At 44.0% G+C, this 59,639-nt stretch overlaps 1 protein-coding gene across 2 annotated transcripts; it reads left to right on the top strand.

The window, feature by feature from the left end:
• The first annotated feature begins 17,690 nt into the window (after positions 1-17,690).
• Positions 17,691-55,460, top strand: SH3BGRL2 (SH3 domain binding glutamate rich protein like 2). 2 transcript variants are annotated; one of them, XM_072036249.1, is made up of 4 exons: positions 17,691-17,873; positions 35,401-35,586; positions 49,989-50,069; positions 51,221-55,460. In XM_072036249.1, the coding sequence occupies exons 1-4, from the start codon at positions 17,829-17,831 to the stop codon at positions 51,227-51,229; spliced, it is 321 nt and encodes a 106-aa protein (XP_071892350.1). In that variant the 5' UTR covers positions 17,691-17,828; the 3' UTR covers positions 51,230-55,460. The 2 variants fall into 2 exon arrangements, with proteins under 2 accessions (XP_071892350.1, XP_071892349.1); XM_072036248.1 differs by having other exon boundaries at positions 17,707-17,873; positions 35,401-35,576.
• Positions 55,461-59,639: the final 4,179 nt, after the last annotated feature.

The following is a 59,639-nucleotide window of genomic DNA, read 5'->3' as shown; positions in this document are numbered from 1 at the left end:
TATAACAATACAATTTTCCAAGGCCGTGAAATACTGAAATATTAAGGGGAAAATACGGGGCAATTAAGGAAACGTTGCTGTATACTTCACAGCACTAGAGATTTCACTAATTTGTCCAAATTATTGCTTTAGTTTACCTGCTTTGATTTTCACCTCACGGCTGCCTTGCTGAGAAATATTAGGTGAAAGACAAAAGTGGTTGCTTGTGAATTCTGTGAATATAACTTACAATTTGATAAACGAACACTTCCACATAATGAGATACTCCATTTCTACAGCATGAAGCGTTAACTGTGTTGTAGCTATAGGTCCCAAATTAAAACAAAATATTTTTTGCTAATGGGATAGCAGCAAGGATTTGACAAGCAATTTAAGTAACCAAAAACAAAACAAAAAAACCAAACCAAACCAAACCAAAAAAAAAAAAAACAAAAACAAAAAAACACCAGGACCAACAACAAACATCATTAGGTTGTAGAGAGGTGGAGAAGAAACAAGTATTGAATGCTTGATTTGAAAAAATTATTTGAAGGAGACATTGCAGTTAAGGACACCTTTCTTCAGAAGGCGTATGCTACTGGAAGGAAGATTTCATGCAGATTGTTCAGGATCAGGTAGTTTTATATTAAACCCTGCATTTGTTCTTAGTGAGCTTTAGTAATGCTTTTCCAGAAAATCTCTTTCTGAAGGACAAACATGGTATTTGTGGACTTTCTTCTGCTGCTTTTGCACAACCTACACTTTCATATTCATAATATGCATATTAATCTTTGACAAAAAAAAATATTCAGTGGCCAAATAATTTTGACACATTCTTTAATCAAAAGCAATGTGTGTTGCTGCTGAACATCCGTCTCTTTTGACTTTTAACTTCATTTCTATTGCTAGGATAGCAAATTAATTTTGTTCTGTCTCTGTAGAGTTTAGTGATATAAATTATGGTGCAGAAAAATAAGGTCAAATGTATCTTTGATACCAGTAAAGAGAATGGCTGCTGTATCAAAATAAATCTGGCCTCAGAGTTGAGTATGACTGCTTTGAAAACATTTGTATTGTCCCAGTTACACAGGCATACTGCTGGGACTAAGAAGAATCTTCATCTTTTCTTCAAATATAAAGACAACTTGATTATTTGTGTTAGTCTCACGAAGAGAGTAGCTCACACCACTTGTAGACACCTGATCATATCATCGTCACTGTATTATTTTTTTAATTCATAATGGATCGCTTCCAGTGAGGGAGGAAAAGCACCAACATCTCAGCCCACAGCATTATCTCCCATAATCTTTGGCGAAGTAAAAGGTGGGGATTTGTACCCACTGTTAGAGGAGGGAGTTGAAATTCAGATTTCTGGATGAGAACCTCCCACATTGAGCTTGTTACAGGGGTGCAGACAGACAGAAGCGAGTTATCTGTGAGATGCTTCCCAAGCTGCCCATCGCCACAAAGGCTGAGCTGCTCCTGGGCAAGCACATGCCTTGGGAAGTCTAAGCACTACTGGATTGGGACAGCAATTTGGAGGCATCACTCTTAACTTAATTACCCGAATTTGTTAAAATCCTATTTAGGGTAAATCTGAGCTTTTACAGCTTGAAATAAATAAAAATTTGCAATGTACTCATCAGCTTAGTTGAATTCTCTTTAGCGGGATTAAATACCATTAAAACAATATTCTTTTTGTCTCTTCAGGATTTGGAGTAACTTAGCTTTTTTTTTATATTATTATTATTTTTATTTTTTTGGGGGCGGTAATAAGAGCAGGAATATTCTGTTATTCATATTGTGCCTCCATATTGTGCTTCAAGGATGCTTTGATTGATGAAGACTGCTTAGTGGATGTATTTTCCCTTTCCATTTTTCTAACTGAACTTGTCAATCCTCCCTTAAGACCTAGTAAATAATGAGATCAATCACTGTGGAGTCGAAGTAAAAGCAAGGACAGCACCTGAGCTGACACGGGAATCCAGCTGAGCAAACAGGGAAGGGATATCTCTGAGAGTTAAAGCCAAATCCTGGGCCTGCTCAGACACATTTTAGGACTGTGTGCAGGATGCTTACAAAGGCTAATGTTAGGCTCAGGGGGCTAGTCCTCTAGAGAGCCCATATCAACAAAAAGGGAGAGACACATGCCCATACAGAGCATGTGAAGTAGGTTTTGGCTCATTTGCTTTCTCTCTTTCTGTTGACCACTTAGGGAGCCCTTCAGCAGCCCAACACAGCGACATGAACTGTCTGCCTGCTGGAGGCACCATCTTAAATGTGATGAGCCATCCATCACAGGACGGTGAGGGGGTGGTGGGGAATCCTTCCTGAAGAGGCTAAAGAAAAGGGCTGCAGGATTCCCCTGTCCCACAAAGCAGATTCTCTTCCTTTCCTTCTCTCCTGCACCTTCCAGGGTCCTATTACTGCAGCTTTAGGGCTGGGGAAAGGGCAAATTTGTAATGAGGGCTTAAAGTCCATTTTAAAGTAATAATAATAATAATAAAGTATCACTCATTGAGGGTTTAGTTCCTTTTTTTTTCCATGGCTACTTCCAGGAAATGTCTGTCTGGAGAGAAAAAGCAGCATCACGTCTTTCTGTGCCACAGGTGGTACCCATGAACTCAAATGCCGTGTATACATTTCAGGTGTCTGCACTTGAAGAAAGGTGTTGAAAAACTAAAAAAAGGCTTCACAAACACATTTCAAGCACCACCTGGGGTCTGTAAAACTCCAGGTTACAGGGAACAGCACCTTAGAGAGGATTCAATACAAAAGAAAGGTTGAGAGGTCATTGGATAGTGAGTTACGCTGTTTCTGATGGTGGATGGCTTTCAGTCTAGCAGTAAAAAGGCGTAATGGAACTTAGTGGTTAGAAGCTGGAGCCAAGTGAAAGTAAGAAAGTGCACGTTTTTAACTGGGAAGTGCTTTTACCCAGGCGAAGTGAGCAGAAGAGGTGCGGAGCTGTAAGTCGTGACTGCCCCCAGCTGTCTGCTCTGCCCAGCTGCTGCAGGTTCCTGCTCCCTGGGAGCCTGCAGAAGGAGGTGCAGGCTGTATCTCGGGTACTTCAGAGCAAGTCGGGCTCACCTGCACTGTTGACTGAAGCTGCTGATCTGAGGAGGTGGCACAGGTATCGTGCTAAATCACCACAGCACTATTCCCCAGAATTGGGGGGTTGTGGTGTCAGCATGCTGTAAGGGCAACCTCTAAGTCCTAGTTGACTTGGTGACACTGTCATTTGGTGAAATAATAATGGTGAAACAAGCTAGAGTACTTCTCAAAAACAGGATGCTGAAACTAGCTAACCTTGAGATTTTAACTGGGTTCTAGCTCAAAGGTCATTTCCAGTCCTGGCTAGCCTCTGTGTGGCAAAGACAGCCATGTACCTAGACCAGGACGATAATTAGGTACTGACTGGCTGAATGTAATGTGTAACAAAACTCACAGTAGGATATACCATGCATGATATACAAGCATTAACATGACCCAGCAAGGCACCACTGTGGCAAAGGCAGCTGTGGCATCTGGGGCTGTGGGATGGGGAATGGTGGCAGCAGGCCGAGGGAGGTGATCCTCCTCCTCTGCTCAGTACTGGTGAGATGCACCTGGAGTGCTGGGGCCAGGTCTGGGCCCAACAGGATGAGGGAGATATGGACAGATGGAGAGAGTCCAATGAAGGGCCACCAAGGTGAAGAAGGGACTGGAGCACCTCTGCTGTGAGGAGAGGCTGAGGGCTGGGGCTGTTCAGCCTGGAGAAGAGGAGGCTCAGGGGGATCTTGTCAATGTCTGTATCTTGCTGATGGAGGAAATAAAAGAAATGGAACCAGGCTTTTTTCAGTAGCACCCAGTGACAGGAGAAGAAGCAATGAGCACTCTTTGAAATACAGGAAATTCTGTTTAAACGTAAGAAAACACATTTTACTCTGCAGGCAGTCAAACACAGAAAGTTTGTCCAGGGAGGCTGTGGAGTCTCCATCCTTGGAGATGCTCAAAAGCTGACTGGACGTGGTCCTGCTCGAGCAGAGGGGTTGGACTAGGTGATCTCCTGAGGCGCCTTTCTACCTCAGCCATGCTGTGATTCTGTGACACCAGGATGTATATGACGTTCAAGGAGTGCTGGGGCTGACAATTTACATTGCTGGATAATTCCTTCCAGTGATACAAGTTGGTAAGCAATTGACAATATTTTGCTCCTTGCCACTCTGCCTCAGTTAAAAGAAATCTGGGGGTTGTAGTTAGCTTTGCTTGTGGGGCATAGGGCGAGGTGCTTGCATAGGAGAGAAGCAATCTTTGAAGACAGCAGTCCTAATAAGATCCTTCATAGTTCAAATTCTTATGTATGCAATGTTTTGATTAGGACATTTCCTTGTGGTATCAGCACCTGAGTGCTATTGATTAACCTGTTGGGATTTCTTCTAATGGTGTTCCTTCTCAATGTCTTGCTGCGTTTAAGCACTCAGCCCCATATCTAAAAATTTAATTACATTTTTTTTTTTTTTTCTCCTTAGATGCATAAGATTGTATTTGGATTAATATTTGTTTTAACAAAAATGGACATTTTTTGAATCTCAACAAATGACTGATCAGTTTGGGTCATAAAACCACTGCCTTTGCTATTTTCCACACTATCAATTTGTGTGTCATAATGCAAATTGTATGTGCAGTAATGCTATATTTTCATCAAGGTCACTGGTAAAAATGTTGAGAAGATTCATGCTAAAACAGACCCCTCTAGGAGCTCACAAAATATGCAGCCCCCTGGAATTAAAACACTTTGGTTATAGAATATTGTTATGACCTGGTATTTGATCAGTTTTTAAAAATTATGAAATATGTTAATGTCATTTTTGGTTAGAGTTTTCTTGTTTGTTTGTTTGTTTTTTAACTAAAGATTATATCATATGTTTGGTAAAAGCACTATTCCAACAACAATCTCCTTTATCAGTTTAATGCTTAATCTCAGTGAAACAGTATCAAATTTGTTTGACAGTCTGAGTTCCCGGGAAACCACGTCAACTGATACTAATAAATCCATAATCCGTTAATTCTTTCATTAGTACCCCATATCAGCAATTCTATTAGTTTGCTTGACATCACTTGCTAGCTAGTAGCTACCCAAACAATTATAGTATTAAAATACTGGCTCAACGTTAACTTTTCCTATGAAACGCCTGATGTTTAAGTTATTGATGTACAACCACCAAGTGACCCGACAACAGCACCACATAATTCCCTCCCATAATATGTTTGGGGTTTCTCAACTGCTTTTCCATTTCCTTGGAGGCATCGAAACATCTTTGCCGAAATGCTTGGCGATGGAGGTGCTGCCCACCCTGGGGTGCTGAAGCTCCGTCCATCCCTGATGCTGGCATGAGCTGAAGCCTCTCTTCCCCACTCGTCCTGCGTTGGGGCTGATGTCCTTCAGGCCTGCACACCTCGGTTTTCCTCCCGAGGACCCCAGGGTGGTAGGGACAGAGGCAGGGCCAGCGGGCGAGCAGCAGTGTCGCGCCGATGCTCTAGGTGGAGCTTCAACACTGGCGGAGGCACCGCACGCCAGGAGCCAGCGGCAGACCTGCACGGCCTCCTCCTCCTATTCCTCCTCTTCCTTCTCTTCCTCCTCCTTTTCCTTCTCTTCCTCCTCCTCCTCGGGACTGCAGCAGGAAAACCAGCCACTGAAGGCAACGGGAAGGGATCTAAACCATCTCTGTTTATCTTCTTTTAAAATTCGCATGCTTCTGGCAACCAGACGCTGCACATGGAGGAAGTTTTCATGGCACTAATTCCTCACAGAGATACTTTTAAGAGTCCTCTAAACTATTTTGACCATCTCAACCATGTATCTTACACATATGCCCCAACAAGTACAACCACAATGCTCTCAGACATATGGTCTGATTTTCGGGTTGTCCTGTGCACAGCCGGGGTTGAACCTGATGATCCTTGGGGGTCCCTTCCCACGGTGGTCAAACCCAGGAAAAGGCTGCCCAGAGAGACTGCAGAAATTTTGTTCTTGGAGATAGTCAAAACTTGACTTCACACAGTCCTGGGCAACCCTGTCCAGTTGTCCTTGCTTGGAAGCCATTACATGACCTGCAGAAGTTCCTTCCAAGCTGTATTCTCTGTCAGTCTCTGGTTCCAAAATTGTGTGGCTGTTTCCAAACTGCTAGCATGCATACCTGTGCTATCTCCCAAACTATCTACAAGAATTGCTCGGGAGAGTCCAGGCTGACCAGGGTGAAAGCCATGCCCCTGGCTCTGGCTAAAATTTCACAGGGAAGGAGACCAAGCTCCTGGACTCTGGAATGGTTTAAGTGAATAAACACAGTTTTCAAAAATAGAGGGGTAAAATATAAATATGGAAAATAAAATCTCTGCTTTATTTTAATGCAAATAATGTTACCATGTTCGTTCCATTAATTTAATTTGTATCAATAGTTACACATGTGAAATCTCAGGATACCTATCGGACAGGTATCACTTAAGGCTTTTGCACACTGTTACAACTTTATGCAAGTAACTTTTTATTAGAAGTGGTATTTCATTTACACTTTGGAGATTCAAAACCCTTTATGAAACTGAGGACTTGTATTTCAGAACCGAACTAAACAGTTCTTACAGTGTTTGACAGTTTTTCCGTAATAATCCATATACCTAATTATTTATTCCCTTATCCACGTTAAGGTTCCTTCATATTAAGGTTTATAGAAGATGAGCATAAAGATTGCCCAATTTTCTGTGTACAGAAGACATTATTTACTATATACATATATTTAAGCAGGTTTCTTGGAGACCTGGGAAAAAAAGATTTTTTCCTGTGCCTTCTAGGTTCCTGGTGTCAGTCCTGCAGGAGGAATATAATCCAAAAGAACTGAAAATGCCTTTCTCTGTTTAATCTATTAGCCACTCAGCTGTATGATGTATTATCTGACACACAGAGATAATCAGCTTAGCTGCTCACAATCATATTAAATATGTTTAGTTTAGCCTAATTCTGCAGGGCACCACGAGGAGACACCCTGCTGTCCATCTGGAACCCTTTAGATATCTGCACAGCTTTGTACGGAGATGGGGACACTGCCATGTGGCTCATGGCCTTGGAGGTAAATATACTGTCCAATTGCCTGGTCCTTCCCTCTAGCCTAAAATACTTTCTTCAGCTCCTGTTCATGCACATAAGAAATGAAACATTCAAGTGAGTCCATGCCCTAGAAAACAAAAATATCCCTGTAGCAAATCATCCAGAAGTTTGTAGGTTATAACGGAACTGCCTTGATGTCTTGTTTAATGAGCTCAGATGGAAAAATACATGTCATTTTCAGTACTTTAAAAATATATCCTTTTAGTATTTTGTTGATAGTTCATTGGACTTTTGACAGTTGCATCTACTTGGATTCCCTCTTTAATGATTAGTAAAATTAATGGCACCTTGAATAATTTGATTTCTCTTCAGCCTGCTGAAAGCCCCAAAGCTCCAACTAATACACAGGTGAGGTAGCACTCACTGCCTCTTTCTGACACCTCTCTGAGGTTGAAGGGATAAAGACTCTGTAATGACAGATCCTCTAAGCTACCTCTCCACCGTGGCTCCCACTGTTACTGGCACAGATGCGTGGACTCCTTTTGCTGTTCGGGGAGCTCCATCTGCAGCTCAGTAATCACAAGCTGAATCTTAACCAATAGATATAAATAGATTTGATGTGGATAATGAACGTGATAGTCATCCCTAGACAGCCACTGCCAAAAAAACAGCAAAATTCTTTAAAAAATATAATCCAATTTCTTTGGGAAGTGGGAACAAACTGAGGTGGAAAGAAGCAGCTAAGGTAAACACAAACTCAAACACAGTGTTGTCTAAATATTGTCTAAATTAAATAAATACAGCATCAGCTAAAATGCAGGTCTACTATTATTGGCATTTTACCCTGAAGTACGAATTGGTGTATACGCTTGTGGCAGGAAAAGGAGAACAAGCACAAGTTTCTCCATGTCTGGCTTGACTTTCTATTCATTTTTTGCATATTTTTGAACACAACCACAATTCTCAGATCATCAGCTTTAAAAAGAACAAAAAAAATCAGCTCAGGCTTCTCTGTAAAAAATTCTACAATGTCACAGAAGTCTATTTTAAGGGGAGTCCTTGTACTCCTTTTGATGGCAAATTACATTTGACACTGGAGTTAAAGGTTATATGACCTCAAACAAGATGGGTGCCAGCACTGAGGAAACTGAATAGAGTTATACAATTTCCACAGGTTTTAAAATTAACCTCATTGCATGATTGGCTTACATTTCTAATCCAGTATAGCAGACTAAATATATCCTTTGAAGACAATTTCTTTCCATGCAAATAACCACTGCAGGCTAAAAATGAGTAAAAATGTAAATTAAGAAAAATGTTAAATTAAATTATAGAGAAACTGTCATCTTGCTGGAATATTGACCTGAAATTGCACAAATAGAAGACAACTGCAAGAGAGAGAAAGCAAAAGGGAAAAAATAAATGGAGAAATTAGAATGTCTGAATATATATTTATAGAGGAAGAGTTTCTGATGCTGTCAGCAATTTCTGTCAAAGATCTACCTTCAGAGGCATCGCTTTTAGCTTTCAAACGTTGCATGTTTTATTACTGCATTTTAATCATTAACTATGAATGGAATCCCTGGATGATCCCTAGAAGCTATGAATCATTTATTATAACTAAAAATAAAATCTTATTTTCTCCATTAAAATAAACAAATATAAAATAGTTTCCAAAAATCAGGACAGCAAATCCTTTAGAAAAACAACAACAACATCAACAACAAAAACTAATATGTAAGGAAATGCTATAAATCAATACTACAAAAACAAACAAACAAACAAAACCTACAAGGTCAGAGAAAGAACCAAAAAGTAGGGAGCTGAGATTAAGACTGCATGCAGTTCTTCTCATTTTCTCCTCTAATCTCCTTAATTCCTGAGAATGTAAATATCATAAAATGTATTATGTAGGCAGATATAATTCCAATTTAATAAGTCCATACTAATATATATATATATATATATATAAGAGCTGCTTTTGTGCAAGGACAAGCTCTGTTGCACTAAAAACATTTGGGAGAAGTCTTCCATTTCTCATATCAGCACAAGAAATTAATTTTCCATGTGAAAGACAAAAAAGATTTGCTTCACCGACAAAGGTTCCTATCTCTGTTGGAATTCTGTGAAGTCTAAACATAGAAGAAATATAACCCAGTTCACTTGCTTTTATTTATTTTCTAATGCAAGTTTCACCAAGAGGTATAAATAGCCCCTAGTTCCTGGGGAAGTTCATGGCACAGTTTTTGATCAGCCTCGCAAGAAATTTGCCCTGTATCCCAAAGGGGTTTATTCTTAATGCACAAATTCCAGCCTACGAGAGAAACTAAATCTTCAGCCATGATCTTCATAAAATCAAAGTCCCACAGAAACCATTCTCATTGGTTCAACATCTAGGAGCAGCTTTTGGATAAGCAGGTGAGACGACACAGGCTTGAAAGTGACAGCAACATGGAGATACTGTGAAGATGCCTCAGGTTAAGCAGAGTCTGAGCAAGGTAGAGATGTATGTAGGTGTGAAAACCATGAGTAACAATTACCTACTCCTTGTCAGGCTTAATAACTGCATCCCAGTGAGTGGCAAAATGGAAAGATCCCAAAAGAAAGATTGAAAGAGAGACTGTTAGGAAGTGCTTTTAGAAAGATGCTGCACACCAGGTGAGCTGCAGAACTCAGAACCACCACAGGCTTCTTAGTTTGTAAGTTTGTAAGGTCATATCCTAAAAAGAAATCTGCTGTGTGAGTTCATGTCATTCACAGTTGCTATGTCACAGCCTGAATCTGCAAGTTTGCTGAGCATCACACATTCACACTGACATTCCCATTTATTTCACCAAATCCTGCTTGCCCTAGTCAGGCCTATTCAGTGGGAGTATGGACTGCAGATACAGACTTGAACAATTATATGAGGAGGCTGACAAGTGAACTGAAATGAAGAAGCTGAACTGGCTCTGTGGGCATATGAAACAGTATTTTTGCATTCTTTGAAACCTTTGAGGTCTTTGTTGGACCTTGCTGGTCTACTGACCTCATGGACCCTCGACACTTGCCTCCAGTCAGCTGATTTTGAAGTCCAAAAACTCTGAGAAAGGGTCTGCTTTACAGCAGTTTATTTAGATTGCTTTAAGAAATGCTGCATCTGATTACGATACCAACATATCCACTGTGGTGAGACCAATATTCCTCAGACTTTCCCAGACCGCAGTCATCAATGCTAGAAGTTAATACTGAGTCAAAGTTATCTCATGGTTGGGTCTTTTTGTTTGTTTGTTTGTTTGTTTGTTTGTTTTGTTTTTCAGGTGCAGAAAGTAGATTGGGCACGACAGATATTTACCCACTTAGGGTCTGAAGTACCAGTGGTATCATATTTGTCTATTTGTGGTTAAAAGAGAGCTTTATACAGCTAAGAAAAACTATCAATGAGTCTTTTTTAAATGGTAGCTTCTCTTTCAGGAGTTATCTAGAAGCAGCCTATGCTGACCAATTCATGGCTAAAATAGGTTATGACTCAGATAGGTATGCTGTGTAAAACAGGCTAAACTTCAAGATTTGAGATGTCTTTTTATTTGATACCCAACCTCATTAATCATTTTATCTCTTAAATTTGAATCCAATCTTTAGCATTTTTTGCATAGTCCAGGGTCAGATTTTGCTCTCAAACTCATCACTGAAAGCATCTGAGAGCAGAAGTTTGCTACTGGGTTTAGTAACATATTTGCTTGGCCATACCTTTATGACTTATTTTATACCTGCTGTTCTGAAAGTAATTTTAGTTGAGTCCAGCTGCATTTAGAAAACAAAATCAATAACAGCTTTGACATGCTTACTCCTGCCATGTCATCATTACAAGAGCAGACTCAGCCCTGCTGGCTGCACGATGTGTCTGTTGTTTAGTGAAACAGAAAAAGCTTGCATCCTGAGATGTCTGGCCTGTGCATGATGATGAATCAAGGAATAATATTTCTTGCAGTGAGCTTAATTCAGCTAACCTCTCATAACTTCTCATTTGGCTTGCCATGTTTGTTTTACAGTTTTCCGATGAAGACCAGTTGTGCTCCTTTCACCAGCCTTTTCCAATTAATTAAAAAGCGTTGAATTAGTGTTTTGTTCTTGCTATCCAAGTCATGCTCTAAATAGTCTGGAAGCTGTCCTAAGATGTGCCTTCACTGACAAAAGTAACACATACTTGTTGTGTCAACCAGCCGCTCTCCCAGTGGAAAAGCATGGACACAAAGCATGTCAAGCTTTCTGCAAAGAGCAGGTAAGGTCAAATGTGACGAGGGGTCACAGTACTGAGTTTTGTAGCCATCTTTTGGGAAGTGCTAAAAAAGCTACTTAGCATTTTCACCACTTCAGGTTTTAGAACTGAACAACAGGTTAATTATTCCTCTATGGAAAAACACTAGTTGCTATCCACTAGCTCCCCAGTAAATTATGGCACTACAAAATGCATTTTGTATAGCTCTGAGACTAAACAACAGCTGTGCTGACATTCTGGTCTCAGAAAACACGGTGCAAAACCAGGACAGGGATACAGCAGTGTGGAAATGCAGAACGTAACAGAATTTATGCTGTGAAGATCTACAAGTCTGAAAGGAATAAATAAAGGAATAAGCAAATTTTGCAGGGCTACTTTGCCAAAGAGCATAAAAAGTGTATCTGGTTTGACAGGCAGGCCCACAGCACAGAAGAGCTTGGTTTGAGATGAATAAGATACACGGAAGGGCAATGATTTGTATATACTTCGTTTGAGAAGCTGTATGATTTCTCATTTCTTTAGCTGCTGTTTAGTGTGGCTCGTTGCCTCCTATCTGCTCCTTTCCTCAGCACATCAGTCGCACGGGTTGTACCTGTCCCACCTCAACCTCTACCACCATTCTCCTCGGTCCCCGGCCACCAAGTGTGTGATGCCGACTGGGCAGCACACCCCAGGTCCAGAAGGATGCCAGTAGGTTGGCTGCACTGCTTTTAGGGTCAAATTCACAGCCTTTATAAAGCCTGAGATCTCTGCCAGTCACGCAGCACCACCTCCAGAGAGATGGGACACATCTGCAGCGTGCCCAGCTGCACCAGAACCTGGTGCAACCATACTACAAATGAGGATGCCTTTGGCTCGGAGCTAATGATTAGTGTGGGCCCAGGAGTCTTCCCTGCTGGTTCCCAAAGGCCACCTCAGACCTGTGCCTGAACAGTTTCATGCCCACGTGATGTGAACATGATGGCAAACACAGCTCTGCTTGTGGGCTTGAACCCATGCTTGAAATGCAGCGCACACATAATCTTTATCCTCAAATTTATCCCTCCTTTTGAAATTAGGGATTTTTTCTCTGTGCTTTGTGAAGTATCTAAAGAACTCCTGAGTACTATAAAAATATTAACTATTCTTAGGTTCTTTCATGCACACACTTTAGGATAGTTGCCAGTATTCATGTCTTCAGTTGCCTCTTACTCTCCACAAGATTGCTCAATCTTTGTCCTTGGGTACACAAATATTATTGCTGACCCACTTCTCCTGCATTACTGAAGGTTACTCAGGTTAGCAGAGATCATGACAAAGCCTTTTGCTAAATTGTGAAAACAAAGAAAGCTGCTCAGAAGTTTGCTTTCACCAGGAACTGCAAGTCTGTTTGGCTTGAAATTGTTGATTTGTTTGCAATATCTTGGGCTGGAAGAGTTTATGGCATGGAAGGCTGGACGCTGACTGACACCTGCTTGGATTCCTGCTCCTTTGTCAGAGACAACAGCTCCAGAAACAGTGGGATCTTCAAAGGCATGAGTGCAAAACGAATTCTGGCATTTCTTACATTTCAGGCGATGCAGCTATAAGGTTAAGGAATGTTGAATGACTTAATACCTTGAGAGTATGGAAGAAGTTTTTACCTTCTGGTTCAGTTACTGCAAGTCAGATGACTGAGTTACACTGGATGATGGACTTTACAGGAAAATGGTTTGGTTTTCAAAGGTCCTTAGTATTAGGAATTCACAGAGAGCCTCAAAGCAGCCACGGATACTAACAACTAGTAATGCTTTAACTAAAGGGCAGCAGCTGAAAAGAATGGACTCTTACCTTCGGAATTATCTAGGCATATTTAGATTTAAATGGCATGAAGGAAGGCTCACTAAGCTATGTGATTTGTTTTTGTTATTTGCTATAGGTTATAAAGAGATGGTACAAAACCGATCAAGAACAGAACAGCAATACCTTTCTGGTTTCCTCAGCATGCCACAAGTTTGTGAAAGTGCAAATCGAAACCTTTGTCAAAATTGTTCCAGCTCTAGCTCCCTTCCCAAGTGCCTGCCTTAACACCTGCATTTTATAGTAGCTTTAGATGACAAAATCAGCTTCAGAGTAATTCGAGCCAAAAGAACTAAAAATATCTTGGAACACTCTTTAATTCTGTTGACATTATCTCTAAAATCTGACGGTGGATAAAGCTGTGAAATGCTCCGAATGTAAACACCTGGTCATGATTAAGGATCTGGAAAGCACAGTGTCCTGTGTGAGTTTGCTATTGGGAGACTTCGGTGTGATTTACAAAACCTGCAAAGCCAAGGATAGGGTGATCTTGACAGTGAGTTGCTCAACCTGTTGTACATGTAGAGGCAGAGCCATAACATTATGCACAATGCACTACTACAGGCATTAATGCACCACTTAGAAAATGTACCCTGGAGACTTATTATATGATTAAATTGATACCTTAAAAATTCAGTGGCTTCCAGGAAGTATGTGCAGAATCTGGCCCCAAACTACTTCATCTTATATGCTTTGGAGCTGTGTCTAGCCAGGATATTTAGAGGCCATCAGCCACCACATTAACTGCCATTACTTGACAAGTGAAACAATCCTGTACTTACATCATATTCCCTTGGCCATTTTGTATGTTTTAGAGCCTTTAAGTTATCCACATTCTCCTGGGGTTTGCAGTGTGAGATCAGCTACTGATGCTCTGCAGCCCCATTGCAGCTGGAGTACTCTGCTCTCTCTTCTCCTTTGGCTGCTTCCTAGGATGATGGTCAGATTTCTACCAAGGATGATTGCTCAGGATTCTCCAAGCTTCTAATGACACTTGAAGGCAGTGGTTTTCAATATATTGTGATACTTTTTTAAGCTCTTAATTTTTAAGGGCTGCTGAAGACCTCTTTAGAAATTTCAACTATGTGGATTATTGCAGACCATATGTGAATTTACTGATTCTTAATAAACTTTCATAAGTCCCACAGGAATAAATGATGAGTACCAACAATCCACAAACCAAAAAACTTCTAAAATGTCCCAGGCAGAGTGTTTCTTCCAAGTGAGAGATGAAGCCATCTTATACCCTTATTTAGGCCTGAATATAATGTCCCATATCTCCAGAATTTCTCTCCTATGCTTGTTGCATCTTGCTATACAAATAATCTTTTACCATACCTTTCACATATCCACAATCCTTGGTTTTGTGTGTTGTTTGCTACCTTAGCAGCAGTAAAGTTCTGTTTAATCTGCCATGAAAATCTGGCATAACAATGAATCATTCTTACCATACAAGCTTTAGAAACTGCACCCCACAATAAATTCACGTTTTCAACTCCAGTCTTAGAATGCAGTGTTTCTGCACCTCCTGTAAACATGAAAAACTGCTCATAAATCATTTTAATGATGCCTTTTATTTATCACATTCCTTATACTTAACTAAATGTTTGTACCATTTGGTCTTCAAGTCATTAGAATTGTACAGTAGAAATGGAGTCAGAGCTATGGCCTCAGGACATTTACCAGCAGCAGCTGCAGAACCCTGACAACCAGCCTTAACCCATTCACCATCTGAAAATGTAAAATATCATGTGGTGAGGTCTAATAGGTTTTACACTCCACAAAGTAATAGCTCTCTGCTTAGGACCTATGTAAATTAAAAGGCCACTCTACAAGCTGTGAAATTTTTAACTTCTCAGTGCAAGGCGCTTTTTTTTTTTTTTTTTTTTTTTTTTCCTGTCTGCATTACTTCCATGGCAGAACTAGCTTCTTAGCACGTATGGTCTAAACAGAAACACTAACAAAAGCGAAATGAGAAAGTTAGCTGGATTCCCAGTGCTTTCCAGCCCATGCCACACTAAATTTGATCCTGAGAAATTACAGCAATCTGCAAGATTTTTTTTAGCCCCAAACTTTAGAAATTGACATAAATTGACAAAAAAAAATGAGAATTACAAGGAAATTCATTGGAATACAACTTGTAAATCTCGGGTCTACCTGAGAGCTGCAGGAACAAAAGGGAGACTCTAGAAAAGTAAGGAAAACCTGTATTGGCGTGGCCAGCTGGGGATCAATTTAGGGCATTTGAAATGAAGTAGTGGGTTTGCATTTTTCTAACAGGTGTTGGTTTTTACCTTTCCTACCACCTTTTCTTTCCCATAGCTTTTGAGAATTTATGCAGCTCAGTAATACTGTCAAGAGGAATGAAATGAAAGGTATTTGTTTTCTAGGTGAGAAAGGAAGCTGTATTTGTAGCTTTTGGAGCTGCCAAAGTAAAGAACTCTTAGAGGAAGAGAAAACAACCTTAAAAGTACTTTAGTTGCAGTGTTTACGGTCCCTGTAGAATTTCTTAATTTTCTTGTTTACTTGTCGTACTTTTCCCAGTTAGTGCCTTTGCACTCTATTTCAGACTTTGCCACATGGTTTGTTTAGATTTCTGTGTCAAGGTTGTCTGTGAGGGATGGGCAGCATCCTCTTCTGCTTAGTCAAAGTGAAAGATGTTCAGCACCACTCAGAACCAGACTTCCCTATCTTTTTTACTCCCGTTTTGCTATGTGTAAGAAATTTATTAGAGGGATGCTGTTACTAATATTATAAATTGATGCTATATATTGAAGCTGTGATAGAATCAAACACAACCTACTGTACTGAGTTGCCCTGATTCTATTTATTTCACATAATAACAGTACAGCCAGCTATAATATTAAACATAATATTTTCTAGTAGAGGAATAAATAGGGCAGTAAGTGGAAAGTAAACATCTTCACTTTCTTAAGAACACTTAAGGACAGGAAAACGTGTTGTCAGAAATAATCTTTCAGTGTGCAAGAAACACACTAAGTAATGGTGATTTCCCAGCAAATTCCTATAATGACTCACCTATTGCAGAATCTTGCTGGTTGTTCAGCAGCAATTAAGCAGTAAATTGGTTTGTTGTTGCCAATTAACTGTCACTGTTTTGTTGTTGCCAATGCGAGAGCTGGACTCAAATTAAGACAGTGGCACTGAAGTCAAATAATAGAATCCTCAACTATAAAATGAATGGGAGGATTAATGTACAAGCAGAAAGATGGCACCAAAACAGTAAGAAACAAGAACATTGCCTTAAGATGGTGCAAGAAAGAATACAAAAGACTTACTTTCCAATACAGAAAACTTTACCCTTTGTACCAAAGTTTACTCAGATCCAGTTTATTCAGTTTTCAGCAAGTCCTCTCATGAAAGCACATAATGCATAGTTATAAACCTTTTTGAGATTGCTCCCTGAATTCTCATTACAGGACTGTACATTAAGTGCCAATACCGAGCTCTGTTCCAGAGGACAGTGAAGCCAGGGGAAAGCCTGCCAATGCCTTCCACAAGATATAAATTAAGCTCAAAATGAGCTCCGAGTATCCTGATTATTCTTTATTGCTCTTGTTAGGTGTATTCCATGACTCCCACAAACATGTCATATTCTGAAATAAATGATAAATATTGAAATGTAAATAAAGCTTTAAGGACATAGTTGGCAGTCAAGGTTGTTTGACCAGGAAACAAAAAGCCAAGAGTCATGGTCTATGCTTAGCTTGGAAAATGGAAATTTACTGAGTGCAGTGACAATGCAAAGGTCTGGAAGAGTTTCACCATTGGGGTAAAATCGTGGGAGGAGAAAGCTTAATCACGGGAAATGAGTAACCATCTGGCCATATGCGGAGAGTTAAGAGGATGAAGGTTACAACTGCAGTTTGTGGAAGTCTACCAGTTATAGGGGGGTTTAAGCACTTAAATAAAAGCTGTGCCCTCACAGACCCCTAAGCTAAGGAAGGCTGCAGGGATTCCTCTCTGTCATTTATTGAAGAACTGACAGATAAAGGGCGATTTGGGGTTATTCCGTTGATTGACAACATCTGTTCTAATCCCTGCTTGAGAGCTGTGTGCCTATACCAGTGAGTGAAAATAGATGATGGTGTTTAATACTTTTGAAAGGTGTGGGAGAGCCCGCACTGCTCCGCAGGCCTGCCTTGTCCCTGCCACCTGCCTGCCCTGCTGCCATTTTGTGCCCCTTCATCCTGCAAGTGGCAGCCTGTGGGGCTTGGCAGGGCAGTGAGGACAGCGCCGTGTGGGGCAGGAGGACCAGGAGCAGCTGGGTGGGATGTCTAGCATAGAGGGACGACCCTTTTGGTGAGGCTGTCTGACTTTGGGGTGAATTTAAGCATCTTGTGCACCACGCACCCTGCACCTGTGGTGCTGCGGGGCAAGCAGGCAGCACACCAGGGGCACGGTGCAAGCTCTTCGGCAGACTTTCACACACGGATGGCGGCACTTAGCACTTGGGGCAGGTTTCCTCACACCACATTTTCCTAACACCACACAGGCGGCAGGACTACAGCGCCCGGCGGCCCCTGCGCGCCGCCCCCACCTGCCCGCCTCTCGCCGCTCCCGCCCGCCGGCTCGCCTCAGGGGGAGCCTGAGGAGGGAGGGAGGAGGCGGCGGAGCCGGTGTCCTGCCCCGTCCCGTCACCGCGTCCCCGCCGTGGCCGCTGATGAGGTGAAGATGGTGATCCGCGTCTTCGTCGCCTCCTCCTCGGGCTCGGTGGCGGTGAGTGGGGGGCGAGGGGGCTGAGGTGAACCCGCCCCGTAGTTGGCGGGGGTCGCTGCCCAGCGGGAGACCCCAAAACGGCCCCGGGTGTCCACAGGCGGCTGGGATCCGGGGCTGGATGTGCCCGGGCTGAGGGGAGTCTTGGGGAAAAAAAAAAATAAAGTGCGTTTTGGGGGAAAAAACAGGCTCACCCCCATCCCCGAGGGGCTGCCGGAGTTGTTTGTAAAGCGCCTTGGGGCAAGTCCTGAGGAGGGCTTGTCCTGGGGACGTGTGGGGCTGGCTGGAGGGTTTTTAAGCCCTTAAAACCGGGCTGAGCTCCCCCACATGAGGGGGGACCCCGGTGCGGGCAGAGGCAAATGCAATAAATGAGAGCCTGGAGACGAGCCTCGCCTCCCTGAATGCCCACTTGCTCTGGAAAAGGTACAGCTCCTGTCAGACTCGGCTTGGAGAAGCATCACCGTGTCCCTCTGCCTAAATGAAGCTCCTCTTGGTGCATTAATTCTGTGTGTGACCCGTGAGTTTCTGTATTTTTCATAGAAAATTGACAGCGCTCGGTTCCGTGAAGGCAGTCCGAGTGTAAGCGTTCAGCTGAAGTTGTTCTCTAATGAGAGCCATCAGAAGGATTTAGATGTAATTGCTGTTCTGTATGGTTCAGCAGCGTTTCGTGTTGTGGAAGGACGTGGCACTTTTCCCATCCAAAGGTTTAATGTGTGTGTTCGCTTCATTCAGTCTCTTACCGCCTGGTATTTGCTTTCAGTTCAGCAGCACGGTGACAGGTATGTGCGCTGATATGTTTTGGCATGAAGCGTTCAAGATGCTCAGTAGCTGCGTTACAGCTAATAAAAATTAATTACCCATTTCAGTAGCCAGCTGAGTAGACACCGAGCGTCCTCAGGACTCTGCAGTCCGTGTGCATCAGGCAGCCGGCACAGAAACCTCTCCTTGCCTGCGCTGGCAGTTGGGTTTGTTGTGGCACTCTGGTATAGCGAGGTTTAGTTTCTGTTTCAAACAGTACTCTTTAGTTTTATATTTTGATTTTCTTGGGGGTGGAGGAGAAGGACCACATAATTAGATCACCATATCTCCTCTTTTGACCAGCCTGCAAATAGGTTATTGATTGGAGTTTTTGATTCTGCCCTTTCCTTCTCCTGCCTCTGCCTGCAAGGTAAATACCCGGTTAGCAGCACCATAAATTCTTCTTCACTGTCTATTAACCCAACAAACCAAATCTGAGGTTGAAAAGCAATTTAGTTTGCATGCTGGTTCATCTGCTACCTTTTTTTTTTTTTTTCCTGGGTCTGACAAGAAGATGACATCTACCAGGAATAACAGTTTGCATACTGGTGATAATCAACATTTTTTGCATAGTCAGCAGTACATCTGAGTATGATCTAGCCAGGGAAGAATAGTTAATTGAATGGCTGAAGGTACTCCTACCCAGGACCAGAGCTGTCACATCTCTTCACTGTCTGCTTTTCTTCATCTGTGTTATCTTAGCATTTGGGAATCTTCATCATGCACTAAGTTCCTGCTGTGCTCAGTGTTGGGCTTTTTTTTTCCTGTGGGCTTTGTGGGGGTGTCTGTAGATCATGGCTAAGTGATTGAGGAAAATCACAAACTATTATCAGCGGGTTATGTGGGAATCCTTGTCTGGAGAAAAGGGCAGTAACTGTATTTGCACATCTCTAAGCAGGGAAATTTAAAGCTTATTTTCATCCTCCTGAGCATAAGAACAATAACTAAGCATCAGTGAAGGAAAATAAAAAGTGATTGAGTTGTGCAATTCTTTGTCTTCTACTCCAGGCTTCTGTAGAACAACATCAGATTATCAGATACTTTTTGGGTTGCAGTTCATGAGACAGGATGATTTCCCTGTCTAGAGAAATAAGTAGCCCTCATAGATACTGCTCTGTGTTCTGTCTAGCTGTAACGTTCCTGAGAAATACACTGATTGTGTAGTCAGCAAAGACCTCAGTTTCTGTAAGTATAACTGTCCCTGGAAACTTCTAAAATATTTATTGATCCCATGTCATGGTGCAATTTGTTTTATGCTAAAGAATATCAAAATACATGCTAGCTATACAAAATTCGAAGCGTTTTGGGAGTAATTTGGAGAATGAGAAATAGAAGTTAACAGAGTGGATGAGGAGCAGCCAAGAACAACGTGAACTTTCTGTCCAGTTGGGACAAGACGCTTCCTTGCAACATCTTCCACACCTCTGAAGGTTTGTAGACCACTGAGAGGTTAATAGTAGTATTCTTTATTTTTAATAAAACTTGTAAATATTAATGCCTCGTGAGCTTAAAAGAGCCCATGGCAACGAAACCTAGTTGTTGCTTGAGTGGAAACATTCCTCTGCGGTGCTTACTGAAGCTGGCCTGTGGGTTTATGCTGTAGGGATGCTGTAGGCAAGTTCCTGAGTCAGGAGAGGCATTGTGTTTATGTGTACATTTCTAAATAACATCGTGTTGTTTTAAGCACGCATCAGACAGATGCAATTGAATCACAATGGGAAGCCTCTGAATAGGCAGGCAAGGCATGTTTTCACAAGCCTTTCCATCTTCTACTTTTTCTGACCTGAATTTCTATTTGTTGCTGGTGAGCTGTCTCAAATTCCAAGCACTTTGTAGGCTGGGGAGGCAGGCTTTGCTACTCCTCCTTAATAAAGACAAATGGTCTTTTCTTTTGTGCTGAGGAGAAAGGCTACTTTAAAATTAGCCTTTACCTTTCTCCCTCAACAGTGCTTCACTGTTTTCAGGAAATAGTTTCTTTGTTTTTCACCAAACCATTCCAAGGTAACTGTAATTCAATCCACTTCATGTTTTCCAGTCTATCAATAAAAATCTGTTCTCTTCCTTGTGCTGCTGTAATATGTATTGACTCAATTAAATGGTTTTCATTGTTTTCAAGCTAGATTTACCTTAGACAGGAAGCTGGTAGTACTAGCTAAGTAACTTTTTGCTGGAATTCCTACAGCTAGCTGGAAATACCTAACCAGAGGGACTTCTGACCTCTGGCACTCAGAGGACTGAAGATCAGGTAAAGGAAATGTCATTGAAGAGCTTTCAGATAATGAAGAAACTTTGAACAACTGTTTCACTTGTACTTTTTTCCTGTCTAGTAATAATTTATTGCCTTGGAGCTTCCTCTGTTAAGCTGGGCAGGTACATAGGGCAGTTGCTGAAGAACAGGGGGTAGAATCTGCTCTGACTAGTGAGAGATGCAGAACTTTCCCATGGAAATTTTAGTGTGTTCATAAGATGTGAAAAACATAACTGAAATCAATTCAGTTTAATGTACAAGAGCAAGCATTGCTCAGGCATAGACTTCTTGAGAATGTGTTTGGGAAGGAACAGCATCGATCTGAAAAGAATAGACTTCTTTTAAAAGATCAGAAGTTGAAAACTGATTCTTGCTAATGAAGACAATAATGTGTTTTTTTTTTTTTTTTTTCTAGGAAGCTTGATAAGATAGGTATAATTATAGTGAAGTTGTTTCTATAGCAAATATTGGTTTTGTGAGACTAAAGCTTTGCTTTTTTAAAGCATATTATGCAGGTCAATGTATAAGTGCAAACACTTTGGAATTTTTGCTTCCTGGAATTACTTTAAACCATGGTATAAAACATCAGAATGCCAGAGCAATCACAGTTGTGTTTATTTGGTTGGATAATATAATTGAAGGCAAATAAAATGCTAATGTCCTTTTGGCTAAGCTTGTCTCCTGGTGATAAGCACAACTTCCATCCCCACCTTTGTTTGTACAGGCTTGAGAAACTCAGTGTTTCTCAGTGCTGCTCAGGAAGAATGTGCTTCTTGTTGAGAGGCGTGGAAGAATTAACTTAGAATGTGTTGATTTTAGAGTATCCACCAGCTAGCAGATTTTTTTGCCTCTCTGCACCCCAAAGCAACAACAGTCAAAACTGGAAGTGGTTGAGCTGTACAAACGCTTTTTGTGAAAATTGTGTTGGTTCTGGCAGTCGCTTGAAGGGATCTTCAGCTTGTTGCATGTGACTTACAGAAATTCAGCTACCTATGACATAAAACATTAAACTTTGCAAGTTATAAACCGTTTCATGAATTTTTAATATTGGAAGTTTGTAAAACCAGATGACAGCAGCAGGCAAGGTAGCTTTTCAGAAGTAAAACATAATCCTTACAATTAGAAGCAAACCTGCAATATTTACATGGGAAATAGCAATATTTTAAATGTATCAGCACAGCATTGTCTTGCATCTGTCTGCATGCTCCGAATGCACCTGTTGGATTGGATCCTAAGGCCGGATTTATGGATTGTGGTCGTTGTACTGTGTCGCTTCACTCGATCAAAGTGATGGTGCTTTTGATTATGCACCTGCAGAGTAGTGCTGTAGCAAAAGCAGTGAGACCAGAAGGAAAAATGGACACCTCCAGATTCTTGCTTGGTCACAGGATGCATCAGGGATTTTGTGGATTTGTGGGCTTGACCTTAGCAGTTGTATCCTGCCCATAGGAGAGGTTGGGGGACTTTCTGGGTCTAGTCCCCTTGAGCGACAGAATGCATTCCTGCATCATTCCTCAGTTTTCCTCTTGCTGAGTGGCTCACGTTCAGCTTGGCGGGCTTCTGTCTGTCCTGATAGCAGGGTTCATGTAGCAAAGGGAGCCTGAGAGCCCTGGTCATGGCTGAATTCTGCAACAGGGAGCTCAGCACTGAAGGCTTTGCCTGGTTTTCTCCCTAAGGACCCCCTGTGGATCTAGCTCAGATCCGAGTTCTAGGTACATCCTGAGAACTGAGAGCCTCCAAACAATGGCTCAGAGAGCTCGAGGAATGTGTGTGTTCATCAGGGAGCCCGGCAAGAACCTGGGCACAAGAATAGAGGTGGAATTCAGACCATCCGCACACAGTATTCAATACCTAACAGTTGCGCCACTCCTGTGTGCTCGAGTGCTTCTCAAATATTTACCTTTCTTCTTGGCAGATAGATCATGTCAGAAACAATGCTACCTTGTACAACACCCTTTGGAATACATAGCGTTAGGAGCAGTAGGACTGTCGCCGACCTTTGTTTACAATCGGAGCTGCAATAAAACTTCAAAGGAGGTATTGTGCTGAGTGGGTTCCTGAGGACTGTTCGGAGCGTGTTTTGAGTCTCTGTATGCTGATCTGCCTTGTACAGGCAATCTCTCTGACAGCTATATAATGACTTTCTCATTGCAGACTTAGCCCTCTGTCTTGAATATATTCAAGTGGACAGGAAAGACTGAAATGACTGATAAGAGGCAACTCGTTAATTTTAACGCCCCCGCCTGTTTTATTTATTTATTTTTTTTCCCTGTAGAACGTCACTGCCAGGGTGCAAGTAGTCCCTGAATGGGCGTAATTCACTGATGGGGACCTGCTCTCCTTAATCTTCAATCACATCATCAAAGCCTGGAAATACATTTTCCTATCCCTGGTCATAGTGCCAGGGATCAAAGGAGATCACACATAAGTGAATTTGATGACATTAACTTAACAAACAAAGAAACACAACTAAGTTACATGCAATTTACTGATACAAATGACTTTCAGATTACTTCTATTTTTGTTTTGTGAACTGCAAATCAATTTGTGCACCTGACTCACCTGTTTTCTGGAGAATACAACCGGGGAGGAAGGGCAGGGACTGAAGCATGTGCCGTACTGCAGTCATCCTCGTTTTGTTGTCTGGCGCTGGTACGCCGATGTAGAAACTGCCACTCTCTCAGTTGTCATCATCACGTTATTCTCTGCCAACGCTGCTCCTGCACGGTCCTATCCCAGCACAGGAGCGAGGCAGGCAGCTCTCGTGCTGTTAGCACCTTGGGTCGATGCAGCTGCTTGCTTCAGTGAAGCTGAACTGGAGCTCTTGGTACCAGAAAGGCGCCAGAAACCTTCAGACTGCAGGCTTTCCGTGCACAGCTTACCGCGAGCAGGGCGCCTGCCTTCTTGTCACTGCGAAGGCCACGCACACAATTTGTGCACGACATGATCCCAAGCTTGTTGAGATTAATGATAATGTTTTCATTGACCAACTGGGCTTTTGTCTGAGCCAGGTGGCTTCCATACTTATATTAAACCTAAATGGTATCTCGTGTGTGGAAAAGTTAGGGAACTCAGTAGTGTGAATGGTTTTATTCACACATGTGAACTGGATGCTGCTGTTGGCTCCAGGTTTGACTTGCTCTAACACCTCCTGCAAACAACATAGTGCCCTCCTTAGCAGTAAGGAGAAATGAACCTCAGGATATAAGCTCCTAGTTCAGCTGGAAGAACCAGGCTGTTGGTAGAAGGGCTCTGCTGGGCCACTGAGCCTCTGCTGTTCTGCAGACCACAGCCACTAAGCGCCAGTTGCGTGATTTATAGGCCATCCCCAAGACAAGAACTTAACTTCCTGGGAAACACTTCTTCTGGAGGCCTGGGAGGTCAGAAACAAACAGCTGTGGCTCCTGTGAAGTCACGTCTCCCTTGTGTTCTCGAATCCTTTCCCGCTTTTCAAACTTCAAGGCCTGCAGGTAAAATTCAAGAAACAATGGGGATGTACCAGTAAGTGTGAAAGGGTTCTGGTTGATGTTATCTGATGGTACCAAAGCTCAGAAAACAAAGCTTGCCACTGTAAGGGAACAATATTTATTCAAGGTAAATTATCTTTCTTTGTACTTGTAAGAGCTTAAAAAATCCCCTGTAATTTAATTGATGTATTGAATATTCTGTTTCTAGTGGGCTTGTCAAAGATGAAGTATACTGCTGAGTAAGTCTGTTTCACTTGTTATATGAATGCTTTTGATTTTAGGCAAAATCAAAGCAAAAATTAAGTTTAGGATGAAACACGGTTCACTTGCTGTCTGCTAGATTCTTGCTGGTACTCTTCTGTACAGTGTGTCTTCCAATTGAATTGTTTCAGACAGCTTAGACTTTGATTTATCTAAAGAGGGGAATGTAAATAAATCAGGATTTGTGGAAAAAATAGTTGGTGTTTAAGGAAGTTCTTTATTGTAGGAAGTCAGGATTTCTTTTGTCTTTAGCAATCTGAGCGTGACTTGGAGGTGCAGAATTGTCCCTAAGCTGCTGACCCAGGCTGTGTCATTCTGCTGGCAAATACACCAAGGGCAACGGTTTCCTCAGCTGCAGCCTAAAGTGTCTTCCTCCAAAGGGAATCTGCGATGATCTTTATGATGCAAGTGGTGTGAAAGCTTGGTAAGAGGAGTAATGAACACAGAAGATGCAAATCCCTGAAGTTGGTGGATTTCCTTCTTGGTGGGGTGGGGGGAGATGCAGAGGCAGTGGCAGTGTTTCCTACCTGTGGCTGTCAGTGCAAACAGCCTGGAATTAACAGCCTGGAAGAGCTGAGTTTCTCAGTAGCCATGGGATGGAGAAAACCATCTTCTCTCCTGGGTTTGTGTGTTGTGTTCTCAGTGCCCATCAGGTGGGCAGGTGGAGTTGACTCAAACTTAAGTTACTGTTGGCTCTCCTGTCTGACAGCAAACATGGGGTTAATTTCAGGGGGACTCGTGTAGGTGAGCAGAGTGTGGCCTGGTGTTTCTAGCAATGACTCAGTGTTGCTGGAGAATGGGCTGAGTGCAGGTATTGTACTTTTGGGGTGCTAAATGTTAAAGTGATGAGCAACCTTCTTAAAACAAGTTACTTGTTTCTTCTTGTTAGAGGTGGAAAAGGAAAACAACTGGATTTTAGTTTAGTATACAAACATGTTTAACCTAAATTTAATATTGTATGCCACTGTAAAGTAAGCAGAGAAAGGGGATTAACTGGCTTGCTAGTTAATTTATGAAGAGAAGCTCTTAGGAGCTGCAGGTTGTCCAGTGACTCATGTTAATCACCACCACCAACATGCCCTTCGGTTGTCGCCTACCTCCCCTGGGTAGCACAGAGCTTGTCTGGGCAGTTAAGAGTTCCAGGGTTTTTGCTGGCAGTTCTGTTTTCACCTCAGGATAACTAATCCCCACCAGCCCTGCTAAGAGAACTTGGAAAACTGTAAGGTGGTGCTTGTTTTACTGCAAGGAACAAACTTGCAGAAGTCAATGCCTAGGAGGGACCTTTGCAAATACATCAATCTGCCTCTTATTCGAGTACACGCGTGTGGATGTGTATGTATAGTGTTATGTCCATATGTCTGCACGTATATTCGTGTGTGTATATATGGTTTTTAACCTCGGAGGTGCTGATAGATGCTAATTAGCACTCAGTAAAAACTAAATGCTAATTTTTACATCCCCAGGAGAGAAAAAACAAAAACATCCTGGTGCCTGATGTCGGTAGCTCAAGAGACATCAGCATCTGGCTGAACTCTGACAAAATGACTGCTGCTTTATTCGAGTGGCTGGACCTCGTGGCACTGTAATCACGGGTGTCTGTCGTCCACGTAAACTAGAATGCAAAGACTGGATGTGCAGTGGCATAACTCTCTCTGTCCCTACCTAGGGAAAAGGAACCTCAGTGTTTCCAGTGCAGAATTTTATCCAAGAGCTCCAACAGGGCTAGCAGTGGCACTTTAACACCTTACTACTTACAGCTCTGCAGCTGCTTTCCTGTTGCAGAGCTTCTCTCAAGTAGAGGTACCTGTGTTTTAACCTCTTTGGTTGCAGCCTTATGTGTTTGCCATGGCTGTTGAAAGTGGGTCAGCAACACTTTGGCCTGTGAAACTGAGCATCTGAAGGAGGAGAGGACATGTCCAGTGCTGCTGCTGCTGCAGGGTAAGTGATAACTGCTGGCAAGAAGGGAGTGGCGAGCTGCTGCTTGCAGGAAAGCCTTTAAACAGCCACAGCGTCTGGCTTCCTGAACATCCCATTTTGTGGGATTGTTCTGCTGCAAGCTCTGCCAGCAGGGTTACTGTCAGGCTGTGTGTTTGCAGGCAGAGCCCTGAAACCACAGAGTCATAGTACACGTTAAATACAAACCAGAGCATGTGATTATGTACGTGTCCTTCACACGCAGTGGGAAGGTTTTCCTGTGGGCTTTTAGTTTTCCTGCTTTAACGGAGACAGAGCTTTGTTTACCTTCACGTGCTGGGAGCTACAGCAGGCTGTAACCCTTTGCTACGTAATGTGGGTCCTAGGATTCAGAGGATAGATCCCACTTGGAGCAAGAGAATGTGACAAAAAAAAATCCATCCTGATTTAATGGTGGAAATTCCATCACAACATTGACAAATCACTTTATTTCCTGATATTTTCACATGTTGCAGCATATGATGTTGGGTGTTACCTGTGCTTTTAAAATCTCTGAGTGATTCTTTGGAACGCTTTAATAGTAACATTACAAAGACTGCTTTGTTAATCATCGAATTGGGTCTGTGTTTTTCAGACAACAGCGAAAGATTTTTGCGTGTTTTTATTTGAAGGAAAGCTTTCTTTGATCCGGTGAGCACTAGAGCATCATCAGCTCAAACCTGTCATTATGTGGCTGCAGGGCTAGTGAAGTTCTCATCCCTGCCTAGCCTAAAGAAAGAACAAGCATGCATTAAACCTTTCATCTGGATCTGCGTCTCCTAAGGTCAAGCAATCTTCCCGAAACACCTCCATTGGGGTGATCTGTTTGTGTAGAAGCAGAGACAGGAGTGGCACTGGAAGGATTTAGATGGGATTGAATTGTTCGGTGGGAACCTACTGGCTGAGGCTGCCTTGCCTGCGGCAAGGACTGTGCTCTAGTATAGGGGTTCCCTGCATCTGTGTTTGGGGATACAGGTGGCTGTCCAGAAACGGGGCTGCAGAAGTATGAAAGCAAAGGTAATGTGCACGTCCCAGAGCTGTGAGAAGACTTAAGCTCAAAGGCTGGAGCTGTGTTTGCTGAAAGAGGAATAACATTGACATTTGTTAATAAAGTTAGAAGCCTCGTTCTGCTCTCAGTTGGACCAAAGGTAATTTTGTTATTGATCTGAATAATAGCGGTGGCAGTCAGCCCGAGTTTGGGGACTGATAGCAACAAAATCCATCATCCTAGTGTTATAGAAACACGTGGGTAGGACTTTACAGTAATACAGTCCAATTTTATCTGAAATCTGACATTTATCTGAAGCCACAAGTGCATTTTTCTGTTGCTGTTTCATATACTGTTGGGAAAAGCCTGTAAATATGCTTAAAACTTAGCACGACAAATTGCCAGTGACTCGTCCTGCTGTTACTGCTGTCAGTGTAAAGGGCATTATCAGGGGTGTGTGTGCCTGTAGCTGGCGGGATGACACAGCTGTGCTGCGTGGATAGCAGCTGGCAGAAGAGAAGGGCGGCAGTATTGACAGCTTCAGTGCACAAACTTGTGTTTCGAATTCTTTAGAGCGCTTTGGGATCCCAATATCTCCGATCCTTCATCCATCAGGAAGAGAAAGCAAATAAATGCGAGCATGATCCTCTGTAGGGAAAGGCTGCCTGTTTTTTTCTAAGTGTCCAAGGGCTCTTATCACTCCCTCAAATTCACAGAGGGGGGTTGGTGGCAGTGTGGAAGAAGAATGGTTGTGACTTATTTGTGAAATAAGCCCCCCTTATGTGATTTATGTGGGGACAGGGCTCTGAACGAACCCAGCACATCACTGCTGGGCAGTTTGTGAGCCTGAGCAAGGCTGTGTAGTCTTGGAGCCGGCCTGAATGTCTCTGAAACTTTACCAGGCAGTCAGGACACTCCTCTGGTGGTGGCATCTTGTGGCTCCCTGCTGCAAACAGCCAGCTGGGTGCTGCAGAGAGTCCTCTGCAAGGTGCAGGGGGAGCAGCCTCACGGCTAGGGCAGCAGGAGGCTCGCACCAGGAGTCCACAGAGCTGAGACCCTGCCTGGGCGAAACGCAAATCACTTCTTACATCTTGTGAGCTGCTGGGTGGTTTTAGCTGCTCTGGTAGATAAATATTCCTGCACCACTGGGTTTTGGTGCTTAAAGCTACTGAGAAGGAAGAAACATGACCTATTTTTTTTTAGTGGCAATAGGTTTGCTGTTATATCTCGGCTGCAGTACATACAGAAAATGCAACTTGGAATGCTTTTGTCGCTGTTACAGAACAACGGGACCGATAAATACACAGAAGGAGTTCACAGCACTTCCAGTGCTCTGCTGACTCACCATGTCACAAAAAAAAAAGACAATTGTGTGTTTTCGTCTCAAAAGTCTAGGTGATAAACACATTACATAAAGGAAGCGTATGTGAATTTCTTGATAAGGGACTTTTGTTTAAGGCAAAACTTTTAGTTTTCTCCACAGAATTTGAATACTACAACACTTGCTTACTGTCCCAAGCCTGCTAATAAAGCTGATCTTAGTGCTATTTCAGCGAACTTTAAATGGCTCCCAACTGTTTAACATATTTTAAGAAAATAAAACATAATTGTGTTTTCTTCCCACTACCAAATCACAATTCTACCAAGCCAGCTGGATTCACATAATAAAGTGACACCTCTAAATCCCTGCAGAGTTTCAGCCACAGCGGGGTTGGACTTGTGTGCAAGACCCCAAACTGCTCCCTGCTCTCCAGCCTCGGGAGGAGGTGCTGCGAGATTCAAACACCAATTTCTGGTTCATCACTGCAGGAGTAAGGACTGAGTTTCCGATAATTTAACTACCTTGCTGCACTGGGACTTGACTGCGAAGAAAGAATATTCTTCAGAGTCGAACAACTTGCATAAATAAAGGGAAATAAGCATATGAATCAAGAAAATATGGCATGGAGATGAGAGAAAAATGTGTTTGGTGAGGAGGCAAACTCTCCTACCAATAAAGAGCAGGTGAACAAGTGAAGGTTGCCATTATCGTACTTGTATTTATGTACTCACTGTGAAAAGGAAGATATTGCTTGGTGAAGGGGTGTTTTCATGATGCAAAATACTTGCTATAAATATGCCAATTTGACAAAAGAGAACAGAACAAGGAGGAGTTAAGCGCAGAATGCTAAGCAGGAGATGTAAATTAATCTCTGGCAACTTTGAGAGATGTCTGTTGGAAAAATGCACGAAAATAACACTTTCTTTTTAACCAGTCTCTTGAATCGCTGAAACATATGGTAAACTACAAACAAAAACATCTATCTATTGGAAGATTTCAGCTACCAGCTCGCGTTTGAGTTGTTAGTCTTTTGAAATGAGTGATTCTAGTCCTGCAGGACGGTGCTGTCAGGAGGAGCAATTCGTGATAGCTGAGAACAGGCTTTATGAAACCTTAAAACCTTGCAGGCTGCTCAAGCTGTCTGTAGTGCTGTGCTAGCCGCTAGGATCCCCAACATCATTTGAAAACAAGCAAACAAAAAATTTTTTTTATTATTTTTTTGATTTCCATGAGCAGTGCCGTTTGGTTTCATCCTGATGCGATGGGGCACAGAGCCATGTCATTCATTAGAAGATAGATCCAGCCTCTTACCCTTTTGATGAGAAGTAGCAAGCCAAGATTGGGAGGTAGTTGGTATTTCTGTAGAGCTTTTTCTTCTTTTCCTGGTCTTCCCCCTTTTTTCTGTCTAGCCTGTGTCTGTTTTCCATTACAAGCTCACTGATGTAAGTAGCCCCCCCAAGCAAACCTCCACCTGTCGGGTTTTGGGCAGGGGTAGGCGCGGTTGTACTTACTAAAGCCTCCTTCGTGTTTCTGAGCACGACCTTGGTACTTGCACAGAGAATGAAGGTTTCTTACAAACTGTCTTAAATAAGAAACTTTCTGCTTCCACTCGCAATAAGAACATACAGAGACGTAGATTTAAGTGTATTTTATCGCAGTGCAGCATCTAACAGTGACAACATGAGGCTAGCAGGCCTTGGATATGGAACAAAGCTCCCTGTCTCCTGTGGCTTTACAGCAAAACTAAATCATGAATTTTCCTTTGCTGACTGCTTGTGAGGAGGAGTCTTTAAAAAAACCAAGCCTGGCTTGAACTAATTGCATTTTGTAAATACGAGGCTTTCAAAAGTAGCATGCGTATCCCACGCAGAGGTAGAGGTAAAAATCTCCCGGCAAAGCGGTGTCTCAGCAGTTCCCAGGGCTCCGCAGGCTTACTTTACATCAAGCTGAACAGATTGCCCTCCCGGTTTGATGGAGGGTTTCATGTGGCGTGTCCTTAATTACGTCTCTGTCTGCAAGCGGCAGGTTGCTGCTGGCTGCAGCCCAGGGCAGCGCACGCTGTGTGTGGCTGCTGCTCAGGGACTGCTTTATTTCTGGTCAGATGGAAAGGATCTGTGGGAAGTTGTGGGATTTGGAAACACGAATGTATAGGCTTTCTTCAGGGTGAAGTGCTGAAGGTGTTGTGAGCTCTGGGGAGGTCTCTGAGCAGGCCATTGCTCTTCTATCACGTGCAGTGCAGTGCTTGCTGCAGCAGCTAGCCGCTTACTTTGCTGCTGGGAATAGTTATGTAATGCAGAGTTATTTTCCTCTTCCTTCTCTTCTTCCTTTCTCCACCTCACCACGGCCTCTCATCTCCCTTTCCCCTGTGTACCCAGCAGAGTTGTGTTTTGCTGTGCCCAGAACAATGAATTAATCATCTGAAGCCTTGGGAAGGGCTGTCACAGCCCCGCCACCTCTCTGCAGTCAAAACCTTCAGCAATCATAGGGAGGGAAGAGAGAAGAGAAAAAAGTAACCCGTTGGAAGTGATGAGAAGCTTTCAAGGAATTTTGGATAGAGGACGTGATCTAATTTTGCTGAATTTCTGGTCCTTTCTGGGCATGATCTGTGATGGTAACATCCCTGTTTTGTTATCCTGCTTCTAATGGAGCTGCGGATCTCTCTGTCTTTTTGACAAGACCATTGCCTTTACTAGGGATCACTGTTAAGGTTAGCTGGGAGATGGTTGAGGAGCGACATGAGCCCATATTAGTTGTGCAGGAAACAGAAATGTTACAGCAGAAGAGTTTCCAGTCTGACAGGCAAAGATATTGAAGGCCGAGTGGCTGAAAACTGCAGGAGAGGTGAATTCTGAGTAGAAGCAGGAAAGGGTTTCAGTGAGGGCATTAATTGACTGTGGGAACAATTTACCAAGATGGATAGGTTCCCCGTCATTAACAGTTAAGGAATGGAGCTTAGGGGAAAGCAGTTTGAAGGAAACTCCTTACTCCTAAGCAAAATTGATTCAGGGATGCTGGAAGTCAGAACAGATAACCCCAGTGGTCCCGCCTGGCCTGGCGCGAGGATGGCTTCTAAGTATTTCTGCAAAGTCAGTGGGAGCCTGTTCTGCTGTTACCTGTTGCAAGTCAGGATAGAGAAATGAAAACCAGGGGAGAAAGCCTGGATGCTTCAGCTGAGGTGGACTTTATCAGCTGAGCTGAATAGAATAAGCAATTAACTCATTTAAGCAGTTGTGTATATCAACATTATTGCTGGTTTTAGCCCTAATAAAGAAACCAGCTCCAAGTACTGGGATGAAAGGGAGATGTCTCTGGGGATGTTTTTCTTGTGGGTAGCAATACAGCCTAACAGTAAAACCAAACCCATGAAAACAGAGGTTCAAAAAACAGTCAGCCTGCTCAAAACGTGGAAGACAAACATTGGATCATAATAGTAGACTACTTAGCTCAGTTTTCTTTGCCATGTTAGAGATGGATTAGGATCATATCAGGTAAGCAGCTCCTGATTTTGTTTCATGGGCAGCGTGGCTGCTTAACAGAAAGAGGTGACATTGCCTATTCCTGTTTGTATTTATGGCTAGTATTCTTTCGTGACTACAAGGAAATTAAAAAAAAAAAAAAAATCAACTTTGAATTGCCCACCTGAGGTGAGATAAACAGGATGCCTGTGGAAGCTGCAGTCTCGTTATGGCATACAAGATGAGGTGGGAGTGTTTCTTCCCCTCAGACTTCACAGTGGATGGATATTTTGATGGCTTACCTTACAGAGTCTCCTGGTCTGCTGGGATGTAAGAAAAGCAAAATAATTTGATGCTAAAGCAGCCTATCCTAAAAGAATACAAAGGCTTTCACAAACTGAGGTATGAATAGCCATGAAATGAGTTTTTCTGAACGTAGCATTTCTAATTGGAGGAATACCCTTTTCAGGTTCCTTTTAGTTACGTCAAGTGCTGGGAAGCCGGGAAGCAGCAAGGTAAAAACCCAAATTCCACAAAGAGGGCTGGGGTAACCCCCTTGGTAGATTGCCAGAGGAGGATGCACTGATCTTCACCAGGCTCTTGACAGGAGCTCAGGTCCTCTGTGTAGTGTGGTGAGGAAGGAAGAGGTGGCACTGCTCTTTGGAGCATCTCGTCTCTGCTGTGGGTTTCCGTGGGCTGAGCACTGGAGGTTTGTAACTTGGAGCAACCACAAACATGAGGCAGGATCGTGAGGCTGACGCACTCCTGCGGCACGGATCCAGTTGTATGGGAAGACAAAGGTCCTGTGGTTTTCGTGGGGAGGCATCAGCTGGCGTCTGTTGTGGCAGATGCTCTGAGCATCAGTCTTCAACAACAAGGCATGATTTAACGGGATTTTTAATGTAAATAATTCTCTCGCTTCATTTTACAGACTTCAGTCAACTTACTAGGGGGAGGAGGAGGAGGAGATGTGACTTTTTTGGCTAAAAATTTTCAGGGCATTTTGTTTAAATTTATGCAGCTGGCACACCCACAGCTGATAACTCACGCAGATGTCATGTGGAGAATCGCAAAGCTTCTGGATTAAAAAAAAAAAAAAGGCAAAAAAAAATCCCCAACAATTTATTTCCCTTCAACATCTTAATTAGGTTTATAAAATTAAAAGGAGAAATTGGGAAATGTGTGTTTGTGGGAGAAACTCTCATGGTGTGAAGGGTAAAGTATTAGGGATCTGCTTAAAGCTGAGTGGCACTTAAACTTGTGTGCACAGTAGAGAGTACTGGAAGAAAAACTGTTTGTTTTGGGCCTCTCTTGCAGCTTTTTTTGTATTTATTTATTTTCTAAAAGAGAGAGGAAGATATTCTCATCCTTTACTTCTGCACTGACAACATGATTCCTGTTTGCAGTTTGTAAGGAAGCTGCAAGAGTCAGGTTGGTTTCGGTCCCAGGAGTGATGACGATGATGCAGTCGTTTTGCTGTTGTGGATAATGCATTGCTTGCAAGCAATTTGTAGCCTTCACGTGAAAAAGTGATCCCTGCACAATATGCCTCAAATCCAATACTGCGTATGTTTAAAAAAAAAAACAAAAAAACAAAGGGAGGAAGAAAAAAGCCAGTGAGACACAACCTGGTTATGCAGCCCATTTCTTCAGGAAGGCAGTCATCTTTAAAGCCCTTTGTCTTTCTAGTTTCTTGAGCTGGCTACTCTCTTATTTTCAAGGAAACAGCGATTCCATCACCAAAAGCTGTGCCTTTTCGTGGTGCATTTGGGTAGACAGGATGGGCTGTGCGACAAGAACAGCTCACATGCACTTTAAAAATCCTCTGATTTCCAAACAGCATCTGGGTCATATGATGCCCACAGGCGTGATTCATCCACCTGGGCTTTATGCCAATCAGCGGCTGTGTGGGTCCAACACTCCAGGAATACTGTAAAAATATTAAAGCTGTATTTTTTTTTTCATCAAATAATTCCGTTGATGATAGCTGTAAAAATACAGCGTGTAATTTGTAGCTTCTTTCTGAAGGAATTTGTTTCATTAAGTAGATAAAAAAAAATACAGCACGGACTGAAGAGAATGCAGAGAGGATTGAGACAAATGAGTACAGCTTCCCTCAGCCCCACATGCTTTCTTTCTCAAGGTTGCTGGCTTGGTATAAAATCCTCTGTGAGGCAGATGTCGTCTTCACCTGACTGCATCTGCTTGGAGCCCAGCTAGCTGGTAAGAGCTGACATTAGGTAGCTGCAGTCAGCTAAAAACTGCCAGCCTTCTGCTTCTGTTGGGCTTTTGCATGAGGATGATAATCTCTTTGAGGGGCAGAAACCCCATACGTTTAGTACATACCTAATGCCTTTTTATGCAGGGAAGTTAGTTTTCAGGAGATGAGATCATGCTTATTTTTAGGCATGTGTATTATGCAGACAGACACTCTTAATTAAAGATTCAACGAGCCTTCTTTAGGAAACCATGGAGCTGCATTTTTACAAGATGTCTAGGAAAACAAAAATATGTGCAGCTGGGTAGAGTGTGCTTCTTTTTTTTCTCCCTCTCAGATGTACCAACGTGTTTATCTCAGTGGACACCTATAGACACCTAGAGACTCTTCTGGGACATGCCAGGTTGCTCACCTTGCATTTCTAGTTGCCTATGTACTTCAAAAACTGAGCCCCTAATGATTTTGAAAACCAGCTACATCTTTTACCTCCTACTTGTTACAGCCCTATGCAGATTATTTTTAAAAAGCTTCTTCTAGAGAGTAAAGGCTGACATTCCCACAGTAGGACTAGAGAGACAGCCTTCTAAAAATGAAGCGAGGAAGCATAACCTTTGCCAACTTGCAGAGAAACAGCAGTGTTTGACTGCGATGAATTTAAAACTGGAAAAAAATATTTTCTCCTCTCTCTTCCTGAGCTTGTGACTTTCTGTCATGTGGATGTGGGACAGGATAGAAGGAATGCACTCAGGTTTGTAAATGAGTCTGGGTTATGGGGGCCTTGCTCTGATGTATTGTTTTGCTTTTTTCTTTCGTTCATCTAGATAAAGAAGAGGCAACAAGATGTGGTGAGGTTTCTGGAAGCCAATCGCATCGAGTTTGAAGAAGTGGATATCACAATGTCAGAGGAGAAAAGACAGTGGATGTACAAAAACATTCCCGAGGACAGGCAGCCCGCACAAGGCAACCCGCTGCCACCGCAGATATTCAGCGATGACCGGTACTGTGGAGTAAGTAGCTGCCGTGGTGTATGTGCCCTGTTGGCCACTGAAACAGACAGACCTTGCTGTTGAGCTTCTTCAGCAGTATCTGAAGGTTAAGGTTAAAGTTTGGGGGAGGAGGATCCTGCGGTGAAAATTTAGATCATCCATAAACACGTGTGTTGTCTTCAGCTAGCGGATGCCCTCTGTGGATGTAAGAATTGGTAACATTACCTGCTTCGTGTACAGCCTGTTGATGGTGAAGTCCCTTGTAAGGCTGCTAATATCTGTGTAGTTCTGGTTTTGCTGCTACTTGGGTCTAGGCCAAGCGTAAAAATTCAGAAGGAAATTTTTGGTACAGTAAATGAGAGCACTGCCTAGATTGAGTTACATTGTCATTGTAATTAAGCTCCCTCTCTGCTGCTGTTATAGCATAAATCTAATTTATGCTCAGAAAGCCTTGATGCAGTCGGAGTCTCTAGGATAAACAAAACCTATTTGCTATTTGAACTTGGGAAGAGCTTTATTTTTCCCTAAAGAAAAGCAGCTTGAGACTTCTCTTTTTCTGCTGAAAGACTGGTAAGCTTGAGAGCTTGCGAATCTGACAGCAGATCGATGGGTGGGCTAATTTGTCTGATGGTGTAAGCTGCAATAACTCCTCCATCTGCTAGTGCAAGCTGAAGTGGTAGTCTTTGACTGATACATTAAGAACGGTGCCATATGAATGTTTTATTTCCCTGCTTAGCCAGCAGCCCTGATTTTTAGGTGCTCTTATAGTCTGGGAGAATCTTCCCAGAGCTGAGACTCTTAACAAAATGCTGTAAGAAGATCAGAGCTGGGTCCTCTCTGCCTTGCTACGTTCTTTTGTGCTTCAGCTGTGTCATCTGTACGTCCTTTAGGAGGCAGGGCTGAGATGACCGCCAGGCTGGCTGGTGAGGTTGACAGATTTGCGACGCTGGGTGCATCAGGAAGCAATTTTGTGACTTTTGTATGCGAATTTGGTAGGAGGTTGCCATGGGGAAGTTGGGGTCACAGTAGCTGGACCAGAGTAAGTGTGGGCACTGTGTAGGTGTCTGGCTGCAGCGTGGTGGAGAGAAATCCAAGCGGACTTCCCCCTGCCTGACTCCACTGCAGCGCAGCTGAGCTGCTTGTGGCTGCTGGGTGATCCCCATCAGCTGAGAACCCATCAGCTGCGCTGCGCTGGGTGGGTAGCTTAGGGCAGGAAGTGCACAAGGAGGATCCAGGATACTCGGCCACAAACAGACTGAGTATGATGCAGCAGCTAATTGGCTTTCTGAAACAAGATATTCAACATCCCTCCATATTTGTATTGGCCTTCCTTGTGTGCTTTCTACCTCAGTTATTTAACTCATACCTTCCTACTTCAGAGTGAGAAATGTCCATTAAAGAAAAGTATCTGGGACATGGAAGGAATTTTAACAATCACTTATGGAGCAGCTTCCTCACTTGCAAATAACAATATTTGCATTGTTCATTGTGATGCTAGTTTGTCTGCGGAATACATTTTTTTAAGCAGTTGTTTTTTATCCTTTCTGCATCTCTGCAGCTTTTCTTTATGGCGTGTTTTAACTTAGTCTTAGAAATTGCTGTTTGGCATTAGCACGGCCAAAGATGTCATGCAACATGTGAGATGATCTTGTTAATCTGTCTGCTCAGCTGATAGCTGTTTTGAGCAGAGTTAATCCTATTACCAGACCTCACTGGCTGCAGGAACACCTTTAATGAGCAAACATGCTTTGAAAGGAACTGTGTATTTTCTAGGATGAAGGAAAAAATATCTGCCATATCTCCTACATCCATCGTTTAACCTGACAGCATTAGGTAATGAAGTTCTCAGGTAATAAATTGGGGGCAGAACATTAGGCAGGAGACAAAGGAGGTGAGTACTGGAAAGGAAGTTGGAATATCACACAGAAGTTAGCTGAAGTCAGCAGACATCGTGTCTCCATTTTGATTTCCACAGTGAGGGTTTTCATATGTTTATCTTGGTATGTTTAAAAAAAAATCACTATTAAATAACTTAAACTAAAAAATAACCACCAGGATTTCGGTTCATTGAGTTAGTGAAAATTGTAGCTTATTCCTGATTTGTGTCCAGGCAACTTCTGATCCAATTTGCTCTATTAACAAACACTGTCTGCTTCTTTGCCTGCCAGTTCGACAGTCTCAGCACGCTACCAGGAAACTGCCTGGGTACTCATTCTGACTTACACCTTATTACTGACAGTACAGACTGGTCAGATCCATTGCTGTTTCCCTAAATGTAGGAGGGCCAGACAAGCAAAAGCAAGGTATATTCTTTATTTTGTTCATGCTCTTTCAAGAAAGATGCTTGAGGTTGTGATGTAAGAGCCCTGACTCCATGCCATGCTCGTAGCCCTACTGTTTCTTCTGTATTAGTAAAAGCATTAATGTTTAGGGTATGTTTTTTTTAGCTCCTCCTGTCCCTGTTTTTCTGGGTAGGACACTACCGTTTGAAGCAATCAGTTTGCAGAATGTAACTGCACTGTAGAGGAAGTTTGGCTTCAGTGTTTTCAGTAACTACCCAAAAAGGCTTGGTGTTGGCTATTTGAATATGTATGAGCTGTTATAAGGGGAAAAAAGGCACAAAAAGATGACCTTTTTTCACAATATAATGTTTCCTCTACCACAGTGGGAGGGATTCTTCTGGTACTAACAAACTCCACATTTTGAAGTGTGAGCGAGACCTTGAAATTTCTGAGTTGATGTAACTGCAGATACGATCGTTAATCTTTTCTTTTCCTTTTTTCATTCTGACATCCATTCCCCAATTTTTCGGTAACAAGCTTAGCTAATAGGATTTTGAAGTAAGTAAGGATTGTTTTTCAGCAAGAACAGTTTTTTATTTCATGTGAACAAACCAGATAAGAGCTGTGAGCACACAAGAACACAAATCACTTTACTGATAACCCAGTGTTATGTCATAGCAATGTCACTGATAATTTACATATTTTTATGACTTTACAGTCAGTTGTTTCATCTTAGTGGCATTACTGCACCATTGTAAGTCTGTGAGTAGAGTCTACATTTCAGTCAAATTGGACACACGAACCTCATTTAATTACAGTTGTGTGAATCTGATTGCTGCAGTTCTTGCTTTAGTGCTCTGTGAAAGTTAGAAATGTCAGTGCCTGTTCTGTGTTCACAGAGGGAACTCACACATTTTGCTTAAAGAAAAGTAAGATTGAGATAGATTGGAAAAGGCTACAAAAAACGGGACAAGTAGAGCGATTTTTCTCAACAGGAGCTAGATAATATTTTGGCCTCTGAAGGAATTTTTGTTTGACTAGAAATCTACAGGTTTTTGATTCAGGAATCCTTAACTTTACAGGGATGATGTAGGCTATCATCATCAAATGAAGCGCTATATATGAGACCTTCAGTTAACGTTTTGTTTCATGTAATAGTACATACTTCTTTGGGTAGCTCTTTCTAAAGCAGTTTCATCATGTAATGAGATCACAGATAATCACGAGTCTCAGAATTGAAGAAGGCATTCATCCAGTTTTAGTCATCTTAGGATGACATTTGGCGATTCTGCTATGTGCTGTGCTTTAACCCCTTTCTTTAAGGCATTGGCATTATTCTAATTTGGGAAAGAAGTGCTTATTAGGAAGGCTAGTCTGTTCTCACCACTGTGTGTACTACTGAGACACTGACCTGAAGAACTGCATTGTTCTATTGGCTTGCTGCCACTCATTTACTATAGATTTTTCAGCCTGTGTCTGTCCAGAAGCCTATGATGATTGCTTTAAAAATCTTTTCTTTCCTTTTTTGTCTTTGTTTTTCTTCCACCAGAAGGTACCATGTGACCTTTTAACAGCAGGGTTCTAATCCTCTCCCTTACTAAAGTGTGGATCGACATTTTAGTCTTACATTAAATGTCCATCTCTAGCATTTTTCAGATGAATTTCGCTGGAGTCCTTGTGCACAATAACGGAGGGCCGAGCATTGACCCCTGCCAGCAGCTGAGCACCCACACAGCTTCTTGCTCACTCATCTCCCCTTCCCCCCTACCTCACCCAGCAGGACTTGGGGAGAACAGGAAGAGCAAAAAAAAAAAAAAAAATAGAACTTGTGAGCTGAGATAAAGAGAGTTTAGTGGATGAAGAAAAGGCGGGGACACAAAGAGCAGATGATGGGAAGGCAATCACTCACAACTTCCCAAAAGCAGACCAGGGCCAACCCAGTCTCTGAGCAACAGCTGCCTTGAAAGAAGAACCCTCCCTCCCCAGCTCTTATTGCTGAGCATGCTGTTACATGGTATGTAGTATCTCTTTGGCCAGTTTGGATCAGCTCCCTCAGCTGTGCCCCGTTCCAAACTCCTTGCCCACCTCCAGCTTATTCATTTTGAAGGGTGAGAATGGGGCACAGTGAGAAACAGGCAAGACTTTGATGCTCTGCAAGTGCTGTTGGGCAGTAGCCAAAACACTGGTGTGTTATCAAGGCTGTTTTAGTCACAGATCCAAAACCCGGTACCCTGTGTGTGCTGCAAAGGAAGCTAACTCCATGCCAACCAGACTCGGTAAATCTTGACTTGCTTGATTGTGGCACATTTTGCATTTATGGATGACCTGCCTAATGGCTTCAGCGTTCAGGTCCACTCCTCAGTCACAAGCCCACCTGTACCTTGCGTGTCCTCCTGGACGTGTCATGGGCCTGCTGAGCTGTGAATAAATAGCTCACCCTTATGTTCCCACCTGAGGTCCACCGGAGCCATTCCAAATCTGGCAGCCTGCTCTCCCTGCTGATTGTTTCGGTGCACCTTGGTGGCGTGGCTCACAGGCATGGCAGTGAGAAAGCTGCCCTAGCTACCTACTCAAGTTCTCCCAAGTGCCTTGCTGCCCTGCAATTAGTTGCCTCGGGGCATGCTGTGTGGGATTTCCAGCGGGGTGGTTAACCCTATGAAGAGCCGTAATCAGCACCAGTACAAGCAATGTGGTTACACAGGGTTATGCAAGAAATTGGAAGGCCACTGCAATGAGGGTGAAAGCAGAAGATGTCTTTGATCATTCCTTCACAAAGTGGCTCCTGGAGTAGAGGAGAAAGGACCAACTGCTGATTGTCTCCACAAAATGGTTCGCAGAATACGGGGATGGCAGTGCAGGGGCCAAATACCAGATTAGGCTCAAGGCCAGTGCTTTTCTTATAGCTCTTCCAGGCAAACCAGAATAATAACACAGCCACAGCAACATTAACAGCCCCTGGTGTGTGATGTACAGAAGGAAAGGGAGCAAGCAATGGAGCAAGTGAGGGAACAAATCAATCAACATCCAGAACAGAGAAGTCAACGTTGTAACCAGCGGCAGCAAGTGACAGGTAAACAGCTCTAAGTTCAGCCTGGCACACACTTATCAAATCTGTCACTGTCTTGAACCCTCAGAAGTCCCTGTTCAGGAGCCAAAACAGATTGCTGTTAGTGCCTAAGGAGCCACACAGATGGTTGCTCACGCCACTCCTCCAAGCAGGACAGGGAAGAGAATAGGAAGAGAAGTGAGAACAACAGGTGGGTCAGGAGAAGCATTTCAGTAAGTGAAGGTAAGGGGATAAAACGACCAAGTGATACGAGACGATCCCATACCATATCCCAAAAGCAGACAGCTCCAGCATGTCTCTGAGCAATGGCTATCTTGGAAGACAACCCCATGACCCCACGTATTTATTGCTGAGCGTGATGTTATCTGGTGTGGAATATCCCTCTGGCCAGCTGAATTCTTCCCAACCCCACTGCAGGTGGTGCTGGGGAGCAGAGTAAAAACCAGACAGAGCTCTGATGCTGTGCAGGCACTGCTGGGCAACAGCCAACACACCGGTGTGTTACCAAGGCTGCTGTAGTCACAGATCCAAATCACAGCACCATGGGGGCTCCTGTGAAAAAAAATATGAACTGAGTCCCGGCCAGATCCAATAAAAATGTGAAGATGAAGACTGTAGTTCATTTTCTTTTCTAAGTTTATGCTATTAAATCCTTTGCTTCCAAGGTTACAGGAAAAAAAAATCTAAATGTTCTACCTCTCATTGCATATTTATCTTACACTAGTTAGCATGTGAGTTGCTCAGATTTTTTTCTAAAGAGTCACCGATAGGATACACCATAACACTAGTCAGTATCCTGCAAGTTAAAAGCACTATCTAAAAAAAGAAGGGATAAGTAATTATCTTACTTAGTGCAAGATAAAAGTGATTTTTTGTACAGACTCTGAAACTCCAGACAGATGGAGAGGTCGCTGTGGCCGGGTACGTTAGGGCTAGGTTCAAAGAGGGAGTGTAGCATGATGCCAAGGACTGACATTGGGTACGTGGCTCTTGAGTAGAAATTGCAGCCCCCTGGTACAGCTCTAGAAAGAAATGCTGGAGAAGCGGAGTCTGAAATTAGGCCTGTACCTCACACCTCCCCCTTCTGTTCTCTCTGATACCCCCACAAGTGAACACAGCCTTCTCAGGCTAGAAGCCAATCCTGGATCTTCTCAGAAGACAGAAAATCTCCACTTCCCCATGAAGCTGCACTCTAATTTTAACCTTACAAGCTCAAGTTAGCACACTGAAGCAGTGACAGTTTTATATGCACAAAATCTGCCACTGATGTGAGATTGCCTGAAATTTAGGCCAACCAAAATTAAGGTGGGAGTTTGAGCTGAAGGGAAAATATTTACATAGCAGGCTAACTCTTCTTTCTTTTTTTTTTTCCTGGAAGCTGCTCAGATGGTTTAGAGTGCTAGGGTAAGTAAGCACTGATGGAGTGCCGGGTGGGCACAGCAGCAGAGACAGGGACACATGATATTTGTTGTCCTTCCCTGAAATGTTATACGTGGGTCTATAGACAAGAAAGAAATCAAATATGCTGCTGGAAGGGGTGCAGTGTTCTTGAGAGACTAGGCAGTGCACGGGGAATTACCATGGCACTGATTTCTCTACACTGTTAAGTGTCAGTCTCTTCTGTTATTTTTTTTAAGATCCTGGAAAAAAATCCTATACTTTTTTTGTCCTTTTTTATGTGTGTGAAATAGCAATTCGGTAACTACTCGTTGATAAGAGGAAAAAGAAAAGAGAGGGTCTAAGAAAAATGCCTAGAGACCATCCCAGAATTTCTGTCCTGGGCTGTCGTTGGGGAGTTTGTCTTACTTCTTGTGCCCACAGGTACACAAAGCTTGAACTCTGTTTCTCTGGATCCTCAAGCAATATGGCATAATTCACCTCTAGCATGCCTGCTGTAGTGTCTTTAGGAGCCAGGGCAGTTGTGAGGCTAGCTTGGTATCCAGCAAGCCTACATTTGCTTCCCTGCACCTGTGCAAATGTCTTATCCAACTCACTCAGCATCATGGTGGTCCCATTCTGCCTTCACAAGAGGGATAATCTTGTTTGATACAAGTTAGTGTGAATTCCTCAGGGATCACATACTGTCTATTTAGATAATGAGTGATTACGCTGCAACTTTCTTGATAAATTACTTTTTCTATTAGTTAGAATTTCCCCATGTGGTCAGTTTAAGCTGTTTGTTGAAATCGTTTTGAGTCACCTTTACAATTGCACATCCACAGAGCCTGGGCTGAATGTGAGTGACCTGGGGACAGTGACACGGAGCTGTTTGCCTTCCTGATGAAGCTTTTTTCTCATGCAAGGAACACAGAAGACAGAGCTGGTGTTGGAAAGCAGCCCCTGCCCAGACGTCTTCTCCATGCTGACAGTATCGAGCACTGGTTGTCCCTGTGCTGACTGCTCAGGCCATTTGCAAGATCCACACGGCTGTAGCTTTCAGGCTGTATCAGTGCTTTTGCCATCCACTTCCCCACTGCTTTTCCATGTTGCAAGACAGAGCTCTAGCTCTGTGTGGTATGTATACAAGGAGCACGGTGCCAGAGGCAAAATGTATCCAGCCTGCCCAGTGTTAGAGCTTAAGAAGGTAGAAACTCAGCAGTAATAAGGTAATGCAAGAATTTTTTCATCCCCAGAGCAGTTAGAGCTGGTACCAGTAATGTGTCAGTGCTTGCTGTCTGTCCTGTAGTATGTATTATATCTAGTTTATGTATTTTAAAAGAGCTAAAGATGACCAGTGTAAAATTAGAACCATCACCTTAACAGAATATAGTAGAAAATACCACAATTTGTCTTTTTTTTTTTTTAATTGCACTGATGTTCTGCAGGACTCATGGATAATCAGTGTGGCATCAGTTACCAGCAATTTTGTTTGGGATCCTAGTTCTCTTTTGCATGAAACCAGGACACGATGTCATGCAAAATATTGTGCCATAATTTCTTGGGGATAAGGAGTTTATTCTTGAATGGGTCATGATGACTTTGGTTATTGGCTTTTATAAAAGGCCTGGGCTAGTAAAATATACCGAGGAAAAGATAAGGAAGTGTGTTAAATGGCTGTAATATTTTGAGGGTACGTAGTATTGTACGGGAAATAGATGGAGCAACATCTAGTGAGGGTTGTGGCTGTTGTCAGAGAACAAGAAGGATAAAATAACTAATTCAGTGCACCATTGCACCACTTGCAATCACGTTTATATGGGTATGTTTAAGAAACGCTTTGAAGATGCAGCAGTTACAGTCCATTTATAAATAACCATGGTGTTAATACATCACATCACCAGTACAGTTAGTGTGCCTTTCTGCTTTCTTTATTGCCTTTCTATTGCTGTTCTGTGAAGGAACCACAGAAAACAAAGAAAAGGTTGAAAGATGTTCTCAGCAGTGCCTCATTCCCCAAATAAACAGAGGGAAAGGGAAATCTGTTGTGTTTTGTGGTTTGTGCTCAGAGGTGTCACCTGATCTTGGGAGGAGTAAAATGTTCAGAGAGGAAAAGCAACTGGTGTGGTTGTCGTGCCTATTGTAAAGTTACAGCTGCCTTAAAACATGTTAAAGCCGACATAGGTCCGTGCAGGTTGGTTAATTTATGTCTTTTAGCCATGATTTCTTGTAAGGGGATGACTACCATTGCTCACTCCCTGAGGTTTCAGTCCCTCTCTCTTCTCCAACTCCTGTCATTGCCGGATTTGATAATATTCTTATCCAAATAAACAGCTGGACACAGAAAATAATGAGCTAGAAGGTGCACAGGAGTGGGGCACCTGTTGCCATCCACAGAACTTTCTCTGCCACTGTTCCCCCCAGATATCCCCCTGCCCTGTCAGTTCTTGGACAGCCCGTGTCTGTGTACCCTGAGTGAATGGCAGACACCAGGGCAGCGTGCCTTTGGCATACCCTGTCCAAACAAGAGAGCTGGAGCTGGCACGGGGCTCCTCTTTATTAAAGCCTTTGTTTTTGCAAGCCTACAACTGGAGAGATTACGGAAATAACCATCTAGCCCTTAGGAGGAGAGAAGCAGGATGCTTTGTAGAATCAGTTACATAAGCTCTTTAAAAATCCTGCCCAGAGATCTTATCAGAAGGGTAGCTAATGGGAAGCTGCGCTATGTTTTGGCTGTCCTGTGTCGTGTAGATGAGATCTTCTTATTTTGTATCTATGTAGTAGTGCAAACAGGCTCACACCCGTGTGCTCACACTCCAAGGAGAACCGTGCTGAGTAAGGCTTTCCATTGTAATCCTAATCAGATCAGTGAGTGAATGTCAGCTGGCCCAGCGAACTCAGCTGCCCTTTTCAGGAAGGATGCTAACAGCTCGCTGGCATCCAGCACTAGCTCGGGCAGCAGCAGAGTGCTCCTTCAGTGCATTGAAATTGCGAGCTCGCCATTATTTCTTGTAAGAGCAATTACCTTGCCCCTTTTAAAATAATGGAGAGATCGCAATCAGACATTAAAAATGATTGCTGACGAGAAACAAATTAAAGCAGCATGGCAATAGATTTCTCTTTAAGTGCTGTACAATAATCAGTACATTTTTTTTAAATCATTATAAAAAGCAGTCGAGCTGCGCTTGGGCAAGTTGCTTGTTTTTCTGCTCCTTTGTGTGGCAAGCACCTGATAAACATTCAGGATTTGCCTGAGATGTTTAACAGCTCACTCTTTCTCTTCTTGTGAGTTAAAAGCCAGCACCAGCACAGCCAGCCTGCTCTTTTAAAGAAACTTCCTGGGAGGAATTTTACTCACAGTCGCTGTTTTGGAAATGTCATCAGGTAAAATGTGCTCCTGCTCCCAGCTGCAGCGATGTGCAGGCAGTATCTGTATAACTGCTAACTGCTAAATGAAATCTGCTCTGCGTTAATGGTTTACTTTGACCCGCTGTCATCACTCCCTTGTTATTATCCTTGAAGCACGAACCATAAGTTATGCTGGTCTGCAGTTCTGGCAGTTTTACCTTTGGTGTGCAGCAAATAGTTTCTTCCCAGCACTGCCAGGGTTTATTTACTACAGCCTTAGTGTACCTGAGCTACCTTGGAGGTGGCATTTCCAAGCAAGGGGGGATTCCCAAGGACCAGCAGCTTCCTACTGGGATAAATTGGCATAAAACCCACGTAAATGAGCACTTTCCCTGACTCTAGCTATTTTTCTGAAGCAAGTATATCACTAACTTATTAAATAATTCTTATTACATTCCTCTTTCATGAACTCCAGCCTTCTGGTAAGGCCACCTAAGTATTTAGTGTGCCTCCTGTGCTTCTGAGCTCTGCGTCGAGCGCCGCCCGTCCTGCTGCTGCAGTGAGCTTCGCAGCCGTCCTCCCGTTACTGCCTGGGGTGGGTTTGCTTCTGAAAACCTTTTCAGCCCCGGGCTGCCTCTAGTCTGGTTAAGAATCACTCTGCAGGAGCAGGGAAAGCAGAGATGAAAGCCAGGTCTGAAGCAGTCAGGTGGTTGGGATCCTGTTAAGAAGAATTTTCTGACTTGGAATAGCTTTTTACTCACCTTATTTATTGTCCTGTCGCTCCTCTGTCCCCTCAAACCATCCCGAGATGTATTTTTTACCCTAACTGGCGTTCATCATTCTCTGTAACCTTTCATACCTTCATCTTTGTGATTTATCACCTGTATTTTTATTTTTTTGTGGCTTTTCAGCTTCTCCAGAGGGATTGAGCATCCCTGCGTCGCTGATGATTCATGTCCACTGTCCCCTTTGGTTTATTAGCCTTAATCAGCTCCCGAGTCCGCCAGGATTTTGCGTGTTAATCACGTGCAATTAGCAGCTCTGGAAGGCACCAGGGATCATAATTTAAAGCAACAGACACGGTCGAAATGCTGTTTGTGTGCAGGGTTGCCTTCCACAGCGGTGCAGTGGGTGGCAATTTGCCACGCGTGTGTATTTTTAGGCTAACAGCTGCTTTCCCCGCGCCTCCAGGGGCGAGGCAGCGCTGCTCTGCTGGGATGCATGGAGCTGCGTGGTGCCGTGGCAAGGGGACTGCAGGAGCTCGCTGCTGGCAGCGAAGCCTGGTGCAGAACCAGGGGGCTGCTGCCTTGCCAAAAACAGGTTGGTGGTGGCCTTCCTCCGTGTGAGGCAGTGCCCCGTGGAGATTTATCAAGGGGAAGCTCTTGGCTTGCGAGTGGGCTGTGTATGAAGCTCCCAGCTTCCTCTGAAGCACCATTTGCCTTCCTCAGCCCCTGCTCTCAGCAGCAGGATGTTTGTTACGTGAGACAGGGATTTTCACGTCCCCACCCACTGAGTTAGTGTCTCTGCACGTGGCCCAAATGTTTCTGGTTTCTTTCAGTGAGTTAATCCAGCTTTGATCCAGCCAGCAGAAATGTGGAAAAAGCCTGTGGGCGCTTCTGGAAGTAAAAATTGGTAACTCGCACTTCAGAGGAAAGGGTGCTCTTGATAGGCACTGGAAATGATGTCTCCTTGAGCCGTGCTGCTGCAGAAATGCTTGCAACAGCTGCCTGGGTGGCTGCTTATGGTTCGCTGGGTTGTAATGAGCAGCTTCAACCAATTTACACCTGCCCTGATACTAAAAGGGTTCTTCCCTCTCTCCTGTGGGTTGTACCTGTCCAGTGCTGCCCTACCTTCAGCTGCACAATAGCGTGACGCACCTGTAGTTCAGCCCAGTGGAGGAAAACAAGGTTATTTCTCAGATCGGGCGCTGTCTTCACATGTGGGTGCTCATCTACCTCGTGTCCCTTGTGGCCTTTCATCTGCCGTAGCAAAGCCAGGCTGCCTCGTCCTCAGGTGGAACAGCAGCCATGCAGTTTTCAGGTCTTGTTCTTTGAGATCAAGGGCTCAATTGAACACCCCATGGCAGAGCTTCAGTATTGCTGAGTATTTCAGTAATTATTGCTGAGTATTTCAGTATTACTCATTTACTACTACATCACTGCTGAATGTATTACTTACCCAGGTATTTACTGAGCACGTGGTTCTCTTCTCAGCCATGGCACTGTTGGGGTTGCTTCCAGTACTGCTTCAGTTTTTGCTATGGCCTGACAGTTTTATTTGGATTTACTTTATGGCCATTAATTGATGTTAATTGTGTTCAGTTTATATGAGAATTTATGTTAAATTAGAAATTAGCATCAGTTCATCACCTTTATTGATTTTAATTGATGTAAATATGCCTGTTTCCTCTGGTTAATTGTATGCCTAATTTCAAAGTTGGGCAGAATGGATCACACCTAAAATTAACAAAGAGGGAGCTTGAAACTGTGCCTAAAATCTTAATGTGTTAGCATTTAAAAATGTGATAGTAATAGTTCTGTGCCCTTAATGATAAGCAGCATCTGCCTGCAAAGCCTGTTTTCCAGTCCGTGCTGCTGATCGTTGCAGGAGATTCCACCTTCCTTTGCTCCAGAGCGGCTTTATCCCTACAAACGCTTCGTTCCCCTGGCAGTGAAAGCAAATAAACTGAGCTCTTCCTGTAAAGCAACGTGAGTAGGTGGTGTTTGCTGGAAGTTATGCATCATGCTTGGAAAAAACACATGGGACTGAAAAACAGACGGAAGAAGCACGTGTGGAATACTGCCTGGTGCCCGGGTATGGCAAAGCAATGTGCCATCTCTTAAGAAGGCAGTGGCAAGAAGTCACCTTAAGAAGGAGATCTTGCTCCTTCTGCTCATGTCAGCCAATACATCTGAGGCCTTACGAACATCACGGGCTTCTGCTGGCTCTCTGCATCTTGGAGGGCAGATGGTTTTCATGTAGACATTGGCTGGGAAAGCACGTAGCACGAAGTGTGGCTGTTTCTAGGCTGAAGGTACTCGACTGTCTGCAGCTGCAGTGACACTTTGCTGGGAAGGTGGTGTCCACATCGGTGCAGCAGTGCTTTAACAATGAGAAATGAGCTCTCAAAAAGCAACCAGGTCAGAGGATAGGAGCCAAAGAAGTGCTGACTTTAGGGGTCAGGGGCGTTGTGAACGTCTGTTACGGAGGTGGAAGGTATGTGGAGGCACAGGGCCTACCTGTTACTGTTCTGTATTGAAGGTGTGTGTGTGCACAGTCCGTATTTAAAGGATTATCTCTTGTTAAATGCTTCTAAGTTAAGCATAACTGCTAATCTTAGATGTTTAGGGATAATTGCTATGTAATGGTGAACACACCTGAAGTTTCCCGACATTTACAGAGTATTTTACGTGTCAGAAGTGGTTAAATAGGGATTAATATTTCCACTTTATGGTTATGTGGAGGAGAAAAGGAATCTGAACTGGGTGCTTTATTGTTTGCCAGTGGTCATAGAGGAAATATTTACCAAACCACTAAGAGAACCTGAAACTTCCTGGCTTCTCACTGTGTGCCAAATCCGTTCACTAAACCGTGCTCTGTTTTCATCTCCGTCCCTCAAAAACTGAAAACTGTCAGCTCATCTGGTAGATAGAAGAGTCACAGGTGTCCAGTGCAGTAAAAACGAATTGATAAAAGTAGTAGTAACACTTGGAGATCAGAACCTGATCTTAAGCAGTTAAAACACAAAGAGGACATAATTGTGATAATAAAGCTTGTTTTAAATAATATTTCCATAAAACAAAATTCCTTATGGTAATATTTTATAGTTAAGTATGTGGTTGTCCAAGGCTGAGATATGCTTGCTGATTTCGAAGGAAATAGTGGTGCTAAGTCTTCTGTTCCACCACGGAAGAACTAAGGAGTTCAGTTGCCTTAGAATTTCTCCTTGGATGTTTCCATGTTAGTATCTTGGTTTGCTAAAATGCAAGTTGAAAACCTCATTGGAAACTTACTTGCATTGTTTGGCACTGAAGTACCTTTAAAATATGCCCACAACAGATTTCTTGTTCATGTAAATCCTTTTTTATATTTTTTTGTCAAGTAAGGTAATGAAAAGTGTTTCAATTAAAGCATCTATGTGTTTTACTTTGCCATCATGGTTGGTGATATCACTGCCTTCTAGAATAGCTGTTAGGTTTGCATAGGGCAATGCAGGTAAGTACCAGTGTTTTCCTGAGCATTATTGCTTATCACCCTTTACTCTGACACATGGTGTGGGAAGATCAAGCAGGAAAACACAAATACAAATGTTCTCATCTTTTTTTCCTTTTTTTTTTTTTCCCCTCTAGGATTACGAAGGCTTTTTTGAATCAAAGGAGAGCAACACTGTCTTTTCCTTTCTTGGACTGAAACCAAATTTAGCATCAAAGGTCAGTGTCATATGGCAGACTTTTCGTGGGATTCTTGAAATATTCAGACTGAGCTGCCCTTGAACTGAATGAACTCCCTGTGACCAGATGCACCTCTGTGCACTATAGCTGTCCATACCAACATCATGCTAATGAGGTAACTGAAACAATTGCAGTGCAAAGCATTTTGTAAAGCAAAGTGACACTAAGCATATACATGAGGTAAGCTGAGACTGCAGGTAAATAATGTTTAAAGAGTACATTTTGCTACACATTGTCATAGTAAATTGAAAGCAACTGGCATACTTAACAGGACAGAGCTAGGGTCTTGGTCACTGAAATATCCAGAGCTTATGTCACCAAAATATGATTGTGCTGAACCAGCCTGGCTTAGAACCAGCCTTAGTGGCCCAAGCAGGACAGCATTGCTTCATTATGCATTATTATTTTTTTTAAATGCCGAAATGATGGAGCAGCCAGGAGTTGTAGCAACTTTTTGGATAATAATTAAATTTTAAAGAATGCATATAAGCAAATCGGAAAAGAATTTGAAATCAAGCCATTTAACATCTTTCTGTGAGGACAGTGAAATAGATGAGCTTTTATCGCCATATGGAAGCCTGAATGATCCTGGACATTTGTTCAAGAGGCTGTATGGTGCCCCTTTGGGCAGTAGATCAGACACACAGGAGATTATTTCCTTCCGTTTGCTGCTGTAGGTATAGCTGTGCTGGGTAGCAGTGCTGTTTCAGGCCTAGATGGTTGTTCTTGGCTATCCAGAGAGTTACTCCTGCCAGCAAGTCATTTATTTCTGGATCCCCTGGGGAAGAGGAGTAGGAAGGGAAGTCAGCAGGGAACCCCAAAAACAGGTTATTCTTGCAGTCTGCCTTGCTTTGGTGCTTGGACAATTAGTCCTAAGAAAAAGGTGCTGTTTTGCTGCAGTCAGAAGTAGCAGCCCCTGTGCATCTGTGTTCCTGGGAAAGCACCTGCTGCAGTCCCGCAGGGTTGTCTGTACAAACTTGGCCACGTCGCTGCATCAGTCTGCTACTCTTGCAGAGTGCCGTGTCCTTAGCTGCTGTGTGAATGTGTGAAAGTCACAGATGCAGAAGATGAAAATGCATTCATAGCGTTAATAATCTTTTTTTAATTACTCTTATTTTTCTTTTAAATAGGAGTCATAACCCTAGAAAACCTATCTGAACTATCACCAACCGCATCTTCTGGATGAATGACCCTGTCCTTCAGCACACGACAGCTTCACTTATGGATCACTGTGATAGAGCAAACGCATCCTTAGTAGTAGTCTGCTTGCCATGAGACAGTGCTCTCCAACAATTCGGGGTTAATAACACGTATATGGAGTAGGATTAAGTCCGGGCTACTGATCTTCCTTTTTAAAATACTCACTGTTGGTGTTCCACTTTTGGCTTTGGATTGCTTTTGCAGCTGGCACTGATATTCTAATAGACACACGTTTAAAGATAAGAAGTGGAAGTGGGGGCTGCTGTCATTCGTGGGTACTCTCACATAGTTGGGTTCCTTACCTTTTTTTGATTGTTCCAGCTACTGTTGTTGAAGTTAGGTCGTCATGACAGTAAAAGTGCTGGTGGTTATTGGAATGTTTGTGCTAGCTCAGAGGGCAAAAACTGTTATCTGAAGATCTCAGTCCAAGCCAGTAACTGCTGTATTTTTGCTACCCATTTATTTATTGTTATGTTTGTGCTAGATCGGGTTTATTGTAAGAAGCACGGGTTGCTGACCTTTTTCACGAAACCTTGATTTGCCTCATGGTGCACATTGCAACTGGCTGTTTAAAAACAGTTGTTATTGTGGAGGGGGTGCCAAAGTGAAATATTTTGACGTGGTTCCTATTCCAAATGAGGGTGAAAGGCAGGTGAAAACACTTGGTGGGATTATACTTGGTAGGTCAGAAGAGGTCTTATAGCTAAAGATTACATAGGTATTTCTCTATTGAGAAGGACTTAACACCCCAAATTGGAACTTTATAATTGGATTGTCTTAAGATGAAATTTTGCCAAAACTTGGAGTCAATTTTTAATAAAACACAGTTCCACCATTAGCCACGAGAGAGTCAGGACAACCAATTACGTGGGAAAGCTTCTTTGCAATGCCCGGCCTCTGACTGTGGCTCGAAGGAAGCCCAGCTTCTTGTAAGAAGTGTCAGGAAGCAACCCTGTCTGTGTAACAAATCACATGTTCTATTAAAATCAGTAACTGTGGTGTCCTAGACAGGTTAGCTGGAAAGGACAGCTGGGGATCATCTGGTCCAGCCTTGTCAAAACCAGGGCTAACACCAGCTCAGCTCTGGTCAGTTGTGAGGTTGTTTCACAGAGTGTTAGAGGCATCCAGAGGTGGAGATCTTGCACCTTGTGCTGATGCTGCAGGACTCCCCTAGTGCCAAGCACGCACTCCCAGGTTGTAATCTGTGGCTGTTGCCATTCCTGTATTTTCTGGCACTCATGGGAAGAGTTTGGTACCATCCTTTTCGTGCCCTCAAGATAGTTGTAGGGTGTTATTAGGTCACCTCTTAGCCTTCTTGTGCCAGACTAACCAAGCACAGCTTCCCTACCTTCTGTTTGTAGGTTCTGCTTTAGGCACCTGGCTGCTTAGGTGTGGTGGAGGGCCTACTGTCTCCAGTTGCCTCACATCCCTCTACAACTGGGAAAAGGTCCCCAAAGTGGGCACAATATTTTGGATGTGGCCTCACCAGGGCTGAGCAGAGAGGGACAGTAACTGTCAGCAAGAGCATTGCTGGCTTGTGACCAACCTGTCCTTCACCAAAAACCCAGTCCCTCTCAGCAGGGCTGTCACTCTGTCAGTCACTTCCCAGCCTCTACTGGTGCCTCACCGCCCCCAAGGACAGAGCGCGGCACTTGCCCTTTCCAAGCTTCATGAGGTTTCTGTTGGCCCTGCCTTCATGGCTGTTGAGATCCCCTGGACTGAAGCTTTGCCAGCTGTTACCAACCACGCTGCCAAGGTCGGTCCTGTTCGCAGGTTGCTGAGGGTACGTGCTAGGTCACCATCCAAAGATGCTGAACAACAGGGGAGCTGTTGCCTCTCAGATTTTGGACAAGAGGTGACTCAAGACTACAGAGGTATGACATGAGCACTGTTTATGACTACGAGTTTCTGGGGTAAAGCACAGGTTACCTTCCTCTTGGTGTTGTCTCAGCTACAAGCTGCTTAGTTACTTTTCCACTTAGTACAAAGGGAATACTCGATGAATTTTCCCTTTAGTATAAAGGCAAGAAAGCTTTAAAAAAGGAGATGGTAAGTTTTAAAAGATGTCCATCCACCAATCAGTTTCCCTTCAGATCCTCTGGTGCCTCCTCAGCTCAGTTAAGGGAACTAGATGGAGCAAGAGCACACACAGATTTCGAGTCCATGGTTGCATTTCCTAGCCAAAATCTTCGTTAGAGCACCTTCTCTAGAGGACTCCTTAATGGGAGTTGATAGCGTGCACATATACGTGTGTATGTCTGTATATATGAGTATGTGAATATGCATTTTTAGGAAGTTTGTTATATGTAGTAAGTTATTGTGATGTTCTTGTCACCGTTCCCACGTTCTGGTGAGACTTGAACCTCGCTCTAAGAAGGGAAAGTGACGTGAGGTGGAGCTGTACATTAACAGGTTATATAGAATATTCCTTAAAAAAAAGAAAAAAAAAGTTTAAAATATTTAACTTTGAAAAAGAATACAGATACAAATTTATGTAATGACACAGTTAATTACAGAGAAGCCATCCTGGATTTATCACGTACTTGATAACACTGTAAACTTAGAAAACTGCCCGAAGTCCCAGCTTCGAAAAGCTCTCAGAAGTGGTAGGTGTATCCGCTGCAGTGATCCCGCGTGGATCCCAGGCTTACTCACGGGGAAGGCAAAGTCACACTGAGTTCTCTGGGGATGAAATGAGTTCCACAAAACTCTTGAATGTTGCTAGTTGTGGAACTGAAGCCTCCAGTTCAGTGCAGAGCAAGTTCTGCTGCGGCTGTTGGGCAGCGGTGGCGTGTCTCAGAGCACGCGTGCGGGTGATGCTGGCCGTGTGCAGGGCAGCACGAGCCCCAGACGCATCCTGCTGGCTCACGGGGATCGGCAGTGTTTGCTTGCAAATTGTACATGGCCAGCTCATAAAAAGAGAGTCTGTGTGTTGCTTGAGTGTGAATTTTGCCTGTTGTGCAACAGCCTTATTTTTGTAATGAAAGCAAGCAGAGTTCTAGTTTGTTACACGAGATGATCTGGAATTTTTTAACCAGTTTTGTAATAATGAAACGTTCAGGTAACAGAAACGTCCTGTGGAGAACCAAATGGTCCCAGTTTTTAGTTAAGATTTGTATGTACCCCGCTTTTTAAAAGGGAGAGAGCAGCGTGAATTAAATTTTAATCTTTGTACCGAGCTAAAGTTGCTGCGTGTGCCCACACACTGACTGTTCCAGGGGCTGTGACAGAGGTATTCTCGGTGGTGCCACACGGCTGGATAGTGCCTTGCCAGGAGGAGGACTGTTGGCGCAGGATCTTCTCAGACGTGCTCGACTTTGAACTCAGAGAGAGCAAGTTTCTATTATTGCTATTTTTTTAATAACGCAGTAAAGTGATGTTGGTGAGTCAAAAGACACGTGCTTTGTAGGGCTCAAATAGTTCTTGCTGAGTCTCGTAAACTCTTGAATTTCCTTAGTATGGCTTTCTCTCTTTTATTATTTTATTGACTGTTTAGAATCAAACCTCCCAAGGAAGTGGAAATGGAGTAAAAAGCCCCTAAATCCATCTTTATGCTTCAAAATAACCATCTTATCCAGGTGTTGAGCGGCCCAAGTGCTTCACTAAGATGAGTAAGAGTTGCCAAGCTCATATTAGAGGATTTCTTGGTCCTCCCTCCCTGCCCCTGCCCCCAGCCAGGCCATTTATTCAGGGAGTCCAGTTATTTTGGGACTACCGTGCTTCCAAAAGTAAGAGCCCGAGATCTGAGGCACGAGAGCTGCTTCACAGCAGGGTAAGAGCGGGGTCTTCACCAGCTAGTGCCAAATCCCCTCAGTCTTAGGGGACCTGTCTGCCGGTTTCACTGGGTCTGCTTGTGCGTGCTGTGAGGAGGAGGCAGCCCCGGCTGCCCACCCTGCGCCCCAAACGTCTCGTTGGCAGCACCCTCAGCAGCCGTTCTCGCAGCGGCAGATCCAGCTCACTCCCTTCTTCCTATCCTTTGCCTCTTCCCAACGTGCTTCGTCCCGTCCTGCCGAGACCTGCGCGCAAAGCTTCAGCTCCCGACGTCCCCGTGATGCTGCGGATGCAGACCCGGTGCTCCAGGAGCACGCTGCATCCCATGCTGTGCACGCGTGGGGTCTGACAGTCTGTGTTAACGCCGCGTTCATCGAATAAAAAAATGTTCTGAAAAGATGCTGGGGCGGTGTTGTTTGTGCAGTGGGATGCAGTGATAAAACGCAGGGCTTTCTCCTTGCTGCAGCTCCCTCTGGTGACAGCTTCTCGGCAGGGTGCTGGGCAGCCTCGGAGCTGGTGCTTAGCAGGGGCTGTTTTCTGCTGGACACCTGCGGGTCTAGGTCCTCCCCAGGGAAACGGCAGGAAGGGAGGAGAAGGCAAAGGGTGACTGCTTGTCTCCTGTTCTTACGCTTGGGTGAGTTGATAAATGCTGCGGAAATAAAGGATGGATCCTGTGGGGTGGCATGGGCAGTGTCATCCAGTAACTACCTTTGGCCAAGATGGTCCAGACGGGGTTTGCTGAAGATGGAAGCTGTGTTCGGGTCCAAACTGCTCCTCCAGCAGCTGCCAGCCATCGCCTCCTCTTCCCTTAGCTGCATCCTTACACCCAGCTGCATCCTTAATCCCTTCTGGTGGGAGAAGGGCAATTGGGGCTGATGGCTTTTGCGTGAAGAGGCAGAGCCAGGTGATGCACCGACCGGCTCCTCAGATGCAAGGACTAATAGAGCTCAATTACATTTTAAGCCTGGCACGGGCAGCATGTTCATGTGTCCACGTACACATTTTTCATCCTTTAATTATAAACTCCCTAATTAAAGCTCTACCTGGAGAGGCGGCCAGCTCTTTCTACCTCGGCTGCCTCTGCCTTCCAGCTCTCCCCCCTGCGGGAGGGGATGCCCAGGCTGGCCCAGCCCGAGACACAAAGGTCCGGGTGTCCTGCACCCTGGCACCGATGTGAGAAGACACGGGAGCACTGCCCAAATTCATCGGTGGCCCCGTGGGATCCTGCACGTGGGCATCGCCTGGGAGCAGAGGAGGCTGAGCGGTGCCGGGGCGTTTGGAGATGGGCAGGAGGGCTGCGGGCACCCCCAATGTCCAGGGGAAAGCACCGGGATGAGGATTTCTCCTTACAGTGGCAGCACCATGAAGCAACTCCAGAGTGAGCGCTTTAATTGCTTCAGCTAGCAGAATTTGTAAATGAGGGAGAAAACAAAAACAGAGACGATGTTGATACTTGCTTTCGGCATCTTGGCAGCAGCCTTGTCATTTAACAGTTTCTCGTTTTAGCTCTGACTGAGCTAATGCTTCCATTTAGCATATTTCCTGGGCATATTGTGTGGGCAGATGAAAGGACGGCACTCGCTAAATACATGAATTAAACATTCTCTTGACACACTTTAACCTTTGATTAATTCAAGGTGTCAGAAAAATCGATAGACGGGGATGCGCTCCTTGAACTCACACCAGCTGCAGGAGTAAAATAAAGCTCTTGGAAGGACCTTACGGAGCCAGCAATCTTTTAAAAAGTTACTTCTCTTTCCTCAAGCACGTACAAAATCTGTCTCCTTTCCTTCAGCAGCCAAACCCCGTCTGCTCTTGCTGCACGGGGCTTGGGCTCTCCCCCTCCCCGCTCCTGCGGTGCGGTCCTGTCTTCCCGCGTGTCAGGCCAAAATCACTGTGCTAGCTGCAAAATTGCTCTGGCTGTGCTTGCTCTGACCTCCCCTGTCACGGCTGAATCCCCTCGGTGCACTTCCAGCACATTTATCAGTGGGTTTTCCAGCCTCTCCTTGCTTCACGCTTGGTCATGTCTTCAGCTGCAGCCCCGGTGCTGTGCTCTGTGTTTGCCTCCCTTCACCTGGTGTCACCAGATGAGAGGTAACGAAGATGGGTGAGCAGTACGGAGATGTTTGGCGGGTGGAAGTGTAAGGAACACATCGATTATCTTCTTCCTGGGATAATCAATTGCCTTTTCAAAGCACCACCCATGGGAAAACGCCTCTCACCAAGTGTTAGCAACACCCCCAGAGCAGAGGCATCTGGAGCGGGGGGCTGCAGAAAGCACCTCCGAGTAGGAGCAAGCTTTGGGAAAGCAGCTCCTTGTTAGCCAAAGGGTTGACCACTCAGCAACCAGCCGTCCCAAATAATGAGTTCGGAGATCTGCGCCTCAGCTTGGTTTTAAGGACCATCCGCTTCCGTGCAGCTACAAAGGGAGAGTCCCATCACCAAGGCCGTCCAGGTAGAAAGCTTGGCACCACGTGCTGAGTGCGGTGCCAGCAGGTAACAGTTAAGAGAATGAAGCCCCCGCTAATGGCAGGCAAATCAGCTTCTTAAATTAAAGAAAATAAGTAGGGCGGCTCCTGGGAAATTAATTTTAATTCTAGAGACATTTTCACAGTGGGTTCCTCTTCCTAGCACAGCTGAGATGAAGATGGGGGTTATGACAGACAGGCCACCTCTCCGTGCCGTTATGCCGGCACCAAACTCGTGCAGGATTAGGAAACAACCGAAGAGGCCGAAGCAGCACTTCGTGCAATTTCCAGAGGGATTTGGGGACTTGTTTTCAGCTGTTGGCAGTTCTTCGGGCTGGGAGGGTGGCTTTGCCCCAGGACACGCATCAGGAGTCGCGCCAAGCCTAGGAGCTGCTTCTCGTTCAGGGTGCGTGGACAGGAGCGCAGCAGCTCATCACCCCCCTCAGGTCACGCCAGACCGGCACCTAACGGGGCGATTTGCTGGGATCAGTGGATTATCCCACGCCTTTGCGGGCCAGCATCCGTGACAAGGGTGTCCTCATAAGGAGAGCACGAGCAGAATAGTAAAAGGATGAGTAACCCGTTTCGCACAGAACTAATAAATTTTTTAGAGGGATTTAATTAGCATTTAATTAGCATTTCCCATGCCTTCAGCCGTGCCCCCTGGATTTACGGGACTGAGGTCAGCAAGGCACTGGGTGCTGCCGGCTGCGCAATGCTCCCATCAGCCGCCCCCGCTGCTGCCCCCTCGGCAGCTGGGAAGCTCCTGGCGGCTTGCTTGGGCAAGCAGCACCTCCAAAAACCTGTGCGTGAGGCCCCAGCTGGCTGACGGGCCCAGGGCTTATTGCGTTTTGTGGGATTGGTGAAGGAGACGCGGGAGCAGTGAGCACTGTCCCCGTATCCGCGGTGTTGCACGTGACGGCAGTCCCTGTACCCTGCACTCTGTGACGGGAACTGCAGAACTCCTCCCGTTGTGCCCTGGGACAAAATCTCCAAATCTTACATGGCTTTACTTCATGAAACATCCACTGAGTGCTATCCTTAGACCCAGGGATATTTTGGAAGTGGATGGAAAGAGGAAGGTTACTTCAGCCCTGCCTCCTACTCCCCCAGACACGGGGCTGCTTCACGAGCCCTGCCGAGGGGGGCGCGGAGACAAGGCAGAAACGCCACCACCTCGCGGGGACAATGCTCACCGGGACAGGAGCCACTTCTCCAGAGAGCCCCCAGGGAAGGGTGAGCCACCGTTTTGGGGCTGTTTTGCACCGTCGGATCGATCAGGCCTGGCGGACAGGAGGCTGTGTGCTTAGGAGGAGGTTGAGCAAGGCGAGTCCGGGAAGCTGAGCTCCGTGCCCCGCAAGGATGCCCTGTTGCTTAAGCGGGTTGCTAAAGGAAATCGATTTTAAAAGCAGATGGTTTAATTAGAACGGCAGGCTCCCTCCTTGTAATGCTCTGTCTCTGGATATTTTTACTGTTTTATTAACAAGTCTCTCGTACTTATTTCTCTCCCATTTCTTGACAGATGCTTTCATCGGGGTTATATAAAGCCTTACCCTCATCCCTGCTTTGCCTAGAAATAGATTAAAGAAAGGCTAAAATGCAGATTCGCAATGATGTTCGGAGCAAAATATTTACCACACTTTTTTTTTTTTTTAATAATAAATGCATTTTTTCAGAAGTTTTACAGAAGACAATACTTCACAGAGGTGTCTGCCTACCTAGGAGAGGTTTCCCCAGGGAAGCAGCTCTTGCACTTCGCCTGACAGCAGGAAGAGCAGGCACGAGCTGCCTCTCCTTGCACAGGCACACAGAAATGGGAAAAACCCCTCGGAGAACTTCAGGGTGGCTGTTTTCAGACACCAGATTAGGCTGAGATTAGACAGGCACCCGTTAAAAGGTGTTGCCTCTGTTAGATGAGTTTCTGAGCAGTCAGGTTGAAATTATACAGGGTGACACTAGTTCACCAGAATGTGAAGGTGACGTTAGCCCTCCGTACCGCGGGACTCAAAGAAGGACTCACAGACACCATAAGCTTGTGGGCAGTGGTATCCTCGCATACTTGCTTGGCCAGACAAAGTGACCAACTAATGGACATATCTGAAAATCAATC

This window comes from Anas platyrhynchos, chromosome 3 (assembly GCF_047663525.1).
Source record: "Anas platyrhynchos isolate ZD024472 breed Pekin duck chromosome 3, IASCAAS_PekinDuck_T2T, whole genome shotgun sequence".
Taxonomy (NCBI): Eukaryota; Metazoa; Chordata; class Aves; order Anseriformes; family Anatidae; genus Anas; species Anas platyrhynchos.
The sequence above is the reverse complement of the archived record's forward strand: the minus strand, read 5'-3'. Positions and strand labels throughout refer to the sequence as shown.

Bases quoted from the DNA above. Each gene is read 5' to 3' on its own strand.
- SH3BGRL2 (XM_072036249.1), top strand. From the start codon at position 17,829: ATGGTGATCCGCGTCTTCGTCGCCTCCTCCTCGGGCTCGGTGGCG. The intron at 17,874-35,400 runs GTGAGTGGGGGG...TCGTTCATCTAG, and splicing joins CCTCCTCGGGCTCGGTGGCG to ATAAAGAAGAGGCAACAAGA. The intron at 35,587-49,988 runs GTAAGTAGCTGC...TTTCCCCTCTAG, and splicing joins GCGATGACCGGTACTGTGGA to GATTACGAAGGCTTTTTTGA.